A 60,948-nucleotide genomic window follows, 5' to 3' on the forward strand; every position below is an offset into this window, starting at 1 on the left:
CCTGACACTTCACTCATGGTCTGAGGCCCTTGACTCCGAGGCAGGTCCTCCGAGAAGAGCACAGGTACCTCACAGGCAGATGGGAACATGGGGGCCTCCCACGGGGAGGCTGCTCTAATAGCCATCTACCCTCGGAGCATGGCTGCCCTGAGCATCCCTGGTGGCGTCACCGGCCCGGCATTACATGTTGAGTGACATTCACTGAGTGCCTTTGGGGTGCAAAGGCGAAAACCCTCCTAGGTTTCTTCAGGACCCAGAACATGCCTTCCCCCAGCACACTATGCCCCTCAAAATGCTCAGCTCAAATCCACTTCCTCATCAGCAGCCACTCAGTGGGGGCTGATCCTCACTGATGGACCAGACAGAGACCTTCTGGTGAGCCTCGTCCTTCACCGGGGACACCCGGGGGGACTCCTGGGGCGAATATGCAGGGAGGCAGGGGCAGCAGCCTGGGTAAGGCTGGTCCCGAGTGCCCCTCCACCAGAGAAACACCTCCTCATTGCCTCTCCTCAACACTCCCATCTGCTGAAAAGTTTTATTTTCATCATCTGACCCTTGTGTAAGTATTCAATGTTAAAACTTCCAAATGCTTCAGACTAAAACCTCTTTTCCTTGAAACCAATGCGAAACCAGGTCCCGGCTGGAAGGGAACTCTCACAGGACACAGCTGGGGCGAGGCAGAGCCCCGCTGGCCACTACCCTCTGGCCTCCGGCCCCGCCTGCACCACCACTGAGCTGCAGCCTTTATTTATTCCCGGGATGCGCAGGCAGGGGGCCACGTAATCGGGGGGTGACATCGTTAGCAGTGACTCGAGAGGTAGAAAAGGGTCACACAGTACAGAAGTTTTAAATGAACGATTTAAACATTTATACAATAGATGAAGAACACTGACAACCGTACACGCCAGCTGTCAACCTACACACCTAACGAAAGGGGCCGGATGACGGACGGGCATCTCAGTTTTTATCTGTTTCTGAACCTAGTATTTGAATATATTTCTTAAGATTTTATTTATTTTTAAAAACAGGGGAAGAGAGGAAGAAAGGGAAACATCAAGGTGTGGCTGCCTCTCATGTGCCCCCTGCCCCGGACGTGGCCCCAACCCGGGCCCGGGCCCTGGACCGGGAACTACAGGAACCCCGTGGCTCGCAGGCCGGCGCTCCGTCCACGGAGCCGCACCGGCCGGGGCTGGGATGGGACATTTATCAACAGCGCACACAGCACTGATTTCCTAAGTACTACGCTAACAATATATCCTCAGTGAGGGTATATTATGATCCCCATTATGAACTGCAAGCTAAGACTGCGTAATTATTTCAAAGTATAAACTACAGAGTTTGTATAAACATAAAAGGACAGTGTTAAAAAACATCTTCTAATGTAAAAAACGTGTAGTAAATAAAAATGGAGTCTGTGTAACCTATTGACACACAAATTAAACAAAATCAGAACACACACCATTCTGGCCAATCTCAGTCCCAGTTTTACCACTTAACAGGAGCAAGATCTTAGCTGGGCCATTTCGTTCAGATGATGTGAAAACCAGTTGGCCAGCCTATCCTAGATCCCAGCTAATACCAATCTTCCAGGATCTTTCACACTAACTGAAGTTGGGGAAAACGCAGTCTGAAAAATGACACCCACGCAGGTCACCAGTGGGCAGCACAGACCACACTTTGGTGCCTGAAGGTTGTGGTCAGAAGTGCCTTCCCCTCTGTCCCATCCCGTGACACCCAACGCGGGCTCCAGATACAAGACACAGCCCGCCGGTGTGGCGGCCGCAACTACTGAGGCACGCACGGGACTGAACAAAGTGGATGGAAAGGCACTTCAGTTCATGAAGGAAAAATAAAAAAATAGAAGTGGCACAGTTAGATCACACAAATTAACTTATCTGGGTCACCTGGCAAATTCTGAGCTGGGTCGCACTAGTAGTTAACTGAATACTTTGCACTTGGTGTACAAACTACCCAAGCGAGGTTCATTCAGTAGGGCCTTTATGTTGACAATACAAACTATGAACTACCAGTTTCATATACAAATAAACCTTAAAATGTGCTCTGAAGAAGTGAGGCTGGTGTCTTCCCATGGCCTTGTGGTAGTATCTGAATGCTTAACCCTGCCCAGGCAGACCGGCCTGGGCCGCCGCCCGCCTGCTCGGAAGAACCAAACTGGGACAAGGTCTTTCCTAACAATCCGAGCAGCTTTCGGCTATGCTTTCTTCCCAGGGGACACCATAGCACCATTAACAAGGAGGGCAAACGTTGCAGTAGCTACACAGGTATAAAGATGTCATTTACAAACATTAGGGACAATTTGTGGCATCGCAGGCCGAAACACTTCAAGCAGCTAATTTTTCTTTTCAGAAGGAAAAAAAAAATCAGCAAAGAGCAGACCTTCAGTTCATTTAGAAGTCGGCATCCAGCGTGAAAGAGTTCTCTGTGGAGCTGGACATCACTCCCATTCTCTGATACTCGCCTACTCTCTTCTCAAAGAAGTTGGTTTTCCCTTCCAGTGAGATGTTCTCCATGAAGTCAAACGGGTTTTCCACTCGGAAAACCTGAAAGGCATGCCGCAAAATTTAAATACAGAACACCAATTTCAAAAGAACCAGCAGGACTCTGAACAACTGTATTTACCTTGCTAAAACCCAGCTCCAGCAGGAGCCTGTCGGCCACAAATTCAATGTACCGCTTCATCAAAGTACAATTCATCCCAATGAGCTTCACTGGCAAGGCCTCCGTGAGGAACTCCTGGGGACCAAAGCACAGCTTCTCAGTAAAACGGACGCGTGAACGTGGCTGCTTCTGGCACGTGCAAGGCCTCGCAGGCCACCCACCTGTTCTATCTTAACTGCATCGATGATGATTTCCTTTACTTTATGCTCCGAAGGTTTGTGTGCCAGGTGTTTGAACATCAGGCAGGCAAAGTCACAGTGCAAGCCCTAGAAGGACAGGTTTAAGGTCACTGTAAAACCAGCCCTGGCTGGTTGTAGCTCAGTGGACTGAGTGCCAGACTGCGAAGCAAACCGTTGCTGGTTCAATTCCCAGTCAGGGCACATGCCTGGGTTGCAGCCCAGGTCCCCAGTAGGGGGTGTACAGGAAGCAACCACACATTGATGTTTCTCTCCCCCTTTCTCCCTCCCTTCCCCTCTAAAAATAAAATTTTTTAAAGATGTCACTATAAAACCAGAAGGCGTTGGTCACTAATATGCAATTGGAAATGGCTTTATCTTTTTCTGCATTCTCTTTATACATCCTGCTTCACCATATTAAAAGCGCTTACTAAACGTCTTGAAAGAAAGACTTCACTGCTGTCTACTCTGCATTTGTCACCAAAAAAGGCTCAGCCCAACCCCGGGTTCTCAGTGCTGCCACCTAGGCGGGCCAAGTGTGGTTCTCGCTGCGCTGTGACGTGAGGGGTGGTGCAGCACTTCCGCCCCAGCATCTCCCGCCCAGAGCATCCTTCCTGTTCTACAGCCGCACACCCTCATTTCGCCAATAGCCCCAGCAAGAGGCAAAACTGGCCAGGCTACTCTCTTTTGATTCACAATCCAACGTGCAGGAACTTAGTAATTCAATTCCAAGAGAATCAACTCTGCAAGTCTTAGTGCATCTGACTCCAAGGAATGCTGATGTGGCCTAAACTGGAATACCCAGGCCCCGCCCCCTCCTCTCTACAGCTTAATCCAAGCTTTCCAAGACACCTGCTGGACCAGAATGGGCTCACATTTCACCAACTAACTTTGAATTACAGTAGAGGCACACAGAATACCAAGGGGAAAAAAATCCCTGTAAAAACCCCATCATCCACCGAGAAATACTTACGTGTAAAGGTAGTGTGATATACTGAGAATACGAGTAAAATAATTTCAGAATAGTATTTAAAGTATCTAATTCCCTGACAAGTAGGTGTGTGGTTGAATTTCACATGTGGAATGTGGATGTAAGGCAGCCTGACATCTTGGGTTCCCTTCGGTGAACATGCCTAAATGCCAGCGTTCGGGTGCAGCTCACCCAAGCCTGTTACTTGAACTAGACTCACCTCATCTCTGCTAATAAGCTCGTTGGAGAATGTGAGGCCGGGCATCAGCCCTCGCTTCTTGAGCCAGAATATCGATGCGAAAGACCCAGAGAAGAAGATTCCTTCCACCGCAGCAAACGCCACCACACGCTCTCCTAGTTAAGAGTCAACACCAACAGACTTATGGTGAGTCAGGGTTCATGGTCATAGGAAGGGCACGCAAACCAGTCACATCACTTAGAAAACGAAGTGCCGTGGTGAGGAGGGCCGCTGGTCCCCTTACCATAGGTGGCCTCTTTGTCCCCAATCCAACGCAAGGCCCAGTCTGCCTTCTTCTTGACACAAGGCATCGTCTCGATGGCGTTGAAGAGGAATTCCCTGTGGGCACACCGAGCGTCAGCCATCCCAGCAAAGACTTTCTGTCATGAGCTCCTGGACTAGAGCCCGGGGACCTGAGGCTACACGGGGTCATTTTTCTACCTCTATATGAATTCAGACACTTGGAATAAATAATCGGTGAGTCCTCTACACGCTGGCATACCACCCAAATACCCACCTCTCTTTGGGGTCTTTGATGTAAGTGTCGATGAGGAGGCTGTACATCTCAGAATGTATGTTTTCCATGGCGATCTGGAAGCCGTAGAAGCAGCGGGCTTCTGTGACCTGAACTTCCTGGCTGAACCGCTCCACCTGGTGGTGAACACACGCAAGTTCCGCCAGAGGAACAATGACCAGTGGCCCGGGGCAGGCGGGAGTGCCCACTGGCTGCAGCATACAACCTTTTGGGGATCAGTTTAAGGTTTGCTTCTCTATCTAATTCTTCATTATCTGGTAAGAAAGCTGCACATTACACGTCACATGCTCTGTGTACGTATCAGAAGATAAATTTCTATTTTTCTGTGAACACTTGGCTAAAACTTGTTACCATTTAACATTGACTTTGAGCTTTTCCGGTCAGGGACAAAATATCCTAAAGAAGTAACTGCGGGTACATTATAAATCGGGAAACATCACATGGACACTAGGTTACAGAGATACAGATACATATATGTGCACACACCCGGAACGGGAAAACTTAGAGGGCAAGGGACAGAATTCATCCTCCCTCCAGTCTCGAGTGGATAAAAGCAGACCGTGGGGGTCAACTCACCAAGTTTTCATTCACGATGCCATCACTCGCTGCAAAGAACGCCAGGACGTGCGAAATGAAGTGCCTCTCGTCGTCCTTCAGGGTCTCCCAGTGCAGCAGGTCCTTCGAAAGGTCCACCTGAGCCCACAGGTTCACGGCGGTCAGGCCTGCAGAGCCTCGCCCGTGGGAGCAGCGTTCACAGCCCTCCCCGGGGCGCCTGCCGCGTAGGCACCGGCCCCAGAGGACGAGAGGACCGCGAAGAGCGCTTCGCCCAGGTTGCCACCGCTCCCCGAGGGGTCTGGGTCTCCAGCGCGGGGCGATGCCCACCCACGCTTTCTGAGGCATCCCGGTGCCCAGCTCCCACTACCTCCTCCGCTGTCCAGAAGGACGCCTCGGCCTTCTTGTACATCTGCCAGATGTCGTGGTACTCGATGGGGAAGACGACAAAGCGGCGGGGGTTCTCTCTCAGCAGCGGTTCGTCCTGCACGCTGAGGGCTGGTACCTTCGCTTTCTGTTGCGAGAGAAGGAAGTGAAAATGTTCCAAGTGTCCGCGAACCACATGAAATCGCCGTCCACCCCCCGGCCAAGGCCGGGCCGGGGTCGGCGACTTCAAGTGGCTCGCTTCCTGCGCCCCCCGTGCACTGCATCCAGAGCACAGCGGGAAGGGGGCCGAGAGCCGGTGGGGAACGCGGCGGGTCCGACAAGTCGGAAGTTAGGAGCGACTTGGCGGGAAAAAGTCCCGGCAGGGAGGAGGTGGGGTAGAGGAGACAATGAATGGAGAGGAGGCGCCCGGAGCGCGCTCCTCCGAACGCCCCCTACGGCCGGCGCCGCCCGCCGGCCCGCCCGCCGGCCCGCCCGAGTCCCGCTCACCGGCCCGCCCGCCGGCCCGCCCGCCGGCCCGCCCCCCGGCCCGCCCGCGTCCCGCTCACCGGCTCGCTCGGCTCCTGGAAGATCCTGCGGGCGACCTTGTTGGCCAGCACGCGGGTGCCATTGAGGGCCGGCGGCTGCGGGGAGGGAGACGCGCGGTGAGAAACGGCCCCGGCCCGCAGCCCCGGCCCGCCCCGGCCCGCCCCTGCCCCCGCGCGCGCTCCCACCGTGTTCTCCTTGTCCGCCAGGCTGAGCCCCTTGACAGCTGAACAAGGCGACTGCTGCAGCTGCTGCAGGCCCGGGAGGGAGGCGAGCGGACGGCGGACGGAGAGCATGGCTGCGGCGGCGGCGGGTCCTACAGGTGAGGCTGCGGCGGCTCAAGGGTCCCCCAGGTGACGCTGCGCGCGGGTCCTGGGAGCGGCACCTTCCCGCCCAGCTTTTTAAAGTCCCGCGGAGATAGTCTTCTGGGCGGGACCACCGTCCCATTGGGTGGGCCCGAAGCCCGTCCATAACCCACCAACCCAATAACGCGTCCTGGGTCCGAACACAGGCTTCTGCGAATAAGAAACCGCCTAGCAGGGAACTCGTTTTTCCCGCCCTGCCCCCTTCCGGGGCGTGGATGCCATAAATTCGCAGGGAGTGTGCGGGGTGCCGCCTGTGGGTCAGGGCTGAAGGCCCCTGGGTCCTGCCGGGCAGCTGCTCTGTCTTCTGGACACGTCAGAGGATGCGAAGATTCCGTAAAGGGGCACTTTGTGACCATAACTAGCCGGTGGGGTTATCAGGGAAGTTATTCCTGTAAAATGCTCAGTCCTTGGTGAACCTTCCAGTTCACCAAAGGACGGAGAGGGCCTTTCGCACAGTCTCCCACTGAAAGTGTGGCCGCTTTCAGGCCACCGTCCCCTGTGTGTACAGTGTTTGAAACTGAGCAAAGCGTCCTGAGAGAATGGTTTGGAAAATTGGAAACTGAGCAAAAAGTCCTCAGAGAATGGTTTGGAAAATTGGAAACTGAGCAAAAAGTCCTCAGAGAATGGTTTGGAAAATTGGAAACTGAGCAAAAAGTCCTGAGAAAGTTCAGAGGAGGATGGAAAAACCAGGAGCTCAGGGAGGCCTTGTCAGACAGAAGCAGCCGGGAGAGGGTTGAAAACCCCCAGTGGGGTGAGGGCGTAGACATGAACTTAGTTTTCATTGTGCTTTGCCTTTGCTTTTTTAAATTTGTGCATATGGCAAAACACCAGAAACCAGTGAAAAAGAGCAGCCCCTGGTACGCTCTGTCTGCAGAAATCATCGAGGCTACCTGTGAGCCAGCCGGGAATTGGGACGTTTTTAGTGGAAAACTTCTTCCCTGGCCACCAAGAGAGCACATGGGCGTTGGGAGATGAGCAGCGCCACGCGGCAGGCAGAGGCCGCCGCCATCCCCCTGTCCTGCCTCCCCGCTTTGAGTCACTGGGGCTGCCCCGGCCTCCCGCCTACAGTGTTATGTTTTAAATTGCTCTTGCTTGACAAGGAAGCAGCAGGCCCAGAGAGCGGGCTGGTTCTGCCCCTGGGGGGCGCCCGAACACCGCCGAGGCGGGCTTCTGCCGCGCAGCGCCCCGTCTCCGACCCCGGGGACGGAGCGGGAGGGCTCCGCCCGGCCGGGGGGCCCGGCGCCCGGAGAGGGGCGGCCGAGGGGCGGCCGAGGGCCAGGTGGGACCGTCCGTTTTGTTTTGCGCGGTTTTTTTGACAGTTCTATTACGTGGCCCATTTTTACAGCTGCTTTTCTCCACGATTGGTGCACCAGAGAGGTTCCACCCCTCCGACTCCCGCCCAGTTGAACTCCGAGCAGGGGCGGGGACCCCAGGCTCCCGCTCCGGACCCAGCTTCCGGTGCGGCGGGCCCGGGCCAGTCGCCGCTGCCGAGAAACAGGCCCCGGGAGGTTTATCCCAGAGCCGCCCATCCGTCCCTAAACCAGACACCGCGTTCGGGATTCTCACCCGGTAACACCAGTGGCAGTGACCCTGCAGCCACTGGGCACCCGCACCCTTCACTTCCACTTTTAATCCGGACCAGGGTGTCGAGCAGGTATTCTGAGCTCGGTCCTGCAGGCGAGCACATTCCGGCCTGAGAGTCAAGGGCACTGCGCGAGGTCACGCAGCTCCCTAACTTGCACAGCACACTTTGCTCGGCCGGCGTGTTGTTAGGAGTATTTCAGCGCACAAAAATGGGGACGCGGCCCTGGCTGGTGTGGCTCAGTGGCTCGAGCGCCGGCCTGCGAACCAAAGGGTGGCTGGTTTGATTCCCAGTCAGGGCACAGGCCTGGGTTACAGGCCAGGTCCCCAGTATGTGGCGTGTGAGGGGCCACCACACATGGTCGTTTCTCTCCCTCACTTTCTCCCTCTCATCCCCTCTCTGTAAAAATAAGTAAGTAAAATCTTTTTAAAAAAAAAAAATGGGGGCGCTTCTAAAGGACCCACCCAACACCTCGGAGACAGCAGTCCTTTCCGCGGGGCGAACTTGGCTTGATCCCCGCTCTGGCCCTGCGAGGGTTTTTCGGCATCATTTGAAAGTTGCGTGGCAGACAGGACACCTCACCCCTACATAGTTGGACACATAGCTCCTAAAAATAAGGACACTCTCCCTGGCCGGGTGGCTCACTTGGTTGCAGTGCCGTCTGGTGCACGGAAAGGTTGCAGGTCCGATCCCCAGTGAGGCCCACGCTTTGGTCTCAGGGTCCACCCCGGGCAGCGCACCTACTGGAGGCAGCAGATCAGTGGTTCTCTCTCCCCCTTCCTCTCTGTAAAATCGGTAAACATCACCACGGGTGATGATTAAATACATAAAAATAAGGACATGCTCTATTATCACTACACCACCATATCCAGACCTAAGAGAACTAACATTAATTCTCTGATATCACCTACCATCTAGTCCATAATCAAATTTTCCCAGTCATTTCAAATGTCTTTTAAATTTGTTCGTTTTTGACACAGGTTCCAATTAAGTGCATGCATTACATTGGGTTTTCCAAAACAAAATTTTTTTTAGTCACTTTTAATTAGAACAGCTCCTCCACTTTTTCCCCCATGTCATTTACTTTTTGATGTTCAGGCGAATTTTCTGTAGAACGTCCCACATCCCCCAAATCTACACTTGCCAGATGATGACTTTATAGGAAATTTAACTTGTTTTTCTAACCCCTGTATTTACTATAAACTGGAAGTTAGATCTAAAGGCTTTTTTTTAATCCTCACCTGAGGACATGCCTATTGATTTTAGAGGGTGGGGAAGGGAGAAAGAGGAAGAGAAACTCTGCTGTGAGAGAGAAACATCCACCAGGTGCCTTTTGTACGCACCCCAGCCAGGGACCAAACCTACATCCTTGGCTTGTGCCCTCACCAGAAACTGAATCTGCGATATTTGGGTTTAGAGGGTTTAGAGGACGAGGCTTCAACCAGCTGGGCCGCCTGGCCAAGGCTAAAGGCTTTTTTAGAGTTAGCTTATTCTATTGTTATGGTAAACTATACAAAAGCTAAAATTCACCTTTGACCCATTTCCAGGTGTGCGATTCGATTCAGCGGCACTGAACACTTGCACAACCTGGTGCGGCCGATGCTGACGCCCGCCCACCAGTCTCCAGAACTTTGATTCCTCAAAGTGAGACCCCGCCCTCCCTCTCCACCCCTTGGCCCTGACTCCTCCCTCAGCCTCCCGTAACCACCCCCCTTTTCCCCTTTCGGCCTGTGGACCTGACTCCTCTAAGTGCCACAGAAGTGGGATCTTACATTTGTCCTTTTATGTCTGGCTGCTTTCACTTAGCGTGATGTCTTCAGGCGTCATCCCTGCTGCAGCAAGTGTCAGGGTCTCGCTCCTTCCCAAGGCCGAGCCGCACTCCACGGCATGGCTGTGCCCCATTTCCTTTATGGGGTTCCCTTCCTGGCACCCGTCTGCCCCTTCCCTCCGTGAGGTTCCCTTGTTTCGCAACCACTAGGGAAGCTAGGGCAACCCTCCTCAAACCCACGAGTTCCTCCCTGTGTAGCTCCAGAGAACCTTCTTTCTCTTTCTGACCTAGACGTCCCCTTTCAGACCGTCAGGGCTCAGAGCTGAGGGACACAAGTTAAAGGGGTGCAGGAAGAGGGAACACCCCCTCCCAAGCGTGACTTGTTAGCTGTGGAATTTCAAGAGCAAAGCAGTGGGCTCTGGGTAGAGCCCACCCTGCCCTCCGCCCCTCCACCAACCCCCAAACCTGCCGAGGGACCTCCCCCTTCATACAACGCTCTCTGCAGAAACCCCCCCACACCCCCAGTCTACCCCAGAACCCTATTCACGTTCCTCCCAGAAAGGGCGAGGCATTTTAAGCTTGGATCCCAATCCAGAAAAACCCAGGATGTAGACCCAGAGGTTCAGCCGCCCAGAGGTCTGGGCGAGGGAGCCGGCCTGGGCAGGCAGGAGCCGGGTTTCCTTCGGGCTCAAGCGGCCCCTCAAGGGACGTTGAGAGGGAGTTTGCCCCTTTGAGCAGGGTAAGTTGACGCTAAACCTCTTCATCCCGAGATTCAGTAGTTGCAAGTGGATGAAATTGCCACCAAGTTGCAAACGTTAGCATTTTTTAAAGCATGAGGTCAGGATTCCTAGATCCTGACGGTTTAGTAGTCTGTGTGTTTACTCTGCTTATTTTAAATTCTTGGTCTGTCCCTTCTAATCTCGTTTTTGATGGTGTTTGTAATCCAGTTTGTGGGTTTTCTTTTGAAGGAGTTTTTCTTTGGCCAATGATCTCATGTTCCCCTGAGGGGGTTTCGGCTGCTGGGGGAAGGGCCAGCCCTGGAGAGTTCCGGGGAGGGTGGCCCGACACCCACCCCAAGTCAACACCTAGGGGCCCCTGCAGGGGTTCCACCCTCCGGGAGCCCGCTGAGGAGAGCCCCTCCCTGGAAGGGAGGTCAGCCCCTGGCGGGTGCGGAGGGGGAGTGGGAAGTGAGTGCCCTGGACTGTTCGACCTCTGTAAGAGGATTTTCTTTGTTTTAAAATGTTTGGCCTTTTACCTTTAAGTATCCTTATTGTATAAAAGTGATACACTTTATTGTAAAAAATGCAAAAATATAAATATATATAAACAAAAGGGTAAATGTTTTCCATAATCAGGCCCCAAAGCTAGTCTGCCAGACCTTTATTTTTATGTTCACACTCTCCGGGGCCCTGCTATACTCACTGCTTTGTAGCTCCCTTTTCTCACGGAATATGCCTGCAGGACCCCCATGTTTAGCACCTGGTGCAGGTTGCAGGTTCTAGACCCAGGCGCCCCGGTGTGAACCCCCGCGCTCTGCACCCCGTGTTCGCGAATGAACATCGGCTTCTCCGCGTGAGGACAGCGCCTAGAACCCACTTCCCAGGACTGTTGTGAGGATGCCCCCACTTAGGAGACTCCTGGAACCAGCTGCATATTTGCTGCCGGATCACTTGCCTCACCAGTCCTCTGGCTGGGGGCCGAGGCCATCAGCCCCGGGCCAGGCTGAAAGGGCCAGGCTGCCCTCTTCCAAACACGCCCCAGGGATACCAACAGGCAGAATCGGGGCTCCGGGCCGCCTCCTCCCGGCTCGGGGCGTGGCGACTGCTGAGTTGCTCTTTGCCCAGGACTCTGAGGGCAACCAAGTCATCAGGCACCGAGTCTAAGTGTCTTTTAGGGTTTGGTTTTAAAAATACCTTGAAATGACAACAATAGAAAAATATTTTATTTTTTCTACACAGATTTAGGTCCTGTCCAATTTTTTGCTACTATAAACAGTGCTGCAGTGATTGTATTCTTTGAAGGAGAACTACTGGGTCAAGTGGCATAAATGGTTAAAATCTGGATGGGCGCCGTCCAGAGGCCTGCGAGGTGCTGGCCGCCTCACTCCGCGGCGGACGGGAGTGCCGCTCTACACCCTGGCCCCCGGTCTTTCATGAGTGGAAACTAATATTTCCGTGCTGCCTTATTCTGAATCTAGTTGATTATTAGTAAGATTGAATATGGACATTTATATTCTCTGAATTTCCTGATACTTGTCTGTTTATTGGTTGGGTTATTTATCACGTTCCTATGGATGCACAGGTGCTCTGTATCTTTTGGATGGTGTCTCCTTTTCTATGCTGTTCCAGTTACGTTGCCTGGTTTTTCATTTACGTCTACTTTTCTCTCTTTTCTTAAATGTAACTTTGTCTTTGGATATAGTTTAAGACATAGAAGTTGCAAAATTAGTACCAACAGTTCCTGTGCACCCTTCACCCTGTTCCCTCTGTGTCTTATGTAACCTCAGTTTAGGGTCAAAGTCAGGCAATTGCCATTGTTGCAATCCTGTTAAGTAAATTATGAGCCTTACTGGGATTTCACCCGTTCCCATAGGCACTTGCGGTTATGTGCATGGTAATAAAATTTGCCTTGGAAAATTTATCAGACGTGTAGATCCGAGTAATCACCATCAGATCAGAAAGCAGAGCCACTCCATTGCCAGCCACAGAGAAAATTCCTCCATTGTTCCTTAGGAATCAAGCCCTCCCTTGACCCCGGCTCCTAAGCCATCTATCTGGTCTCCGTCACCATAATTTTGTCACTTAGAGAATATCATATAAATGGAATCACACCCTGGGTAGCCCTTTCAGAATTTTAAAATTATAATTGCATTTATTTTATAGATAATTTGGGGGAGGGGAATAGTATCTTACACAGTGTATGTTTTCCCATTTATGAGCACAATATACTCCTTTATTAAGGTTTTGTTCAGTGACCTCCAGTAAAGTTTTAGAATATTCTTCTTTTTAAAAAAAAATGCCTCTGCCCTAGCTAGTGTGGCTCAGTGGATTGAGCGCCAGCCTGCAAACTGAAAAGAAAATATGCCTCTAATTTAAATAAGATGCCCCATGTACACATTTATTTGCTACTAAAAGTTGAAACAGCGCATGAAAACATGTGTTACAACCCACACTTTGGAAAACCAGGGAGTCTAGTTCATACACCCTGCTCCAATCATGTGCGAGCCAAACCACCCCAAGTTTTTTTTCGCATTCCTTCTGCAGAAATTACTTGCTTCCAATGATATTGGGTTTCATCTCACCAACTTCAGGCTTCCAAAACACAAGGATAACAGTCAAGACCTATTAGTGCTTCCTTGGGTTAGATAAAAGAGGAACTGAAGTGTGTTGAAGTCATTCAAATGCAAACTACATAGATTTCCTGTAAGTTACTGGCCTCAAAGTAGACAAGAAACAGAGGCAAGAAAAAGACGTTACAGACCTTCTATCACAGGTTATCAGAATGTTGGTCTACAGTGTCTCCTAGCGTGGCGTAGCTTTCTGGAGCTGCTACACGAAGACCTTAAAGCTACCAGCAAGAAAAAAAAAGTACAAGAATAAGGTTTATGGCTAAATCGACTCCATGTCGTCATTATTCTCCACGCTAATATCAGAAGGATCTCCATGACACAGGCAGTAACAACAGCTACATCAACCCCTCCTGGATCTTGACTCAATCTCAGGTTTCCTCTCCTGTGGGTCTTTTTGAAGCAGAGACACGGTGCTGCGGTATCTAGCAACATGTGACACCCTCTGCACGCTTGCTTCCCGAGCAGTCGCCAATGTCCTCGCTCCATGTCCCCCACAACGTCTGCAGAGCAGGCCTGGACTCAGCCCCCCTCCAAGCCCCTGCGAGCTTTCCTCTCTGTCCTGCTGTTCGCGTGAACATTCTGGGAGAAGGGAAGGGAATTTGGCACTAGGGTCGAGTCAGTGACCAAGGCTCTGCACTCCTGACAGCTTGAGTGTCCGTGGGAGTCCTGCCCGGTGCGTCTGAGAAGGCTCCGGGGCCAGGCTGGGTTAAGCCTCTTTGGTGAGTCCATTGGGTGTCTAGTCACAGCCTGAAGCTCCTCCTGCAGTTCCCCAAAGGTTTCAGTAGAAGGTGATACTCAAAACTCAGATTGCTGCAAAATAGCCCGGAAAGGACCTTAGAGCCCAGAAAAGGAGAGAAAAATCCCAAATTCCAACACAAGATGTGAAAGAAATTCCCAAATTCCAACACGTGAAAGAAAGAGCTAACCTAGAATATTCTTGTGGATTTCGTGCATTACTGGTTGGATTTAATTCTCAGTATCTTTACAGAGCTCGGCCCTCCTTTCTGCTCCGTCGCCGGCCCAGGAGGGCTCCTCCCGGTTGGAGCCACCCTCCGGGCCTGAACCGCGGGGTCTCCGGCCTCTTCTGGGGCGGCTTGCTCTTCTCCCCGGGCCCACCTCGACCACGCCTCCCTGTTTCCACGTTTTGCATAGCACTGTCAGTCTATTGACTTTGTTCCTTATTGAGAATCAAAGCTCAGGGGAGCCGGACCCAGTGAGCTGTGTTTGCTGCTGACACCCCCAGTGTGTTCTCTGCAAGTACTCACTGAGCAAAGGACAGGAAGGGGGTCCCTGATCCGGCTTTTTACCCAGAGTTGCCTGTTGATGTTTGCAATACATTCTTTGTTATGTTAAATAAATTCATTATATCCTGGATCACATGAGGAATGTTGAATTTAATCAAATACTCTTTTGGCGTCTACCAATGAAGCTGTGTGGCTCTTCTCCCTGAATCTATGGATGCAACAGTGATGGCCAGCGCGCGCACACACTCCGGACGTGCCAGGACTTCCCCGTGCACTCTTTGTAGTCTTATGCTTTAATTCTTGCCCAAGCATATGTTTACTGGTTTGAGAGAGAGAGATGTGAAAAACATCGATCGGTTGCCTCCTGCACATGCCCCAACCAGGGATCGAACCCGCAGCCTAGGTATGTGACTTGACCAGGAATCAAACCACAGCCTTTTGGTGTACGGGACAACACTCCAACCAAATAATTACTTACTGTAACATAACCCATGAGGTAGGAACATCATCATCCCCATTTTATGCATGAAGAAGGTAAGATTAAGTAATTTACCCAAAATCAGACAGATGAAACCAGGTTTTGAACCTCCACAGTCTCATTCCTGAATCTGTGCTTTTAACCACGAAGTTAGTCTGTATCTGCCATGGTCTATATTCTTTTATTATTACTCTACTAGAACCAGTAGGATTATTTAGATTCCACATTATTCAGAAATAGAATTGTTAATCTTTTACCATGTCCTCTATTCTCACATTTTTTGGGGAATATGAGTAGTTTCCTTAGGATAAAATTAAGAATGTTTACATATTTTTCTTCACTTGGATATAAATTATCTGCCTCCTGTAAGTCTGATAAAATTTGCCTGCAAAAGCTATCAGGGATGAGCACCTTATTTCTGTGGAGGGAGAGAAATGGTTTTGATAACTTTCTCACTTCCTTCTGTGGTGTGAATATATTTGGTGTTTCTATCTGAACATAAGTTAGGGGTCGTTTGAGAATTACTGTAGCCAATTTCAGCAGAAAAGGATTTACAGAGGAGAATCAGTGCTTGTGAAATGGTTGGCAGGGCTAGAGAGGTGGGCACCAGGCCGGGGTTCCAGGAGCACCTCCCGGGACACTGCAGAGCTGGTGCCCAAAGGCTCTGCAGCCGCGCCGTGAGCCGGGGCTGGTGCGCAGGCCCACCGGGCTCACACTGCCCAGCCAGCAGCCTGGCCCCCGAGTGCGCGTTCCTGCCTTTCCTCTCAACACCCACGCCACTATAAACATCCATCTTTTTTCTTTAGACTTATTTTGGCATAATTTATTTTGATTGGCAGAAAAATTGCAAAGATGTTAAAGAAAGTTCCCATATAGACTTCATTTATCTTTCCCTAATATTGACACCTTACAGTTGCTTAAAAAAAAAAAAAACCTAAAGAAATTAACGTGAGTACCAAACTCCTAACTACAGACTTTATTCAGATTCCACCAGATTTCTCACTAAAGCCCCTTCCTTGTTCCGGATCCCACCCCTGGATCCCACTTTGCTTTTAGCATTTTACTTTTCTTTTTTTTTTTAAGCTTCATTTACACGTGAAACCATTCAACAAAAAAGCAACAGCAAATGAGCCTGAGAAAAGAAACTGAGCTCCTGTTTAGGATGTCCTCAGACCGGTCGGCGCCGCGGCAGCTCAGCTGCCTTTGCACCCAGCTGGCCTAGCGTTTCCTCAAAGACATTATTACTGCCCTTGCATGTTCTTTTGAGCGCCTTTTGGCCAAATCCCACAGGTTTTAATAGGTGGTGATCTCACTGCTGCATTTTTTAAAAAAGAGTCTGAACTTTTGGTTTCGGTTCCTACTTTGAGCTGAGTTATTACTTGGAAGGTCAAAAGTGTTAATTATCCATGTGGTTTGATGTCAATGTTTAATATCTTTTAATTTCTACTCTTTTGTTATTGCAGTATGATCAGTAAATGTGCGGCATGTACTTTTTCTTTCCTTCCTCACGTTTTAAAAGTTAAAAAAGTATAGAGAATAATTTGATTTTCTGAGGAACTACTGCATTATTTTCCATAGTGGCTGCCCCATCTTACATTCCCCGAGAGGGCACAGAGGTTCCAATTTCTCAGCATCCTCACCAACACTTGCTATTTGATGTTTCTCTTTAAAAAAATAATAACCCTTGTTTTGATTTACATTTCCAGCATTAACTTTTATAGGAGTATTCTAATAAGGTTGACAATGTAGAGTTGGAAACAAAATCAATACTATTACCTGCTTCCTGTCTCATAGCGCTGCTTGGCAACAAAGGCCCGAAATGTTGGACATTTCCTGGCTCTGCAGCCCTGCAAGCCGCCCTCCTGGAGCTTTCCCTTCCTCCAGGGGCCGGGGGATGGGGGACATGACCCCTTCAAGGAGCTGCTGTGGGCTTATGTGAGACCATGCGGGGCAGACCTAGCTGGTGCCTGGCGTGTGGTAATCCTCCGTAAATGGCAGCTATTGTGATGGTTGTGGGCTTTTGGGCTCTGCTGAGGGTCTCCCCGCCCATACCCCCCATCCCAAGGTGCCCCCCGCCCGCCGTGTCGCCTGGTGGGACCCAGGGGAGGTGCCCTGTTCCCACTCTGCCTGTGCCCGATGGGCAGGCCCAGCAGCCCTATCTCGGCGCAGCCCTATCTCGGCACAGCCCCGGGCGTGCGGGGACGCCAGGGAGCTTAGGTGCTCGTTATCAAAACCCTGCAGAATCGCATTTCGGATGGGTCGACAGAATCCAAAGTGGCAAGAAAGTGTTCCAGGAAGTGGAGGGGCTGGGTGGTGGAGCGGACGAGAGAGGCGGGGCCGGGCCTCCTGGAGCTGGGACTGCCCACCCCATCGGACACAAAGCAAGAGCCCCAGGCCTTGTGAGGACACAGGGCCCCGGAGCCCCTTGTCCCTGAAGGTGCAGGGGCCTCTGCACCTTCTAGTCTCTCGACCCCTTAGGAATGGGCAGCCCACTCGAGCCTTCCTAAGGGAGCCCGTGGGCTGGCGTGGGAGGGACAGGGAAGCTCTGACTTCCTGCTGCATTTGCAGCTTGGAGAACTGAGCCGGGGACTTGTGGGAGCCCAGGGTGGAGAGTGGACGCGGCGCAGAGGAAGCAGAACCGAGAGCTGGAGAGAGACTGTTCGTCAGGACTCCGGGTACAAGTGGCAGACACTTAAGCAGAAGGGGTACCTACTGGCTTATGTGCCCAGAACCCGAGAGCAGCTCTCCACACGCCTGCCCCGCCCGCCCGGCCGGGCTCCTAAGGGGGCGGCCCTGCTCCCCCCGCCCTGCTGGGGGCGAGGCCCTCCAGGTCTGCTCTGACCAGAAAGCCACTCAAGGAGAGTTAAAAAACAGCCCAGGAAACATCGGAACATGACTCAGTGGTGGCTTGAATAGAAAAAAAATCCAGCTGATATTTAGTTCTTTCAAGTCCAAACATTTTACTCCTTCATGAAAGGAACGTGGTGATTAATCTAGGGCCTGACAACAAAAGACATCTCACTGGGATTTAGACAATATTCCCGTTTTTTAAAAAAATACACACATAGCCCTGGCTGGGGTGGCTCAGTGGACTGAGCACCAGCCTGAGAACCAAAGGGTCCCTGGTTCGATTCCCAGTCAGGGCACAGGCCTGGGTTACAGGCCAGGTCCTCAGCCCCTCTCCTCCCCTACCCTGCCCGGGGTCAGGGGCTGAGGGGAACCCAACTTCAAAGAGCCTCCTCGAGTCTGTGGGAACGCCACTAGGAGGCTAGAGGGAGATCAGAGATGGGGGGGTAGTTCTCTCCCAGGCTCTTAACCTGAAGGGTCCCGGGGGCCATTTGCACTCCTGACCCTGGTCCCAGCTCCTGTCCAGCAGCCTTCTCCACAGGTCAGCAAATAGAGACCAAGGACGTATGTTCTCGCCTATACGTGGAATCTGACAAAAACCCTCCTAGATACTTGGAACAGATTGGGCGTGGCCAGCGGCAGGGGGTGGAGGGCGCGTGATAGGTGGCCTGGTCAACGGTGCAGGCTCCCCGTACAAGTCCTGGGATGGGGCGTGCAGCACAGTGGCCGTAGCTAAGACCACTGGCTGCTCTAGAGGGACAGAAACCCACGGAAAGACAGTTTTGTGGGTGGTTTGCCGATGCTGATCCCGGGGGCCGTGGCTCTCCCGCCCTCTCTCCCACGGGTCCCTGGCTCAGCAGGTGGCTCCTGAGCGCCAGGTGCTATGCTAGGATCTGAGGCCACCGGGGGAACAGGTCACAAAGAAAGCCCTGCCCCTGGAGGCCTGTATCCCAGCAGGAGCAAAAGAGGGGCCAACAATAACCACGACCAGGGTATGAAGTCGTCAGCGAGGCCCGTGGGGCTTGGAGGGCTGGGCGCTGTCCCGCAAAGCGAAAGGTGGCCGTTGGACTCCCGGTCAGGGCATGTGCCTGGGCGGCGGGTTCAGGCACGCACGAGAGGCAACCGCTGGATGTTGCTGCCTCGCATTGCGGTTTCTCTCCCTCTCTTTCTCCCTCCCTTTCCCTCTCCCTAAAAATAAATAAATAAAGCCCTTTTAAAAGGTTGTTCGCCAGAAGGAGGAAGGCCATGGAAGGAGGCTAGACAAACTAAAGGGGCTCTGCAGTGTGGGGGGAGGGCTTAGTTTACAACAGGCTTTCCTGTTGCAGATGCAACGGAGAGGAGGGGGCGAGACGTGTGGGTGGGCGTGAGCACGCAGGTTTCTGGCAGAGTTGCAGGCATACTCGTGCAAAGGCCCTGGGGCGTGCGCGTGGTTGGCCCGGTTGAGGATGGGCCAGGAGACGGGGTTCGGGGGGGGGCTGGAGAGGACTGAGACAGGGCAACGGAGGAAGTCGGGGGGCCAGGTTCTAGACAGGTGCTGGGAAGGAAGGCAGAACCAAGGGAACAGCTGACGGCTTGCAGGTGGGACAGGAGTGGGAGGGGAGGAGGCGAGGAAGGCCCCAGGGTTTTGAGGCCGAGTAACTGGAGTGATAACTTAGAACAACGCTGCAGCGTGAGGAAGAGGCCAGCCATTCTCTTCTCTCTCTCCCTGTGGCTTCCGTGGACCTTTGCCCAGCGGTCTGGGTGACATGTCTGTGCCAGGCTGGGACGGTGGGAGGGGCAAAGAAATCAGGCAGCGTGATGACAGTATTCCACCATGTGCCAGGAGACGACAGCCAGCGCCTCCTTTTATTTTTTAATTACTTTACTTATTTTTTAGAGCGATGGGAAGGGTGGGAGAAAGACAGGGAGAGAAACATAGACGTGAGATGGATCGGTGGCCTCGCCCATGCACCCCAGCTGGGGGCCAGGCCGGCAACCCAGGCCCGTGCCCTGACTGGGAATCAAACCAGCGACCTTTCACCTGGTGAGTCGACGCTAAGCCAACGGAGCCACGCCGGCCAGGGCGCCTCCTTTTATTTTCATGAAGAAAAGCACACAATTTTAAAAACTTTATTTTAAAATGATTTTAGACTTACAGGGGAGTTGCCACGATAGTACAGTCTCCACAGCACGCCTGCTCCCCCTGCTGTTAACACAGGGTGTAACCACAGCACAATTACAAAAATAAAACCTTAACTTTACTGCAGACTTGGTTCGGATTCCCCGGAGTTTTCCAGATACTGTCTTCTCTACGGTGAAGGGCTCCTCTTGTGCTTTGCAGTGATGTCTCCTTAGCCTTCTCCAATCTGACACAGTTTCTCCGTCTCTTGCAGCTGCCTGGCACCTCCCTCTTTCCTTGGGCCCCAGGTCGGGCGTCTGGAACAGAGGCTGAGCTTTGGCCACCCACTCAGAGAGCGGGAGAGCGGAGAGCGCGGGAGCCAGAGAGGAGTGGCCAAAGCTGAGTCTCCCGCCCTGGCCCAGGGCCACCCAGCTGGTCCCAGCTCCCCACGGCTTTCAACCTCCGGAACTGCCAGTGCCTGGTGACCGTGGCCATTTCTGATAGACAGAGCCGGGTCTGGTAGGCGGTGCCTGTTCGCCCCATGGAAGGCAGATGGCTAAGGAAAGGGTTGGGCCCTCCCGAGCGCCACCAGGATTCCGGTACTGACTCCCCAGTTTGCCCCTGAGGCCAAGAACGCTGCAGCCAGGACGGAGAGCCCCCCGCTGCCCATCCCACCCCCACCGAGAGTTCCGCAGCGCGGCCAGGGGCACCCCTGTGAGCAACCAGCTGCCTGAGGCTTCCGGGAGCGAAGACCGCAGTGGTGTGGGCCAGATACCCCGAAAGCAAAGTCCTCTTTAAGGGCAGCTGGTGTTCAGGTCTTACTTGGGTCCTCCTTAGAGACGCACCAGAGAGCCTTAAAGAGGCGTGTCGTCAGGATGGTGGAGGTGCCACACACGGTCCAACGAGTCTCTCCTGCAGATGGCTGTTGGAGGGGGGTGTGTGGGTGCCAGGCCGTACAGACCAAAACATGGACTTGGATCTTTTTTAGGGGGCGGAAGACGCCGATAAAGCCCTCGTCTGGCAGAGCGGCCCCTCAGAGGATGGGCACGTGTTCCATAAGCACCGCCCAGGCCGTGTGTGCGTGCGGCGGCCTGCCGGCCCGCCGGCGGGCGGCTCACTGGTGGAGGGGGCAAGGCCAGGGGCCCGGACACGGGGCTCTGCAGCAGGGTGGCCCCAGGCGCCAGTGCTGGTCAGCCGTGTGGCTGTGGGCAAGGACCTTGGGCTCTCTGGGCCTCGCTGCCCTGTCTGTCAACTGTGGGACCACGGAAGCTACCCGGGGGCAGTGCTGAGGGTGGAACCGCCAGAACCTCACCGAGCGCCCAGGGCCCCACCCGCAGTAGCTCTGACACCCTGGGCCCGCGCCTGGGCGGCTCCCGTTTCCTTCTCCAGGGCTCTGCTGTGAGCACGCGCTTCCCAGGGCCTCTCTGGGCACCGACGTGGCACCCCGGTGTTTGCTGGGAGCTCAGCCTCCGCGGCGGCCGGCACACAGCGCCAACGTAGGACCGGGGTGGCAGGGGTGACGTCGGCACTGAGGTGGACTGGGGCCCAGAGAAGCCTTTCTTTTCTTTAGGACTTTATTTCATTGAAACCTCAGGATTCTTTAAAATAAATCGGTGCTCTTCCCCCCATGGCAGCAGTAAGCTAAGCCCCTTGAAGGCCTTTCTCTCCCCTCATCCCAGGGGTCAGACGTGGCATGGACCGTCCCCTGCTGGCCACGTGGCCCAGCCGGCCACCCCCCAGGACCCTCCGGTCTGCCCCTGGAGACCTCCTCCCCCTCCCCCTCCCCTTCCCCTTCCCGAACCCCGCGCTGGTAACCCTCTGTGACCCTCACTAACCTTTCCTGGGGTTTTTAACTCATGTTAATCCTCCTTCGTCTGTATTTTGTGCCTGTTATTTCACTTTTCTCTCTAATTATTTAACACAGCTGTCTTGTTTGGCGAGTTGAATCAAATGGACTACACGTGGGTTATATACCAACTTAAACAGATTTGAGTTTCTTTTCTGATGATTTCATGTTGGTGTAAGTTTGCCTTCAGTTTCAGTAATGAAAGCACATTTGGATAAGTACTTGAGTAGATTAAAATAACTTTTACTTTATTCCTCCTGTTGATCCTTGTAAAACTGGACATTGGAAACGTTTTCCCTTTTATTTGTGTCTGAATAAAGAGAAAGAACAAGGGAAATGCTTTTAACATTTTATCCATAAGGAAAAAAAAGAAACTGCTGAAAAAATTGAAAAATAAAGATGACTTGCAAATCTAGTTTCTAGTTCATTCAGAAGAAGGAATTTAAAAATTGGGAAGGCTGCTTTGTCTATGAGAACCTTTTTACTTTGGGTTTCATAACTCAGCAATCTGGCCTGGGGCCCCAGGTGAGAACGCGGAGTTGCGTAAGAAGGCAGGAATAAGTTACTAAAGCTCGCAGGTGGTTAATATTAACTTCCTTTCTTTCATGAATAAACCATCTTATCCCGGCGGGACTCATGGGCGAAACTTAGAGGGCTTTCAGCTAGACCCGGGTTGGCAAACTTTCTGCGCAGGACGGACGAACAGTAAACATTTTAGGCCCTGCAGGACAGACCGGCTCAGAGGCAGCTGCTCAGCCCTCCATAGTTAGGGGTTTGAACATGAGGGCGGTTCTCAAAGTTAATTCTTGCTAAGTGTTAACGTGTAGCCATAGTATTTTGTACATGCAGCTATAAGCAGGATGAGCTGACAGGAACTCAATGGGATGAAAATACCCAACTGCCAGGAAGAAATCAACCTGTAACTGACCAGTGTGAGCACAGGCTAAGCCTCCCCCTGTGAGAAGCAGAGCTCTGGGTGACAGTCTCTTCTCCTTGACTTGCTGCAACTAAATAACAATGCCTTCCCAGAACCACATCTTGTTTTTGGACAGGGCACCCTCAGCAGCAACCCCCTTGCTTCAGGTAACAAAACCAGCCAGAGACTCACAAATGGGGCGCGGCTGTCTGCTCAGAAAACCTCATTTGCAAAAACAGGTGGAGGCTGGGGCTGGCTTGCTGGCTGTAGGTTGCCAGGCCCATTTGCGGGCCTAAGTCTCTGTTCTCTTAGACACACCAGGCATGTAGAAGAGGAAGCCGCGTCAACCATGTTGTAAGGTGATTATGGCATTGTGACTATTCGTAATTTTAACACTGATTTTAAATTATGAGTGGAAGAAAACACACACCTCTTGAGGCTGGGAGGCAGTTTCAGACCCAGAAGGACGACTGGCCTCCTGCCTGGGCAGAGCTCCCTGCCCTGCCCTCACGATCCATTCCTCACCCACTTACTCACTGTCCTCTGGGCCCCTCGTGCCGGGAAGGGAGGCTGCTGGCTGTGCTGATTTATTGTAGAGCTGGGAGAGCACACAACTCCGGAACCTTGGACTGGCTACGCGGCACAGGGAGCCCAAGACTGCGTAAACTTACTAAGGATTGTAGGACAACACATTTGCTGCTTCTACCACTCACAGACTATGTGACAATGTATTAGGCAGCGTTATCCAGACAAACAGAACCAATAGAATATGCTGTTACAGAGTGGGCCCGATCTATCATGATGTATCCATGCCAACTCTGAGGACTTAATCCTGTTTCTGAGTACATATAAGGGGTTCATTAATTGTCCTTAGTGAATAGTGTTGACTCTTGTAAGGAACCAGGAAACCAAATGCGAAACCTTGGACAGTTTGCCCAGAGACGACCGCAACCATAATGAGATGCTCCTGTCCAAACGTATCAGCAGTGATCAGCTCTCAGGTTACCGAGGAAGCATTAAAAATGGAAACACGGCTCACTTAAGTTTCAAATGCTGTCTCCTTTTTCATCTGAATAGACACCCTATCTTTCTGCATATTCATAGTAACCAGCACCTACACAATCTCTCTCTCCTAGGTATGACCAAGTAGGGTGTCAGGGGAGTGGAAATTATGGAGGTTCTGAGCAGGGAGTGCAAATCTGGAGGGTCCCCGAAGAAGGCGCTTGAATGGGGCCTTGATGGGGGCTGGGCTTGCAGTCCACTGTAAGGGGGGTGGTCCTAGGGCTGTGGTAAGGGTGGGCCCCTTCACCCCCGGGTGCCAGGCTAGTCCTGTTGCCAAGGAAAACATCCCTCAGGACACATTTCCTGCTTTGAGTGCCAGGAACTGCAGTTCACTCCCAAAGTGTAACTTGTTCATTGCAAGCAAGTTCTTTTTCCCCAGGAGTTAGGTGGACGGCTTCCAAGCGGGGCCTCACCTCAGGCCCCCTCGCCGGAGGCCACCACAGTCCCCGCAGAGAGACATCCCGTAGCTGCAGAGGCATGGCTGCCAGGATGCTTGTTTCAGACGTAGGAGACCCTGTTTTCCACATCCGAATACTCCTGGGGCTTTGCCACTGCTTTGGGACAGAGAGAGTCTTGTTGATTTCCGGAGATGCTCTCAGGCGGCCTCCGTAGCCTGGGAAAGCTTGGGCTGCGGGCTCAGGGGTGCACCTCATAAACTCGAGGGGGGCTCTGGTATGGCTGATGGCAGCCAGGTCTCCAAGGCAGCCGATCTCAGACGCGCTCTCCCAGTGGAGAGAACACGGGCTGCCTGGGGAGACGGGCTGGGAACAGAGAGGGGTCGGAAAAGCCGAGGGCCAGGCGCGGGGAGCCCAGGGAGCTGTGGAGCCTGCGAAACGGTGAGTCACATGATGAGACTTTCCTCGGGCGGAGGAAAGCATGTTTTCCTTTAAATGATTAAACTTAGTTGAACTTAGTTCAAGAAAAAATTTTCCATCTGAACACTCTTTTCCAGGCTGCAAAGAGTTTCAAGATGAGATTCGTTTTCTTAAAGAGAAAATGTGTATCGATAGCTTCCAAAATAGACACATCTGCGGACTTAGAACACTCGAACGCTCTCAAATAATGCCTTTGGCCCAACTCCTACATCTGGATGGTCGGGACAGCACATCAAAAAAGAGAAAAAGAAGAAAAAAAGGGAGGGGAGTCCTAAACCCCTCCTTGGCCTCTTGACAATAAAACGAAACAGCTATGGACTTGAATCCCATGTTTATTCCATTTTCTTGGGCATAAAGTTTTTAATGCCTACTCCCTAGGCAATAAAAATAGTAAGAATTCAAGTGTGTGGTTGGTAAAGCTCAGCCAAAATTTCCTGCGAACAATTATTCTACAATCCAGTCTGGATTCGGGTTAATGTCCCGTCAAGACACGGGGGAAAGCCCAGTGCGTCTGAGGCGTCCGGCCCGGGAAAGGCCGGGTTTGTAATAAGCCGGGAAGGGAGAGGGAGCCGCCCAGGCGTGACCAGCAGCGACGGCGCTGGGCGTGAGCCTGGCTGGGCGTGAGCCTGGCAGCTCGGGAGCCTTTCCCGCTCTTCTTCTGGGGTTGGTTCACTTAAAGAAAAAGACGCGTTTTTCTTTCTCTTCTTTCGGTCCCACAATCAAAAGCTAGAATGAATTAGGATCAGTACCGGATTGTAATTAGGGTCGGATTTTCTTTGATGTTTTCTTGGGGGGGAGGGGATAGGATGCGTTTTCTGCCTCCTTCTTTTAAAATGGTTTCTTTCCCAAATGCGACGCCTTCTTGATGAGGCTCAGCATTCGGGCTTCAGACCTCGGGCAAGGCCGGGAGAGGGGCGGGAGGGGGAACCGACGGCGCCCGCTGCCCGCTGCCGCGCCCCCCCGACCCGGTGGGAGGCAGGAGGGGCCGCCGGCGGGGAGCACCACCCGCCTCCCTCCGCCGTCCAGTCTCAGGCCTGCCCTGGGCAGGAGGCACCTGCGGATGGTGAGGCCACAGAGGCGCGCGTGTCCGTGCCTTCCTCGTCCTACTTGGAGGTGCTTTTACCGCCTGCCCTTCCCCAGTGTCACGTTTGAGGAGGGCGAGGTCGCCCAACTCCCCCTGAGCTCCAGCAGGGCGAGGCTGCGGGGTCACCTCCGCGCGGTTCCTCTAGGGGACGGGGCCGGCAATGAGGCGACCCCGGCCGGGGTTGCGGGCGCAGAGCCGGGAAGCCGACGAAGGACGAGGGTCGCCCCGCCCCAGCGCCCCCCACTCAGGTGCCCCGCCCCCCGATCTCGTGACCCCGCCCACCACCGCCCTACCCGGGTCAGCCCCGCCCCCGGCGTCCCCGACACCGGCGCTCCCCCTACGGTTTGTCCCGGCCGCGCCCCCTCCCGCGCCCCCGCCCCGGCCTCTCCGCAGCCTCGCAGCGACCTGCCCGCTCGGCGGGTGACGGCGCGCCATGGGCAGCGGCAGCAGCCGGAGCGGCCGGGCCCTGAGGCGGCTGCGCGGCCCCGACAGCCGGCCGGCGGGGCCCGGCGGGGCAGCGCCGGAGGGCGGGACAGCGGCCCGGGAGGAGGCCCCAGAGGCAGCCGGGGTGGCGGCCGGGGGCGCGGCCGGCCCCGACCCTGGCCCCGCGGCGCCCCCCGACGGCCGGGACGAAACCCTGCGCCTGCTGGACCAGCTGCTGGCCGAGTCGGCGGCCTGGGGCTCGGGGGAGCCGGCCCCACGGGGCCCGGCGCGGCCCCGACCCGCCGCCGGCGCGGGGAGCCGGGTGAGTGTCGCCGCGCCGAGTGCGCCCTGCGCCCCCCGCCTACCGCTCTCCCCTGCTGCGCCTTCACAGGCAGGCGGCGCGCGTCCGCCCACCGCCTCCGGCCCCCGCCGCGCTCCCTCGGCCCGCCTGCGCGGTTCACCCGCCCTCTCGCCGTCCCCGCACCCCAACCCCTGCCTCCTAACACCGCTCTGATTTTCTCCCCGTCTGCCTCCTCTGAGTGATGGTTTCACCGCCTCCATCTGGGGGTGACAGGGCCGGGAGCAGCCCTGAAGAGCAGGGGGACCGCCATCCCACGGCTGAGTGCCCCTCCCGGGCTTGTATCTGGCCAGAGCGCGCCTTTCTTCCCTCTGGGAGCTGCGTGACCGCCTGCTAAGCGCAGCATCCCGGGCGCCTCCCGCTGGCGGCCCTGGGGACACTGGCGGAGGAGGTGCTAAGCGGCGGAACCGGTAGCCAAACAGTGGTTCACGGATGCCCCGCGTGTCAGACCCCCCAGGACCTTTGCCTCGGCGGCCAAGCCGCGCGCGCACTGCTCGCTGTTTTTAAGGTGCCGCGGAGCCTCCTCTTGGCTTCCCTGTTCTCTCTTCCAGAACACTTGTAACAACAGCCCTGCTGCTTTAGGAAAACAGCACCACGAGCGCTCTGGTTTGGCAGCAGCCTGCACTCCAGCAGAGCAGAAGGGACGGGATCTTTAACAGCAGCTCCTGTGCTTGAGGAGGAAGCCGGGGCAGCGCCCCTGCTGGACTCCCACCGCAGGCGCTGCCCGACCGCGGGGGACCGGAGGGCCAGGCTTCGGGCTGCCACCCGCAGCAGGATCTCGGAAAATGCGGAGTGAGGGAGGGGAGGCCTGGCCCAACCTGGACGGAGCGGGACTTCCCCCTCCTCCGGCCAGCCGGCCCCGCTGCCCTCCCAAAGCGAGCTGCAGTTAAGCAGACTGAATTATATAACAGGATTCCATTAAGGCTACATCAGCCCTCCGTTATGTAACACGAAAAATGAACAAACAGAAGAGAGATTTGGGGAGTTCTGAGATGGCATGGAAACAATATTTTTAGAGTTCAGTGTTCAAGTGCTTTGGAAACTTCAGATGTGAAAATGAGAAAATGGCCCTGGCTGGGCGGCTCTGTTGGTTGGAGTGTCGTCCTGTGCCCCAAAAGGTTGCAGGTTCGATCTCCAGGCAGGGTGTGTTTGGGAGGCAACCGATTCATGTTTCTCTCTCTCACTCTCCCTCCTTCCTTCCCTCCCTACCTCTTTCTCTAAAAATAAACAAACATATCCTCTTTTAAGGTGAGGATTAAAAGAAAATGAGAAAATGAGTGTTCCCCCAATCACTGCGTGCCCTAGAGGCCTGGGTGCATGTGGGGCGTCTTCCTCTTCCTTGCAGTCACCTCTCCGGCATCGCCTGAGCCCCTGCTGTGTGCCAGGCACCACCGGAGGCACTGGAGATGAACAGAGAGGGCGCGCTGTCTTTGTCCTAAAGGAGTCCACAGGGTGGCGGGGTGGGGGCAGATTGGCAGACAGACTGCGGGATGCAGGGTGGTCCAGGACCTGAACAGAGTCTGCGGGAGGAGCAGCCAAGCCCAGAAGTCCGGACGGCGTTCCAGGATAGCACTTGACCTGAACCTGGAAACGTCCGTGGCATTAGCTGGGCAAACAAGCAGAGAAGAGCATCGGGGCCAAGAGAACCCCGTATGCACAGGCGATGGCGACCTGGCGGCAGGGGACACCTAGGTCGATGCGGACGTCAGTGCTGTCCACCATTGGCCGGAGGAAGCCAGTGGTGCCGGGGCTGGAAGCAGAGTGGCCCGGGGCCTTGCCAGACTCCAGGCCTCCAAGACTGCTGCGGAGCTGGGGTACGGGGAGGTGTGGAAGTGGAGCAGATGACATGGCTGCGGCGTGCACCGCCTGGAGAGATGCCCGCGGACCCCTGGCCGGGGCCCGACTTCCCACAGGGCTGGTCTCGGTGGGGAGGGTCCCAGTGCTTTGGCCAGGATGGGGGTTCTCCCACACCTGAGTACCAGGCGCTCGTCACCCCTGAGGAGGGCACCCCTGGCCCAAGGCCACCGTTCAGGTTCTCACTGGACTTTGCCCAGCAGCCATGCCCTTTTCCGTTTCCGGACACTTGTAGAGTCACAGGCTGCTGTCCCAGGGGATCTTAGTGACCACCCAGGGCTGCCTTCTCACACTGGAGGCCTTTGGGCCTGGCAGGGCAGCTGCCCAAGGCGCCCCCCAGCAGGACCAGGAGCCATGCCAGGTCACCTGCTTGGGTGAGCCCAGACCTGGGTCAGGACACCCAGGGTGGGGACATGCTGTCCGGCGAACTGCTCAGTAAGTGTCGATTGACCGGAGGTTTGGAAGAATTACATGCAACTGCATGTGAATGTGCTTTATAAAGTGTAAGACTGTAGAAATGTAATAGATCATTCTTTTCCCTCAACCCACCTATTTCAGCTCCTCTGGGTCTCCCTGACCTTCTTGCTCTCTGGAAACACTTTCCTGAAGGCTTTGTGATGGGAGGTGGAGGACCTCGCACTGGCGGTCTCAGAGTCAGAGCCTCCTTTAGAAAAAGTCCTTTGTCCCTTTAGCCACGTAGAACAGCTCTCAGAGCGACGTCCTGCTGGGCGCGCAGCTTCTGCGGCCGCAGCTTAAGCGCGGAGGGCAGCGCCCTCTGGTGGCGAGAGGACTGACCCGATCGGCCAAAGACAACCTGGCGAAGCTGGCAGGTGAGACCCGGAACCCTGTTCCTTGCTGTGTGTGGGCTTCGGAGAAGGAAACCACGGACCCAGGCCCCGTGGCTGGGTCTCAGGACCCGGCTGCTGAGTGAAGGAAGCCAGGCAAGGAAGAGTGCCCGCCGTGTTCCAGTACCCCGGCTTCTGGAGGGTGCCCGCCAATGAAAAGCAGACCTGTGGCAGCCTGCAAGGGGGAGGGCGGAGGGACGGAGCGCGGAGTCGCCGAAGGACCCGTTTAGGATCTCGGCCGCGGCGATGGGCTAACTGGCACATCTACACGGCAGGACCCACACTGTATCCTTCAAACACCTGCGGCTTGTTCCGTGATTATATTTGTGTGCACGCGCGGGAAGGGGCAAAAGGAGGTTTACAGTTGATAGTATACGACACACGAGTTAATTCCTGTATTATTTTGTATATGAACAACTGTCAGCCTGCTTTTGCCCCACTCTGTATATGCATTTAAAGCTGTTAAGAACTAAGGGGAGCCTGGCCAGGTAGCTCAGTTGGAGCGTAGTCCGGATATGCCAGGGCTGCAAGTTCAGCCCCAGTCGGGGCACAGGAAGGAATCAACCAGTGAATGTGTAAGTAAGGGAACAGTAAAACGCGTGCTCGCTCACTCTCTCTAAAATCAATACAAAATTTTAAAAAGGGGCTAAGGGGATAACCTTATTTAGAAGCAGAATGCATTTTGCTAAGTAAGATGTGTAGTGGATTTTCTAAAAATTGTTGATATTTTACTATTCTAACAAAAACCCTACTTGTAAGAGCCTGTAAGAGATCATCGTGCTCAACCCCCCCCCCACCCCCCGCTGTGTTTTCTGCGTCTTGTCCAGCTGCGCTGTCGATCCTCAGAGCCGCTGCAGGATCTCCCGCGCGAACTCGTCCCCCCTGGCCCAGCCTCTCAGGCCCCGGAGCTCAGTCTGGTTCCCAGGGCTTCCGCGCAGGCCCCGCCCCGCTGGGCGCGCCGAGGCAGGCGGTCAGCTGGTTGGCGGGGGAACCTGGCGCCGGCCCCAGGCCTGGCGCCGCCGCCAGGGGCTGCTGTGTCTCTGCCTTTCGCCTGCGCTCCCCTCGCCGCTGCATCTCGCTGCCTGCCCGGGAGAGCATCCCGCCCATTTCCCATCAGAGAAAGTCAAGTTCAAGGCGTGAACAAATTGATGAGAGAAAGGACCACACATTCAAGTCGCAGGCACAGACAACAAGGGAAGTACTAGAGAGAGAGCATGACCTCCTGTTCAAAGGTGGCCTTCGGGTGTGCCGGTCTTGGGTGTGACAGCCGCAGGTGAGCCTGCCTGGCCAGGTGGGCAGAGCAGCAGGGGAAGTGGAGCCCGGGCCATGTGCGCAGATTTTTGGTCCCAGTCTTGTGCTCTTTTACCCCATTGCCCTCCTGGTGGGAGAAACTGTATCTAACAACCTTTATGAGATCTGGTGATGAAAGCAAAAGCCACCCCAGGTGACAGCAAAAAGTGGTTCCAGCAGAAACTGACGGGGGGGAACTGGGGCCCCTATACGATGACTTCATTAAAAGTAGCTGAAGGGCGGCTGGGTAGAAGGATCGCTTTTCTTCCCTGTGGCCCCTGAGAACGTAACCAGGCCCAGCAAGGACGGCTGCAGGGAGGCAGGGGGTGTTGGTGGAGGAGAGGACTCGCAGAGGTGCCCCAGGGACTGAAGCACGTGCCATGTGCACCCATGTAGACTCCCATACACTCACGATCACAGGCGCGCTCGTCACAACAGCCACCAGGTGGAGGCAACCCAAGTGTCCATCCACCGACGGATGGAGAAACAAAACGAGTAAACAAAATGAATGGAGAAAATACGGTACAATGTCAGGGAGCTGTCACCTCGCACTGGTCAGAGGGGCTGTCGTCAGTAAATCAAACAGTATTGGTGAGGATGTGGAGAAAAGGGAGCCCTCGTGCACGGTTGGCGGGCCTGCAGGTTGGGGTGGCCACGGTGGAGAACAGTGTGGAGGTTCCTCGAAAAATTAAAAAAGGAACTGCCTTTTGACGCAGTGCTGCCATTTCTGGGAATGTATCCGAAGAAACACAAAACACTAGTTTGAAAGAATATACGCACCTCTGTGTTCACCACAGCGTCACTTACAGTAGCCGAGCTGTGGAAGCAGCCCGAATGCCCATTAACGGACAAGTGGGTAAAAAAGCAGTGGTACATATATACAATGGAATATTATTCAGCCATAAAATAGAACAAAATCTTACTATTGGCGACAGTGTGGATGGACCTACAGGGTATTTTGCTAAGTGAAGTAAGTCAAAGACAAACACTGTATGATTTCTCTTACGAGTGGAATCTAAGGAACAATATAAACAAAACATAAACAGACTCATTGACACAGAACAAACTCGTGGTTGCCAGAGTTGGGGGGGTTTGGGGGGCTGAAAAAGCCAAAGCGATTGAGAAGTACAGATTGGTAGCTACAAGGTAGTCACGGGGATGTAAGTACAGCATAGGAAATACAACCAACAATATTGTGATAACCATGTACGGTGCCAGGTGGGCACTGGAAATACCAGGAGGACACTTTGTAAAGTATATGATGGTCTAACTGCTCTGCTGTGCACCTGGAACTAGTGCAAAATAATATTGAATGTAAATGGTAATTGAAAAAAATGTAAATAAATTTAAAAAAAAAAAATGTGGCACAGTTGTCCCTCGGTATCCACAGGGGACTGGTTTCAGGACCCACGTGGGCACCAAATCTTCAGATGCTCAAGTCACACAGTTAAAACACGTAGGATTTGCATATAACCTACACACAGCTTCCCATATACTTGAAATCATCTTTAGATACTTGCTACAATGTAAATGTTGTGTAAGTAGTTGTTATACTACATTGTTTAGGGAACAGTGACAAGAAAAAAGTCTGTACGTGTTCAGTAGAGACACAACCATTGTAGGCCTAATTACATAGTGCACATTAGCAACAACGTTATTATTTTTTCCTTACGATTTTCGACTCCCAGTTGGTTGAATCTGGGTGCAGAACCTGTGGGTGCAGAACCCGCGGATACGGAGGGCTGAGTGCACATACATACACACAGTGGAATGTTATCGGGTCCTGGTTGAAGGGGGTGGCCGCGCCTGTCCACAGAAAGCCAGAGTATTCGGAGGCTCACCATCAGTAACCTTTGATGCCTCTTCCTTTTGTCCTTCTCAAGGTGCCCCCAAAACAGAGTGCTGAAGACCACCGCCCAGAGGGCAGCAGCAGCTCTGAGTGAGTACCGGAACCCTGCCCCCTGTCGGGTGCCCCAGGCGCTTCTGTAGGCTCCCAAAGCCCTGCCGGCCTCCCCTCCGCTCCCAGCGCTTTTCCAAAGCAGCTCCCTCTTTAAAGGCACAGCCTTCCCTCTCGGAGGCAGGCCCCAGCCCTGGGGAGCGCACAGGCCTTCCTGGCTCCCCGCGGCCTTGACCTCCCTTCTGGATAAGGCCCCTGGCCCTGATCACATCCCCCTCTGATCCCGCAGGAGAAGCCTCGTGGGCCTTCCAGAGTTTACTGCCAAGACAGGTTCCAGGTGGGCCCCTCTAATCCCATGACAGTCTTATCAGAAAACATATTTCAAAGCCCTGGGCAGGGTCCGCTGAGGACCCCAGGCGGAGACATCAGGCCTTCTGCAGCGCCCTGAGCCAGCTGAGAGGTTTCCAGGATACCAGGGCAGCCAGGGCAAGGCTCAGCCTGCGGGGTGACAGGCTGGGATGACCTTGCGGGCCTGGCCCGCTCCTGTGTTGTTCTCGCCGCTCATGGGGGCACAGGTACCGCCCCTCATCACTGGGGTGCTGCCAATCGTGGCGCTCAATATCGTGGATGTGGACAGTTGTGCGAATTCCGATTCCACAGCTCTTTTTATTACCAATTCCAAATGGTTTCCGGGCAAGAACTTTGCCTGGCTCCATCACTTAGCAAACCTTTGCGGGGCCCTGCCGCACAGAGAGAGATCTCTGGGGCAGCGGGGCGGGGGTAGCCCGGGGCTCTGCGAGGAGCTGGTGTGGAAATGGTCAACAGGACAAGTAGGAGATCTCTTCCTGGAAGAAGGAGGAGGGAGGGAGCGCCCTCTGCTGGGGAACCAGGGAAGCAGGCGTGCATGCAGCCGGTGGCGTCCAGCGCAGGGTCCGTGGGAGGGAATGGAAGGAGGGACGTTTTGAAATGTGAGGAGGGCCTTGCCTGCCACGTAGAAACCCTGGCCATTGCTGCCGAGTAGAAGGCTCTGGGCTCTGGGACACCGCTGTGACAGCCGAGGGTGACGCAGCGAGAATGCCTACGCGGTGGGCTCTGACCCCTCCCACCGGCAGCTGTGGTCAAGAGCCTTACTCAGCACAGTGGCGTGGCAGTCCCGTCCTCACCGGTTATACAAAGGCCCCCAGCTCCGCCTTGCCGGCCAGGTGCCCCTGTGCCTGTGGGAAGTCATTTCTCCCCGGAGAGACTTTCTTCCCTGCTGGGAGGTCCCAGGCCCAGAACGGGCCCCTGGGAAGCCTGCAGGGCCGCTGGCTTCCTGCTCCATCCCCTGTCCCAGAGACCCAGCTTGGCCCAGAGACCCTTTTGCCCTTGAGGGTCTGGCAGGTGCCCACCCCCTTTCTGAATGCTCGCCCCTGGCAGTCTCCAGTGAGCCCCGAGGCTGGTGGGGGCGGGGGGGGCCGGGGGGACAGGGAGTAACATTGGCAGGGCCCTGACTGTCCCAGGAGCTTCACTGCGGCCTTTCTGTCCAGTGGTTCCCCGCGCCAGGCTCCGCGCCTGACTCTCCGCATTCAGCGTCCTATGTCACCCGCAGGGCGGTTTGTGGAGAGGCCCCATCCTGTCCCCAGCAGCAGCGCCTCTGACACACACCTTCCCCCTCCACCCCAACCCCCAGAGGCAAAGGTGCAGGCAGGCAGTCGAGCAAATGGCGCGGCGCCACAGCGCAGGCCTGGGCAAGAGTCAGTGGTCTGTGCTGTCCATATGTGATCTCATTTTTGCCCCAGAAGGAACCCATGCATACAGCTCCATTTTAGAGAAAAGAATTGTGGCTGAGCTAGTAAGCATCGGGGGCCAGATTTGAACTGGGCCCTCGCTGCCTCGGGGCCCTCGCTCTCAGATGCTGCAGGCGCCCTGGCCGGCAGGGCCTGGGCAGAGAAGGCTGGAATGAAGCCTGAGAGCGGGCAGAGGCCTGCCCATGCAAGAGACAAGGAAGGTGTCCCCAGGGCAGAGGCTTCTTTGGTGTCGGTTAGAGTATGATCGGAATCCTGTACAGGGGCCATTGCCGCTGTCCAGGGCAGATACCAAGTTTGAAGGCGACGTCTTACCTCCTGACGCCCCCATCTGTGTTTCTGGCTCGCAGGGCCACAGGCAGCAGCCACAAGAGGCCAGAGGGGCAGCCGGCTGTCCTGTACGACTGCTCCGAGGAGGAGCTGATGGCCAGCATCGAGCAGGAGTGCTGTCGCTGAGGCGCCCGCCCGCCGCCGCCCGCCTGCCGGCCTCGAGCAGCTGGGTGGGAGTGCGCATCCCTCGGCCCCGCCTGGGCTCCAGCTGGAGCCGAGCCACTGCCAACGTGCAGTTACGCACGGATCCTTCACACCGGCCTTCTCCAGCCCACATTCAGACGGTCCCGAGCACGGCCAGCTGCTGGCCGTCAGGCCTGCTGGCAAGAGGTGGCTTAGCCGTGCGGGCCCAGGCCAGAAGGACGCACAGGTGCTGCCCCCCAGGTGTGTGGGTGGGTGATCCCGACACCCCCCCTCTCCTCAGGCTCGGGAGGCCTGTCTATGAGGCTCCACTGGAGCCCGAACACATCCCTTTCCCGTCCCCCACTCTCCGCCTGGGCTGGGGAATGCCCCTTGGCTGACTGGCTCCTGCCGAGCGCCTTGGGGCCCCTCACGTCCCATGGCGCTTCAGGATGGTTCCGCTGCAAGGCTGCGCCCAGGAGGCGTGCCCTGCCTGGCCGCGGGACGCAGGTGAATCTCCTGGAGATGTTCTCCAAACACAGGTTCAATTCTGTGGTCTGCGGGGGCCTCGGAGCCTGTATTTCTAATCGCTCCCAGGTGAGTCGCCAGCTGCTGGCTCCCAGCCACCCCTAAGCAGCAAGGACTGAGTGTGACCTTTGGACCCCGGTACTGGAGGCTGCTTGGAGCCTCAGCCTACCCAGTGCCCCAGCGACAGCCCGTGCCTGATTCTCGCTCTTGTGCTAATTAGCAGTCTCCTCCCCATCTGGGCCTCAGTTTCCCTCCCTGGAAAGCAAGTCCTGGTGGCTCTGCCCTGCTCTGACGACCTGGGATCACTCAGCCCCCTTGCCCTCCCTTGTGCCTACCCCACGGGGCAGCGGTCTGCTCCCCTGCTTGAGGGTGCTTAGCTGCCCCACCTCAAAGGGTGTTCAGGGCCCCCTGCCCTCACCTGACCAGTGCCCGGTGGAAGGCAGACAGTCACAGCAGTGAGACAGAGGAGCCTGAGAGCGGTCCCAGCTGACACACATAAAAGCCGACTGGCTCAGGGTGCCCGCTAGGCAGAGGCAGCACCAGGAGGCCGCAGCCTGACCAGGAGGCGGGACTTGCGCGGTAGCCCAGGTGCGGCTGCGTGGGGAGGTGCAGGGAGAGGACTGGCCTGGAGGTTGGGAGACGCCCCCCTGGAGCAGCCGGCGAGGGCTTCAGCATAGGGGGCACATGGAGGCGGCGGCAGTGTGTGCCAAAGCCAGGATGGGCCCCAGCCTGTCTCGTGTTTGCCACTGACACAGAGGCCCCCCTGGTGTCGCCTGCAAAGGGCAAGAGCATCTCGGAACCCGACACAGGCCCCTCGGCGCCAGCCCCAGACCCACAGGCCTGCTGCCGCCAGGGGTGTTGCCATGAACTTCCCTCATCTGACCAGAGCGCCTTTGATCCGACGTTCCACAGCTGGGAGATTTTGTTCTGCAAAGTCGGTATGGAGCCATGGAGCCCCGGAAGGGTTGGCTCAGGAGCCCCCCAACCCAGAAAAAAACGAGAGCTGCTTCTCACCCAAGCACAAACCCTTTCTTTTCATGTAAGAATTAAAGCTATCACTATTCTCGTAATACAAATGCTGCTTTTAAAAGAAGTTAAAATTTTATTTCTCACAACCAGACAGATTAGGCCTTGAATTTAATGATATAAATGTTTACAATTGTACATCCTTATTTTGTTCAAACGGAACATGTGCAGCTGATTTTCCAAGAGAAAGATGATATCTCTGCATTTGCCAGTGAAAACCTCATAAAACCCTCAATGGGAAAAAAGTGCTAAGAACAAAAATCCCTTCTAGTTACAGCCTCTGTCAACATCAAGGCGAATACACTTCATCAAAGCTAAGAAGTCACAGCAGTTGTTCTCAGGCCATTCCTTTTTTATTTTTTTTATTCCTTGACCGTGCCTTCTGAGCAGCCACCAGCCAGAGGAAGCCCCGTGTTCCCGCCCGGTTCTCTGAGGGCGCTGAGTGCAGGGGCGGGCCCAGGGGGCGCTGCGCGCGCGCGCAGGAACCGCGCGGACACCCGCCGTGTGCCGGGTGTGCCGGCGCGGCCCCGGCCTTCTCTCCGCCGCTGGGTGTTGCTTCGGAGCCTTCCGCTCCGGCGCTGAATGTGGGATCTGTGCATGGACGGGGAGGGGCGTGGCTGGAACAGAGGCAAAGAGAAAACGTCTCCAAGTCAAGAGTGATGACAACCCGGGTTACTGCCCGATGTGGAAGCACCACCCACGTGTCTCCTGGTTTCTGCGCTGTGCGAGTTCCCGAGAGTTTAGCAAACACGCTCCGCCCGGGCTCTGAGTCGCGCTGGGTCGGTTCCCTTGGGGAAGAGGCAGAGCCACCGTTCTTGCTCCCTTCCTCTTCTCAGGCCCCTTCTCCTGGCCAGTTCTGGACCCCTGCTCCTCACAGGGAGATGAGCTTTTCTAAGATACCCGCCTTTGACGTCCCAAAGCCTTAGTGCCCCGGCCCCTGGCTGCCACCCTGGCTGTGCTGAGACCATGGGTGCATGTCCCTGGGGAGTGTCTGTTCAGCGCTCCCTCGTCCGCGTTCCCTGAGCCCCTGCTGCCCTGCGCCTGGCCCCCTGCTAGATGCCAGGTGTGTGCATAGCAGATCTGGTTCCCACTAGTGAGCACCCTACCTGGAGAAGGTAAGGGCTGCCAGAGAGTTGAGGCCAAAGCCCCCCAAGGCCTAAGCTCTGTGGGTATGAGGTGGGGTTCTTCTGTTTGGCTCTAACGAGCCAGGAGAAAGCCTACTTGGTGGCCCCTGAGGGGCTGAGTCCTGGCTGGAACTCTGAAGGTCGGTGCCCCCTGCAGGGAGAAGCAAGGAACAACAAGACTGTGGTGCCGCCCACACCCCAGGGACAAATCTGACCTCAACAGGTGTGTGCGGCTTGACTTCCTGGTGCCAGGCAGTCCATTAGTGTCCAGAGGTGGGCAGGAAAGGCCACCTCTTCTGTGGGGTGTGGACCCTGGAAGTGACATTTGACGTGTCTTCCTGTGGAGCTCGTGCCAGGGGGTGTGTCTACACCTCAGACCAAGAGAGCACAGGGCTGTCCTCTGAGATCCAGGGCTCCCCCGAGGTCAGGGGCCAAGGGGCAGCTGTCCACAGTGGTGCCACTTAGCAGCAAGAGTCATCGCGGTGTCGGCTGGGACCTCACGGTCCTTCCCCGGGGCGGACAGTTGCAGAAACTCTCACACAGGCTAAGTCAGCTCCGAGAGGCTTCTGGCAACTTGTCAGAAGGGGAGAAACTGCAGGAGGAGGGGCTGACCTTCCTGCTCACTTGGCAGGAAAGGGTTTGAGTGGAAAATAAAAATTATCAGAACTTAGTAGTACCTAGTGTTAGCGAAGCACAGGTTATAGCAACCTTGTTTTTAAAAAACGTAGGCAACTACGACTTGAAGAGGGCTCGCGCTGTTCCAGGCCGTGGAGGTGAGAGATCAGGGGCCGCCGGAATGAGCTGCGAGCAGAGGAAGCGTGGTCAAGGGGCAGGTCGTGCTGCCTGTGGTTCTGCAGGCCTGCCCCTCCACTCACTGGACGAGGACGAGGACATGGGGCTGGAAGCGGCCAGGCTCCTCCACAGCAGGGGTGGGGGGAGGCGCACTGTCGCGAGGGCCCCAGGGAAGGCGGGAGGCCAGGTTCCGGTCTGGGCCTCGCTGTCCTGTGTGTGATCTGGGGGTCTCAGCTTCTCCATGTGTTCAGGGAGCACAGAGGCCTGTTCTTCCTACAGCCCACAGTCACTGTCAGGCTGCAACCACAGGTGGCCGGCTGGGAGCTCTGTCACTGCAAGGCCCCTGTAAGAGTTGGGGGCCTGGCCATGGGGAGGCGAGGCTCTGTTGGGCCCCTCCCTTAGGTAGGAGAGCTTGTCTGTCCCACAGGAGGCCTGCTGGCCCTGGGGCTTGGGATTCGTTCTGCCAAGAAGCACAACTCTCCTTTGGGACGCCCCCCCGCCCCAAGAGTACAAATGAAGACTCCAGGCTTTGGGCCGCGTCCCACTTGCTAGCAGGAATTCTGCATTTTTCTGATGGTCTCTGCATCAGAGGTATTTCCAGGAGTTCTGGTCACCTGTCCAGGGAGCTGATGCTCACTTGCGCCCCCTTGAGGCCAGCCACAAGCCTGAAGGCCTGTGAGTGAACTCCATGGCTTCCAGGGCCCCTGCAGCCACCAAGGCCAAGTTCCCAGGGCTTTTGGGGTCTGGGGGCATGTGTGTGTGGACATAACTGAGCTCCTCTCCGTGGCACTTTAGTAGGGCTGTCCCCCAGCAAAACCTCCTGGGCACCTCATGTCACTGCTGTTTGAATCCCCACAGGCAGAGCCACCACCCCGGGTTCAAACCCTGAGCCAGGCGGTTGGGCGTGAGGTCAGCGACCGGTGCACAGTCCCAGATCCAACCAGCCGTCCCGTCCCGCTGTGTGCACCTCTGTGCCGGAAACTGAGGCAGGCACGTTACACCTGCTGTCTCCACAGTCCTCATTTTATAAGAAAGGGAACAAAGTTTCATCTGGATGGATGGATGGATGGATGCTTGGGTTCGTGGGTGGGGGTAGATGGGATATGATCCCTGTCGTGGGGACTTCATATTTTAGCAGGTGTGGGTTAGACTCGCGATAAAGTCCGATACCATTTGGTGAGTTCTCAGGAGTGGTCAGAACCTGCAGTGGTGAAGGAGTCCAGAGCAGGGGCCCCCGGAAGGCTCCCCAGAAGCCGCCTGCAGAGCTGGGTGAGAGCCGAGGGGGGCGCTCGCGCCCTCGGCTGCTGCTGCTTTGTGCTGCCATCTCCTCTGGGGTGGGCACCTCCTCCCCAGCACTTGGCCTGTGGCATCGTCTCTTCTTTCATCATCTACATTTCGGCAAGTTTGTCTGCTGGGCTCAGCCAGGGCGTGCTGGGGAGAGGGCGCCAACCTCAGGGTCAGCTCAGGGCGTCCTGGGGGTCACCAGGCCTCTCGGGGAGCGGTGAGAGGCCTTTGGGAACGAGCCCCCCGACTCAGAGGGGACCAAGCATGTCTCTCCCCCCGAGGTAAGAGTCCTTCCTTCCTTGTTGCCTGGGCTTTCTCCCAGCGTGGACCCCGCCTGTTAAAAAAGAGTGTCTCAAGTTCCTCATCTCAAAAGTCCCCACACAGAGGCAGGTTGAAAGTGAAGCAACAGTGGTGTTAGAGCGGGAAAGTGGACCCTTGGTGACAACGGAGAGAAGACAGCAGGCACAGTCACAAGCTGGAAACAGAGTCGTGGCCGCTACCCAGAGGCAAAGGAGTAGGGGTTGGAGCTGGAGAGGCCCGCAAGTAGCTGAATGCGAAGCCGCTTATGGTCACTGGTCCCTCCCCACACGCCTGCACATGTACGCGCACACACAGGGCGGTTTACGGCCCCTCCCCGACGCGCTGGCATGTGCACGCACACATAGGGTCAGGAGCAGCGTGGCCCACGAATCAGCGTGTGTACCTTTTCACCACCACAGCCCAGATGGGTGGCTTTGGCAGGCAGGCAGTCAACAGGGTTGCGTGAATGTCAAGTGAGGAAGCCAGGGTGACGTTTACACTTGAACTTGCTGTTCTTTCTAAAGACAGTGGGGTTCCCCTGGCCGGCATGGCTAAGAAGGTTGGAGTGTCATCCCATGCACCAAGAGGCTGGGGGTTTGATTCCCCGTCAGGACACATACCTAGGTTTCCAGTTTAGTCCCCGGTTCGGGTGGGTACAAGAGGCAACCTGTGGGTGTCTCCCTCCCTCTCCATACTTTGCTCTCTCTTAAACCAATAAACATATTTAAAAAATTTTAAAGACAACGGGGTCAACTGTGAGAAAATCAAGCGTGGGGAGATGAGGAGCTTGGCTGTTTTGGACAAATAAGAGGACGGAGAACTGAATGCACGTCACTGCAGCTCCTTCCAAGAGATGTGGATGCTAAGTTCCAGCCTGGGTGGGTTCCAGAGAGAATGTTGCCCAGGAGCAGGGGCGAAGCCTGGGCCGGGGGCGCAGGGCGCAAGGCTTCCTCCCATTCTGCCTCTGGGTTCAGGAAGAGGGACACGGGGTCACCAGCGCCCACGGCCCTGTTCCGCTGGGACGAGACCCAGCACCGGACTGGCCAACGCAGAAGCTGCCTCTTCCCACGATTCCTTTAGGAAGGATGTTCCCGGAATCGAAAGGGTGCCCTCAGAGCAGAACAGACCCAGAAAGTAAAGAGGAGGGCCAGGCCGGGCCGACCGTCAGTGGATCTTGTAGGCGACTTTCTGAGAAGCCGCTGAGCACACTGGTGCAGTGAAACGACACAGGACGAAGTTCAGTTTGCAAATCAAAGACGTTTTATGTGATTCAAAGAAAAAAGTTACAGTACACATGTCCGTTTAAATAATAAGTCACAGGGCTGTTACATAGACCATAATTCCAAAACATTTTAAACTTTATTACTAAAACTATTAAAAAGGCTCTAAGTCAACAGAGATCAAGCGCAATTGCTCAGGAAGTAAAGTGCACTGAGGGCCCTGCGGCAGGAGCCCCGCCCCAGCGCCCGGGCCCCGCCACCTGCTCTGTGTCTGTTCTGCGTCCTCGCAGAACGAGCCTCGGGGCCCTGGGCCTCAGGACAGAGTTCTCCGGACAACACTGGTTCCCAACTTGCAGCTTTCAGTGGGCAAAGAGAAGGCAAAAAAAAAAAAAAATTGTTTACAGAAGGCATTGCTAAATCTTATCAGGAAATGGAAGTGTACATCAAAGCCACTTTTCACATATCTGTTCTTCAGAAACGCTGCTCAGAGAGTGAAATGCAGGGCGACCAGCCACCCAGTACTCAGAGGCCGTGTGTTACCCACCGCGTTAACGGGACTAACATTGTTGTGTAACCAAGAGCAATACCCTGATCTAAATGGCACGCACACAGAAATGTCTATGCTGCTTTACGACCAGAGCGGGAGAGAAGGGAAAGGGTGGCCGAGGAAATGCAAGCTGCGTTATGTCTAATTATTTATTAGTAATTCCCCTGTCCTGGGTCTCGCGACCAGGAGGAATGCTAAACTAAGCAAGTGTCCACAACACGGGCAGCCTCCTAAACACACAGCTGGCACTTAAAGACCTGCATGTGGTGACTGACTTTTAGTAAAAGGCAACTTACCCGGCATCAACTAACAACTGACAAACGACCAGGCGAGGGGCATCAGACTTGAAAGACCTGAACACACAACCTAGTTACACTTACTCGCCATTTTACTTTGCCATCATTTTAATAAAGGCAAATGCCAGAAACTTAAGAGGCTGAGACAAAACCTAAACACATGTACACAGCGCAATGAAAACCACCTCTGTGTTCCTGCCTTGCATTCTGTGGCCTGGGTTCCCAGCGCCGCCAGAGGAAGGCGGTCCCAGCAGCTCCGGCCAGCAGGGTATAGCCGCTGCGGAGCGAGGACCTGTGCTCACCCAGCTTCCAAGCAGCGCCCGCTGTTTTCTGTCAGTGTGCAGAACACCCCCATTCCAAGTAGTTCTGCTTGATCAAAACCACGTCCTTCAAACTTGAATGAAGGGGCCGCTGGGTAGGATGACTGCCATTCAGCATAACTTGCACTTCCTCCCGCTGTTGACAGATAAAGGAAGCAGAGCGCTGGGCCACCTCCATCTGTGTGCAAAGTGCAAAGCTGTTCTTGGGCGGGAAGTTCCTCCAACCAATAAAGCTGTGCTTTCTTCTTCTCTAAGAAGTTGCTGCTCCACCTACCAAATACTGCGGATAAGGCCACAAGACAAGGAGTCAACTAACAATTGACAAAGCAGCTGGGCTGGCGGCTGAGGGTCCCTCTATTTTTGGTGTCTGAGGCACAAACAGGAAACGGGCGGACGGTGTGCCTGCCGCGAGCAGAGGGCACTCCGGGCCTGGAGACGCGCCCTGCTCGCAGTGGGTCTGCCTGTCGCACGTTTTTAAGCCAACCTCTGGGTGCAGTCTCCGCCAGTCACATCATGGACACGGGTGACTAGTTCTGCTTAACCAAAATTTTAATTCCTCAGGCCACAGCTGTAAAGGACTGGCTGCCTGGAATATTCCTTGGAAATGTGGTGAAGAAGCTGACTGTGAAGTCCCCCCTCTTCCTTGTCTTTTAGGGACCCCTATCGGCCAGTTCTGATTCGAAAAAACCTTTAGAGCTAAAAGGCCTGATTACAAATCTGTGATTTTTTTTTTTTTTTTGGCTGAAGGATGGGCCACAGTTACTAAAAAGTAGGATTATTATAAAAACATGCTTAAACATTGAAAAGATGACTGTAAAATCATCTATCTAGAAATTGGTGATCTGAGTACCAATAATTTAAATATTTTCATAGAAAACAGTATAAAGTTATACCCTGTCTCAATTCTACAAAATGTGAATAGAAAGGCAGTAAAAATCCAGACCTCGTAAATCTGATTGCCACTGTGCTTGCATGAATGCTGGTGACTTAGATGGTCAAACTGTCCTCCATTGCCTTCGACTACTCCAGAGACGGGCCAGGATCTCAACCAAACCACAGTCAACACACTTTCATCAGAACCAGCCCCTGCTTCTCCTGAGCTCCCCAGACAATGATTTTAGGAGAGAAAACCATTGGTCCTTTCCTGAAAAGTCTTTAAAATTCCCACGGGCGACTCCAGCCACCCAGTCAGGCAGAGACTGGCCTGCTCGCCGCCGGCGGGTCCCGGCTCCTCCGCTGAGGCCGTGCCGCTCCGTTTGCCCGCCGCGCCTGCTAGCCCGGGGTCTTCTTGGTGGTCACGTGGCGCCGGGCGTGCTTGGTCAGGTGGTCGCTGCGCATGAAGCGCCGCGCACACACCGGGCATACGAACTTCTTCTCCCCGGTGTGCGTTCTGCGGTGCCGGGACAGTTCGTCTGAACGAGCAAACTTTTTGTCACAGCCGTCCCAGCTACAGCTGAAAGGCTTCTCTCCTGACCATGAGAAAAGACAGTGAAGACAACATAAATGCTCGGCTCCTGTTGGACAGGTTAACCCGTGTCAGTTTTAAATTTTGTTCATCAAAATTTAGGACAAGACTAATATCCTGTTTTTCTGACATCAAGTTATTCAGAAGTCAAGAAATCCTCCAAGATCCATTCGTCCTGCCGTACCTGAAGTGTGATATGTAATGGTACGTAATGAGATGTAAGATGTAATGTTTATCTTTCAAAAGATAAACGTAGCTTTAAATAAAAATAAATCTTGCAGTAGAGGGAATATTCTTGAAAAGCATAACTACTTCTTTCTCAAGAAGCTGTGCATCTAAAGAACATCCCCGCCAGGACCTGTGAGACTTCTCGGAATCATCAGCTCCACCTTCAGTTTGTTACTCCCCCGGCAGGGGGCCCCACCCAGGTCTCCCCGGAGCCAGAGGTGAGCCCCGAGCCTAGGTCCGCAGGTCGGGCGCAGCCCTGCCCCAACAGCAGGATGGGCTCCGCCCGGCCCCCTGAAGCCCGGCCACCCCTCCTCAGGGCCAGGGCGTAAGTCACACACCGCTGGCGCGGCCTCGCACAGCCGCGGCCCGAGGGCTCACGGCTTGTCTAGTTCACCCACGGTTACCCGTCACCGAGCACAGCACCTCTTCGGCAGGTGCCAGGTAAATGGTTTTGAACGAATGTGTTGAAGAGACACTATTTGATGTTTTTCAAAGTTGAATCAATAGGTAAATTCAGCATCACAAGACTCTTTAGAAAAGCACTCTAAGGAAAAGGGCCTAAACTTCATGGATATCACGCACCCTGCTGAAAGCATTAGGATGCCCGCGTGTCCCTGGGAACCCACCGCCACGGGCGACAGCACAGCAGTGTGGCCAGGCGCCGGACAGGGATGAACTACCCTTTGGCATGAGATTTATTGAGTAAAGTGCTCTGTGTTCAACATATCAAAAATGTGGCTTTTGCTCTCTCCACCTAATTCGAGTCAAAAAAGTTTCAAGTTTGTAGAAACATACACAGAACTATCTCATCTAAGGTAAAATTACCCAAAGTTTCTATTTCTTATGAAGACTCTGATTAAGTGTTCACAAAATAACACAAGAAGTTGATTCTTCAGAACCTTTACGGTCAAACGGCACTCAGGGGGAACGTGAAGACAGCTTGTTGGCACTCCTGTCCAGGGAGGCCGGCCGCACTGGCAGGGCGACCCCTCCAGGGCCGCACCGACGGGACGCTGTGTGGGGACGGGTCGGAGGTCTCAGCGGAGAGCAGAACTCCCCACCCTGCGCCCTCCAGAGGCACCCCGCCCACTCGGACGAGATGCGACGGCCACCCTGCAGCACCGGCGACCACCCAGCACCCACCAGCGCCAGACCCTTGCATCAGACCCAAGAATTTTATATCCAGTTAGACTCGAGTACGTGAGAAACTGAAGACCAAAGAAAAAGCATGGCAGGAAGTACAGTGCCACCGGTAGGGTCACAGGACGGCACGTCAGGAAGCCTGTGCGCGCCCTGGCTGCGGCAAGGCCCTTAAAGGGGCTTCCGCCAGGACGGAGAGGCAGGGTGTGGAGGGAGCAGGGTGGAAACACAGGGCTGGGGAGAGAAGGCAAAGGCAGAGGCGGTGCCTGCGGGCCAGGTGTGCGGCCTTCCCTGCAGCCAAGGGCCTGCGCCCTCTGTCACGCCCTTTGTCACACCTGCCAATTCCAGACTCTGCTTCCCTCCGCAGGTGGGAGCTGCCCCCCGCCATGAGCACTTCCAGGTGCCGAGATACCACCCTACCCGCCCTTCCAGCTACCGCCCACACTGTATCCCACAGTTCACTGTGGGGCCCCAGGCCATTAGCAGACTTTCTGGGGGAGGGACTGCATGACCAGGAGAGTTTACAAAACACAGCTTCGCTGCAGAGCCTGTGACCTGTCTCTGCGCTTCTGTGTGTGTGCTTGCGTGACCCCTGAAGGGCGACTGTCACAAGCAGACTACTTAGTCACAGGACCCTTCAAAACAGAATGACAGAACCCTAACCCAAAGGGTGCGCGCGCCACAGAGGCTGTGCATGCGCCAACTTGACGAAAGCGTGAAACACGGTGCCTTAGTCACACAGTCCATTTCAAGAGCGTATGGCTAGTGGCTAGCCTAAGGGACAGAGAAAATTCCATTGAATGCAGCGGATCAGACAATAAAGAGATAACTAAATCTTTATGGTTACTTCCTTGTGTGACTTCTCCTTCTGAATTAATACTATATATTCCTGAAAGAAAACTAGAGTTCTTCACATTTCAAATATTCCAGAACTCAAACTTCTCTGCACTTTGGAAAGACCTTTCCCCACAGTAACTCTAAATCACACTGAGGTTTACGGAATGGTATGCACGTTTTCTAAAATGCAAAGAGATGTCCACTGCAACGTGAGGAGAAAGAGCAACATACGCACCACCCACAAAGCCCCTCGCTGAACCGCGATCACAGAGCAGCGCGTCGGCTCAGCGGCGGGGGCGGGCAGGCGGCGGGGGCGGGCAGGCGGCGGGGGCGGGCAGACGCCGTGCTCTGGAAAACCCGCTGACAGCTGCAGCGGCGTCAGCCCCCTCCCTGCAAGGCCAGGGAGGCTTCTCAGAACCTCCTCCCCCAGCCATCTCCCGCTTCCCTCCCACTCAGAGGAGGGGCAAAGGGAGTTTCCTGGCCTTTCCTGGTCGCGGGACCTGCCGGGCCCAGCGGCCCAGTGCCCCGCCTGCCACAGCACTTACCTGTGTGGGTGCGGAGATGAGCCTTGAGGTGGGAACTTTTGAAGTAGGTTTTCCGGCAGCCTGGAAAGTTGCAACCGTAGTTCCTCCTTCGGGAAAAGTCCACCCGAGGGGCACAGCTGTGGCTGGAGGCGATGAACACAGGGGCTGGGGCGAGCGGCAACAACCTGCTGTTCCCGGCCGCCAGGAAGCCAGTCGGGGAGCCCGGGACGGGCTGCGGGAGCGCCCCCGGGGGCAGGACCAGCATCACAGCTCCGGGAGGCACGGGGGCGCCCACGAACACAGGCGGGGGCACCGGAGCAGTGGAGGGCAGGATGGGCGCTGCAGTCCCTGCAGACACCTGGGGAGGTGGCTTCAAAAACGCTGGTAACATGCCACTTTGTCCAGTCACAGGAATCATTTGGCAAAATACAGGGGTGCTGGGGACAGGGACAGAAATCAGAGGAGGGGCTTTCCCTGGCAAGTCATTTTCATAATTCTTTGGTGAGCAGGTCTGAACCGTAACTGGCCAGCCTCCCTGCTGGCCTTTGTCGGGGGCACTGAGGTCATCAGACTTATTTGAGCAAGGCGGGCAGGACACGGAGCTCACGCTGAGTAAATTGTCTTTGAGGTGTGTGCCCTGCGAAGCCTCAGGATGTCCCAGAGGCTGTGCCTCTCCTTCTCTGTCATCTGAAGGTTCGCGTGCTTGAGTCTGGGTGGTCGAAATGTGGACGGGGGCAGGACTCCCTGTGGCGAGGTGGCTGACACCGGTCACCACAGCCTTGCAGTCGGGGCCAGGGGCTGGCTGCCCCGGCTCTGACTTGGACGCAGGCAGGCTCTCCTCCCTCCTGCTTGGCAAGCGGGCTGCGGCAGCACAGGCTGGGGGGATGGCCATGGCTGTGTGTGCTTTGGAATCACCGACCTGGGAAGGAGCAAGTGTCCCCGTCGATGGCTCCATGAGATCAGGGCTAAGAGGAGGAGTCATGCACTTGGGGGAAAAAAAAAAAAGTGCGTGAAAAGGTTGTTTTGGTTAAATTTTAAAAGGCGCTTACTTTGATCAAGCTGCCCCCACTGCCTTTAAAAAGGAATTCTTAGAATACACTGAGCTAAGCCTGCCCACAACAGCAGGGGATTTCTAGGCTGCACAAGGCCCTTACTTTCTACTCCTTTCCCGCTGCTGGGCCTGCACAGTCACTGAAATGAGCAATTTAAGCATGAGGACTGCAGAGGAGAAAATAAATCCACACTCAAAACGAGAGCTTTTCCTAATCATTTTAGACTCTCAGAAAAATCATAAAACCCCAGTGGTAATCACGTAACACACACTTAGCCAGTGCCTATGAGATGAGGCGAGGTAACCCTATCGGAAGGGTCCCCAAAGGCCACGTTCCAACCAGTGGCCTGCCTACACCAAGCCTCCCTGTTCCGCCCCCAACAATCCCCACTTACTTCAGCCTCCCTGTGGAAGAGCCCGAGGCCAAGTGGCTTGGAAGGGGCCCCAGCCGCTAGGCCAGCGCTTCACAACCCTCTCCCCAGCCCGCGAGTCCCTTCTCATCCCTCTCCGAGTGGCTTCCCACACACTCCCCTTCCACGCAAGCTTCCAGGAAATCAGATTACGATTTTCGCTTCTGTTAGCAACCAACAGCCCTCAGCCTCTCCAAGCCGAGAGGCCGCCTCTCCAAGCCATGTCATAGCTGTAGCAAGTTAGGAAAACAAAACAGCACTCGACTGCGGCCAGCTCACGCAAGTAAGAGGCTGGCTGCCACTGCAGGGGTATGTCTACCCAGCTAACTCAGGGCGTCTGGTGCCAAAGTGCCGGCCTGGCCCAGCTGCCACCCACATACCCTGATTCTGGACTCGGTCATCTGGGGAACCAACCCCCTGCCCTGCAATTCTCCAGGGAAGTGAGTACATTTCACTTTCTTGAATTAGCCCATAGGTTTTGTCCTACTGATATTTTAACCCTGTGGCTGTACGCTACGATCAACCAATGGAAAGGCCATGTTTCCAAGAGGTAAAAGGAGTTCTGTCCTTAGGTCCTCCACAAGGGGAGGCTACGAACGTGCTCCTCAGCATCCCAGGGAATGCCCCTGCGACTTCCTCGGCACAGCTGCTGAAGGTACGCTGGCCACTGCACCGCACTCCCCCGTCCCCACCTCTTACCAGTGTGGATAAAGAATGGAAGTCCTTCAGCAGCTCCGAGGTGCCTTCATCTACATGCACGGTGGAGGTGACATCCCCAGAGTCAGACACAGGTGTGAGGGGCCTTATCTTTAACAGGTCACCTTTCTGGGACCTGTGACCCCAGGAGCTCATGCAGACAAGAGCCTCGACAGCTTCGATGTCATTCTGTTCCAAGACGCTGCACGTGGATCTTTCACTGTCATGCCACTTCCTCTCCAGGATGGACTCACATATGTCCATGATATCCACCTAAAGGCAACATAGTGGCTTCTCAGTCCAGGGGAAACCGAGGCATGTGGGCACGCCTCTCTGGAGCCTGCGTTACATACGTAACACAGCACCACACACCACACACAGCAAGCTCTGTTCTCGGAAGAGACGACAACAGAGCGCTCCTGACGACTTCGCTCTCAGGCTGTCGTCCTGAAGACGGGTGACGGAACTGAATGTGGCTGGCACGATGTTTCCACAGAACACCCTCATCTTAAAGAGATTACTGATATGCATGAGGTCCACATTCTTCTTTGGTAAGCTATTAGTAAGACATTAATTCCAAAGGTATAAGCCTAAGCAGCTAGTCCCACCTGGGAACCTGGGAAGGAACCTACATGGACTCCACCTGAGTTTTCCGGTTGGTTGAGATGAGAGCGCAGCCCTTCCGAGTTGGCCAAGCCACCGGAGTGTGTCCCTGGGGATGCATTCTGAGGAACTTACCAGAGCAGTGCCCATAGCCCTGCCAAGCCAGGGCTGGCCCGGCAGAGCCCCAGGGCGGGGCGGGGGGGTGAAACCACGGGCTCCACAAAGGTAGAGCCCTTGTTCCTCAGTCTCAGGAAAAGAAGTCACACCCTCCTGCCACAAGGTCAGTGGGGGGCAGGGGTAAGTAAGAGGAAGCATTTGCACGATCTCCTGCAACCTGGGAGATGCTGTCTTCCCCGGTGTCACACTGGCTTTTCCAAGAGGGAAATGGGTAGGGAAGTGCCTGGGAGTAAGTGATCTCTTCCCAAAGTCACTTCCAATCTATAAAGACACACAGTTCCACTTCGTGTGCCAGGGCATCACACCCTTCTGTCCTGCTCAGGTTCCCCGCAGGGCACACAGGTAATGAGGCAGCCTTTAGAAACGTCACTCCGGCCCAGCTTTGGCCTGGTCCTAGCATAAACTGTGAACTCGTCACAAACGTGGGGGCTGCCCCTGCTCTGCTGCCACTTGCAGGGACGGACCACAACGCACGGCTCCCACACCCCTCTCCGCCCCTTGGCGGTCCGCACTCCGCGACCACCCCGTGCCAGGTCTAGCCAGACATCTTCCCCGCACCGCTCGGCAGGGGCCGCGACTGCAGGAGCCTCCTACTGGGGCGAACGGCGCCCGGCGCGCCCCGCCGCGTGCTGCCTTCCCGCCAGCCTTTGCTTGGCCCACAGGCCGCGTTCCCACAGCCCGGGCCCCGCCCCGCCCCGGTCCCCCGCCAGCCGCTCCCCGCCCAACGCTCACCACCTCCCAGGGCCTGGTGACGTCATGGCCTGGAAATAGACCCGAGCCCGCAGCTGGCTGGGCGGCGCCGCTGCGGGGGCGCGAAACAAAGCTGCGGTAGGGCTGCGCGGAGCACACGCCCCCGCCCGGCCCCACGCGGCCGCTGCCTCTCCTGGCTTTGGAACCTGTCCCGGCATCTAACGGCGTGGCCGTGGCGAGGCCCCGCACTCCTGCTCCCTTCTTCGCGCTCTGGCCCCGCAAAGGTGGCGCGGCTGCGCCTCGTCCCTCGTTCCGGGGGTTAGCCACTTACCGCGCGCGTCTCTCCGGTACCCACGGAGCCCGGCGCGTGCATGGTGCCGGCAACCTACAGGCAACAAAGCGGCGGCGGGGCAGATGCTCAGAGCAAGGCAGGGGCTGCACGTGCGTGGCGGAGGTAGCCAGCGACCCGAGCTCCAGCAGCTGGTACGCGCCTCCACCAGTCCGCGCGGCTCTACTCCGGCGCGGCCGTAGCGCTGCGGGAGGGGCGGGGCGGCCGCCGAGGGCGCGGCCGCGGGGGCGGGGCTCGGAGGCAAACCAAAATACACCGCGCCCCTCCGAGGCGGAGCCGGATACCCGCCAGCCAATCCGCGCCCTATCCATGCACAACCGGCCAATGGGCGCGGCAGGGAGCCGCGTGATCAAAGCTTGGCCGCGGCGTGAGGCGCCAGGGCGGGATACGGCACGTGTTTTGGTAGGAGCGAAGGGGCGGGGCCTGAGGTCTTGGAAAGTAGGGGAAAGGTCCCGGCGGCCCGGCGGTGGCGTGGGCGGCGCGGGCGGCGCGGGCGTCTGGGATGCAGCCCGGGAAGTCCCGGGTCCTGGGCGCGCTGGCTGGGGCGGGGACCGCGCTTAAAGGGGCCGCCATCCACAGCCTTCCCGGCCGCAGGCCCCCATTGACTGAATCCTCCCACCACCTGTAGGCCTCAACCAGGATATTGCTCGCTTGCTTTTCCGTTTTCATTAATCCACTGTCGGCGCTTAGGAGCGTATCGCTGACCTGGAAGAGCTTTGAAAGCCGGCTGGCTCCGGCTAACTTGCCAGTATCTGATTCTTCCTGCAAGCACTCAGAGCCCGAGTTCCCAGGCAGTTTCTGCCTCCGACACCCCTCCTCAGGCAGCTTTGGGCTTCCGTGTCCACTCTTACGTGAGATTAAGGGAAGCCAAGACAGGCAATCACCTGAAACATGCCTGGTGAAACCCGCCCTTTCTTCCCAGCCACGGTGGAAGCGACACTGCCTCTGGGAAGTCCTCGGCCCTGAATGGAAGACAAACCCAGGGCGCCTGTCTTCCTCTTAGACTGAGAAGGAAACAGGTGGGGCCCAGGGCTCTGGCCGCAGCTTGCACCTCACAAGCCATTGCACCTTCCCCGGGTCCTTTAGTTTTTTGTGAGTTGGCTCCCCACCAGAGGTTAGGGAGCTTGTTTAATTCACTGCCAACCCCCAGGGCCTAGCTTACTGCAGGCACACAGTAACTACTGGTTGAGTAAGTGGATGGAGGTGAGCAGCTACTGGGCCCCCCGCCCCGCGCCCCGCCCCGCGCTTGGCTATCCTGAAGACGCCTCTAATTCAGTGTCCTTGAATCTGAACTCGTTCTATACAAACCTGGATTTCTCACCTCACCTCCAGCTACTCCCAAAAATCCGAGGGTCATCTTTGACTCCTCCATTTCCTGCACTTGCTTCTGGCAATCACTTAATGGCTTTCATCCTAAATATTGCTCACGCTATTAACTGCCGTTACCCAGTCCTGCCTTCGTCCAGGCTACCATGATCTCTCACCTGAATTACCGCCATTGCCTCCCAACAGGACTGCCTGCCTCCAGCTTCACCACCTGCAATTTGCTGCTTATCTCTCTGCCAGAATCACCTTCCAGAGCAGAGATGGTATCAAACCCACGATGGCGCCTCTGTTGGAATCCAGGCAGCTCTGGGACTGGGGCTGGGACTGGGACTGGGACTGGACCTCGCTGCCCGGGGAGGAATCCACGACTCTGCATCACCAGGCCCGAGGCGGTGCTCCCTGCCTGATTTCCAGCCGGTTCTCCGCATGCATAACCCTTGGCACGTGGTGTCGCTTCCATGCAGAACGCCCTAACCCCTCTCCGCCTGGACTCTGTGAGACTGCAGGGCAGCTCCTCAGAGAAGCCTTTCCTGACTTCCAAACCGCAGGGCCACTCAGCAGAATGCTAAGCACAGGGCTTTGGGGTCAGATCTCGATCCAAACCCCAGTTCAGCCATGGTGGCCAAGTTGAGGCTGGCCATGTCTCGTTCCTCTAGGAGGTGGCAGCAGCTTCCCATGAGCCTGACGCCCTGACGCCCGAGCCTCCCTCACTTCAGCAGCGGTGCCTAGAAACTTGGGCAGCAGGCTGTCGCAGGCTCTTCAGGCATAAAGCACTATGTCTAGCGCATGCTCCAGACAGAGAGACAGGCCTTCACTCATGCTGGTCCCTCCTCCGTTCTCCCCCATGTCTACCCAGAAACCACTTTTCCATGACGCCTTTCTGCATGTACACACACATGCACGCACGCACAACAGACTGTGTTGCTGCCAGACGCCGGCTTCTGGGCCTGCCTGCAGCCAGAAGGATGTCGACAGGTTTCTAAGCTAAAGACTGTTGTCGGTCATTCGCTCAGAGACGTTTCCGAGGCCCTTGTCGGCAGCTGGCGCCATGGACCCGCAGTCAGAGCAAGGGCTGGCAGGCAAACTGGGCACAAACGCAGACCGCCTCCCCTGGGAAGTACATGCCACCAGCTAGGCTGCCGCCAGTTTCTCGTGTGTCCTTCCAGAGAGGGTCTGTGTGTCTGCAAACACACTGTGGCACACAGGATAGTGTTCTGTGCACCTTCTGAACCTTGCTTACTGACTTTATATGTGACAGCTTGGTGGCTGTTAGATATCTACACAAGAACCGACCTTATACTTTGTTTATTCTTTTACTTTTTAAAAAAGATTTTTAAAAATTTATTCATTTTTAGAGAGGAGAAGGGAGGGAGAGAAATATCAACATGTGGTTACACTTCGCGCGTCCCCTTCTGGGGGCCTGGCCTGCAACCCAGGCATGTGCCCTGCACTGGGAATCAAACCAGTGACTGTTTTGCAGGCTGGTGCTCAATCCACTGAGCCACACCAGACAGGGCCCAACCTTGTGCTTTGTAATGGTTAAATGGTATTTCCCTGCATGGCACACAGACGGGTCATGATTTCTTTAGCCACACCTGCTTACCTCACCAGGGGGCTTAGGTTGCTTCCAGCTTGCCAGGACAACGAGCCCATGCATCATTTGTCCGCGCATGAGGAAAACTACAGGATCACTTCCTAGAGTTGAAATTGCTGGGTCAACTGCTTTTGTATTCCTTTTCTTTATTTCATTTTATTTTTTGGTTTTTGGTCAATTTAATTGCAGCCTAGGATAGATACAGCAAAGTGCAAACACTTAAGTGCACAGTGAATGTTCACGAGGCAAACACACTCGTGACCAGCCCCCCAGATCAAGAAACAGCATCCGCCAACTCCTGGGGCTCCCTCCATGATGCCCTCCCACCGACGTCCTTGTGCCAACGTTCCTTTTGCACGTGCTGAAGCTTGGACAAAGAGAATGACATAGCATCTTCTCTTCGGGGTATGGCACGGCGTTGCTTTTTAGTTGGGATGCATTCACTCTCATAGCCGCACTGTGCTGGCCTGTCCTTCCCTCGTGGCTATCAGGGTTGTTTCCAGCCTCGGGCCATGATGACTGACGTGCTATGGAAATTGCGACACACAGCCGTGTGCGCTTTTAATTTAGAAAGATTGTCAAATTGCCCTCCAAACATGCCTTTGTGCTTGTTCATCACGCAACACCGGCTGCAAAGCCAGTTCCTTATTTCTTCACTAATGTGGGCCTTCTTGAATCCTCTGACCTTTAATAAGCGAAGTGGAAAGCAATCATAATTCATAATATTATTTTGTACTTTTTTTAAAAAAGATTTATTTTTAGAGAGAGGGGAAAGGAGGAAGTGAGAGAGGAAGAGAAACATCGATGTGCCAGAGAAACATTATTGGTTGCCTCTCGCACGCCCCCCAACCAGGCCTGGCCCACAACCCAGGCATGGGCCCTGGCCAGGAATCCAGCCAGAGACCTTTAGGTTTGCAGGACCATACCCGCCCTGCTGAGCCACTCCGGCCAGGGCTTATTCTGTATTTCTTTGATTGAGTTTACTTAACTTTTGTGTATGTAAAGCCATCCTGATTTCTTTTTCCGTGAACTTTGGAAGGAATTTTAAATGACAGTACAGAAACTTGAGCATGTTTCTGTGCTGAAGGGAAGGGGCCTGCGGAGAAGAATGATGCAAGAGAGGGGGAGGGGCCGGTGGGGAAAGAGGTGGGGAGCGTGTGTTGGGGGGTGTTGGGGGGTGCAGGAGGGGTGCAGGCAGGGGAGCGGGCTGTGCAGGAGGAAGGACCTGGTTCTTCAGAGAACCAGAGAGGGAAGGGAAGACGCTGCAGGTCAGGAAGCTCCTGGGATATAGATCAGAAAAGGCCAGGTGCTCGCCTGTGATCCACCTTCGTGCTGATGTGGGAAGAGAAGCCATCTGCCGGGGAGGGGCCTGGTGAGGCGAGAGCTTCGGAATGGCCTCAGAAAGCAACGTGCTAAGGACTCAGGCAGGGAGGGGGCGGCGAGTGTCCCTGCCTCGAGGCTCCACCCAGAGTGTCGGCCCTGGACAGAGACCTGAGCTTTTGTCCTTGCTCCTGGAGTCAGTGCCGGGTCCCCTGGGGCGGGTCTCTTTATCGTGGTTGAGCTTCAGTTCCCTGACCTGCAAAGAATGGAGTTGGATTGGCTCAGCGATTTGAATCAGTCTGGAGCTATGGTCAAGTTACTCTTCATGGTTTTGCTTGGAATGAGAAAAATACAGGCGGCGAGTGCATTTTGTCACGTAGTTAGGTACAATTTAAGGGCTAGCATTTATTCAGAGATTACATCCTCCTGATTTCTTTCTTGTTAGAAAAAGGCGCTGATAGCAGATAGTACATAATGCCCTACCAGGAAAACAAAACACCGGCAGCCCCATGGCAGACCCCCAACTTTGCCCTGAAGTGTTGCGGTCGGTGAGACGCCCAAATCCGGGACTCTCTGAACTAGACGGTTTTGAGAAACTGTTCCATCTCTGATAACCAGGGTTCTACGAGGGCTGGTCTTTCCGCAGTGAACTTGGAGGAGCTGATTCCAGGCCTGGTCAGAAACAGAAGTCTGATGCTGATTCCGCTCTGCCTAGAGCCTGGCAGCTGCCCACCGCGGGTGCACTGCCCCCGCCAGACCCTCAGCCGCTCCCGCCTCCCCCGCCGGGTGCAGGTGGGCCAGCCCGGGCCTCGGCAGCCCTCGAGTCTCCAGTCTTTGGTCTGAGCCCAGCTGCGGGACCAGGAGAAAGGAAGCAAGGCTGCAGTCTGGCTGCCCCGCTGCCCCGCTGCCCCGGCAGGCCAGGCTGGGTGGCAGGGTCCGGGAGCGACGTTGTGGGAGGGGAGCCGGCTGATCGCCAGGCCTGGGTCCGACCCATCCTTCCTGCCTTTCTCTTCTTCCCTGGTTGAGCTCACTGGGCCGGAAGCTGCACAAGGGCCAGACGGACAGTCCAAATGACCTAATAAATGATTGACTAGTGGACAGATTAATGAATCACCAGCCCACCAGTCCCCCAGCTGTTGAGTGATTGATTTACCAGCTGCCTGGCCTTCAGCATCCACCGCTGCTAAAGCACGGGGCTCCTGTCTCCTTCCCCTGGGACGCTGGCGGGGAAGGGGGCAGAGGGGCTTCTAGGGGCAGAGGGGCTTCTAGGGGCAGATGAGGCACATCCAGAGGAAGCTGTTCCCTTTAGAGACTGGGAGATGGAGGCCTGGTGAGGGTGCATGGAGCCACTGGGCTCAGGAGAGAAAGAACAATGATTCTCCTTTGAGAGTTTCCAGTTCCAAAGGAGGTTCAGCTCAAAAGACACTCAACACCAAACGTGGCCCAAGAGCTCTGCAACGTGTGAGCTCTCCATCCCTTTTTTATCCTCTGATTCTCGGCCCCATTTTACAGATGAAGAAACTGAGGGTGGCCTGCCCATCATCACTGGCTGGTGTTGGCGGAGCCAGGATCTGACTCTCCAGCTCAAGTCCAGGCTCCTTTGTCCCAACTGCCTTCTGGAAAAGGCCGCTGAGAGCACCTGTGAGTCCCCGTGAGTCCCTGTGAGTGCGCAGGGACAGTGGGGGTGGGGCGGGGCAGCTCGCGAGCCTCCAGGCCGCTGCTTTGTTGCTCAGCGGCCACACGCCCCCGCCCCCACCCCAGCTCCCTGGCGGCTGCTGTGCTCTGCCCTCTCTCCGTGTCTCCAGGCCAGGCCACAGCCTCTCTGTATGTTGTGTCTTCAAACCCTCTGAGGGGGAGAACCGGGCTGTGCCTACAGGGCAGGCCCCCGATGAGAGCAGAGGGGCCAGCAGCACATTTGCCAACAGAAAGCCCCAGGATGGGGCTGTGGGCCAAGTGGGCCCCTGGAGGCTCCTCCGGGGCAAACGGAGCTCGGCAGGCACTCTGCGCAGGACGGCCTCTGATGCGGGGAAGGAGAGCCCTGCTGTGTGCTCGGTGCTGGGGGGCCATGGTGGGGGGTAAGACCAACCCTGGCCTTCAGGTCTTGCCACTTAGCAGCGTGACGGACCCACAAACAACGGGTTGTGCTCACAGCAGGGGCCGCACCGGAGACCAGACTGCCCTGCGGGCAGGCCTGGCGGGAAGCCAGGTGAGGACGGTTTCCACACGGGACGGTGCCAGAGCTGGGGTGGCACTGGACAAGTAGACGGTGGCTGCGCAGAGAATGGAGATGACATCTCAGTGCTGACAGAGGTGGAAGGAAGCCCTGGAAAACGCTGTGAGGGCCTCCAGCCCAGCGTCCCACACCTGAGCAGCAGCTGCTGCCCCCGAGGGTGTGTAAAAAATCGGCCCGCTCACCCCGCAGCTTCTGCCACAGCGGTTTCCCGTGGAGTGTGCGAAGTTTGCATTTCTAGCCAATTGCCAGATGTTGTTGACACCAGTGGTCCAGGGACCGTGCTGCGAACGTGACTGATTCAGCCTAACCCCTGGTTTTGTGGGGACAAACAGGCCCCGAGAACAGAAACCGCTTGTCCAAGTCACCGAGTGTGAGCCCAGAAACACCTGGAACCCATGCCCCCTGCTCCACCGCCGGACGCCCAACGCAGTGCCCTCCGCCCCATCGCGAGGTCCCTGGACAGATGCCCCAGGGCTACCGCTGCGCAGTCAGTCCCAGAAGAAAGCCCTCGGAGGCCAGCAGGGCGACCTTCCAAGTGTCCCCATGGCCACCCAGCCCCTCTGCCTGGCCAAAGTGCCTGTAACTGGTGAGCTGCCAGCCCGGCTTCCCCAGTGACCCAGTGGGGCTGGAACCAGCCCAGCCGGGCGGCAGCTCAAGACCTTGGCAGAATGGGCAGCAGAGACGAGTCTCACAGGGGACTCGCTGGGCCTGAGCTGGGGCCTGTCAGAAGCCTGCCCCTTGCTCCCTGTGGTCGCCTGCTGGCGTTAGTCCCGGCCTTGGCCCCAGGAATGGATTTAACCCCTTGAAGGCGCCAGCGCCCAGCTCAGGGCTGACTGAGCACAGTGGGACCAGGAAGAGTCGCCCAGCTTCACCTGAACAATATTAATGTACAGTAACATGAACAGTATGAATATAAAGTAAACAAACAGTCATGTTGGCCACTGTTCATCACACATGGCGCACCAGACGCTGTTGACACACACATTTTCCCATGACCTCATTTAATTTCTATGTCAACTTTGCCTTGTGGGTATCGCAGAGGGGGACACGGAGGGCAGGACAGGGCTAAGGAACTTGCCCAAATCAAACTGCTGTCCGGGGCGACAGCTCCCTCCGCCCCAGAGGCCCCACTCTGCCCGCTGTCCCCGCCAGCCCCCTGCCTCGCTCACCAGTGAAAGCAGGGGGTCTGGGCCACCAGGCACTGATGTCATGGGCAACAAGGGGACATTGAATTCCCCAGTGAGATCTTTAACCAGTGATTTTGAGACTAATTGAAGATTGATTTATTTTATATGATAATTTGTGTAAAGTTTAATGTTACCATTGCAAAAGCAGTGCATCCTCATTATAGAAAAGAGAAATCTAGAAAAGTACATACAAAGAGAGTAAAATTCTCTTGCCGTTCCCTCCCCCTCCCCTCCCCCCCCCCCCCTCCCCCCCTCCCCCCCCCCTCCCCCCCCCCCCCCCTCCCCCCCCCCCCCGCCCCACTCAGCCCTGCCCTTCCCCTCCTCTCCCTTCTTTTCTCTCTCACCCTCTGGAGGAGAAAGTGGAAGCTTCCCCTCCTCCCATCTCCCTGCCAAGGCAGGGAACCCCCACCAGACCTTTTTCTGTGTGTGCGCGCGCGCGCACGTGCCCACACACCAGATTTGGCTTTGCGTGGGTTCTAAAGTCACACCTGCACGCAATGCTGTCCGTGTCACACGCCGTTCGCTCTGCGCGCCCCGGAGGCCTCCGCCGGGGCCCGCACGGGAAGCCCTGGGCCCTGAGTTCTAAGGGCCCTCCCCGCCTAACACTCCAAATCCTCAGTTCCTTCCACTCTAAAACGGGGATGACAGGACCGCCCTCGCGGAGTTGGTTTAAGAATTAGTGATGGGTTCCCCAGGCGTGGCACGTGCAGGCACTCAAATGACCCCCACCTGGAGCAGGGTTGGTTTTTTTGGCTTAATTGGGCCCTGTCTTCCCCTGTCAGCCTCTGTGTGTGTGTGTGTGTGTGTTAATTTGGGCCCCAGGGGAAGAGAGCAGCTGGGACCTCACTCTGTGGGGCTGCGTCGACAGCCCCAGATGTGAACTCGGCCGGGGCAGGGGCCGGAGTCCTGTGCGTAAGGGCCCGTGCCCCCAACTCCAGAGCAGGGAAGCAGAGCTTGCAGGGCCAGGCTGGCGGTCCCCAGGCAGCTGGGGAGCTCACTCCCTTGCAGCCAGGCCTGGAGCGTTTTTGGACACTCTGGCTGCACTGGCCAGATGTTCGGAGCAGGGCTTGGAGACCATTCAAGCTCCCAGCCGTCCGGCTTCCTGGCTCCTGTGACAAAGCTGTGGGTGGAGAAGGAAGGGAGGGCACAAGAGTGTCACTGGCCCAGCGCTTTCCTCTGGTGGAAGTAGCTGGGAAGGGGTCCTGGAAGCTCCTTGTCCTGCTGGGCCTACTGAGGGCTTTGTTTGGTACCTGGGGAGCAGGAAGCCCCCCACCCTGGGGAAAAGGCCTCTCAGCCCACGGAGGGGCCTGGCCACCACTTCCTTTGCAGAGGGGCACACCCCGGCTGCTTGCCTGTTCCGCCAGCGGGAGCGGGGAGGGAGGTCGGGGAAGCCGGTCCCCTCCTGGGCTCTGAGAGGGCGCTGTTCCTGCAGTGGCAGTGAGCTGCCAGGTTGCCGATGAGACAGCCCGGGGGGGCTTTCACCGCCTCTGGTTTCCAGCAGATTCCACTGCAGTCCAGATGCCCCGGGAGGCCAGATCGGGGACTGGGGCTGGCACCAGATCGCCCAACTCACATGTAGCTCCCACTCCTCGTTTAGAGGATATGAGAGGGTTCAGCGGCCCCCATCCTCATCCAAAAAGCAGACATGCTGTTCATGAATTCATTTCAATAGACCCTCGCTCCGGGGTGGCCAGCCCTGAGCAGGTCCCAGGGCCCCTGAGGCAGCCGTGTGTACCACCCCGCGGAGCACAGTCTCAGAGAGAAACTGTCAGTGGGGACAGGCCAGCAGAACTGTGAACTGCCTCGGGAGTGGGAACCTAGGCAGACAGGTGTTTCATCTTAGGCTCAGAACCCTAACTCCTGGCCATGTTTGGGCTGAGCCTCCAAGGCGAGAGGAAAAGGAAGAGAAAAGGGGTGCGTGTGCATATGTGTGTGTTGGGGGAACAGAGATCCAGAGAAAAATGAGTGGCTCACAAAGGCCTGGATGTGAGGGGCTGGGGGGATTGGTCTCCCTCCCACCCCCACACAGGCTGGAGTTGGGGTAAAGGATTATTTATCAAGTGCCTTGCAGGCCGTGCTGAAGGTTTGCATTTCATCCTGAGAACCAAGAGCGGGCACTGATGGGACTGACACTGGGGAACGGCCACCGCATTGGCATTTTAGGGCCATGTCTCTGACCACGGTGTGGAGGGTGGACCGAGCAGGTGCGTGGCCTCAGGGCAGGAGGCCCGTCTGCAGGCAGCTGCCGCCATTCTCTGCCTCAGAGGACAGATGGGCTGTAATTGTTTCCCATGCCGTGTGGCAAATCACCACAAGCTTAGAGGTTCAAAACAACACGCGCTTGTAACTCACAGCTTGCGGGAGATAATAAAGGAGGGGTGTGGACACGGCCTAGTTGGGTCTTCTGCTCGGGTGTTACCAGCCTGCAGTGGAGCATCAGCTGGGCTAAGTTCTCATCTGCAGACTTGACCGGGGAAGGAGCTTCTGCTTTCGGGTTGTTGGCAGAATTCCTTTCCCTGAGGCCTAGCACCAGGACCAGGCTTCTCACTGGTGGCCCACCGGAGGCCACCCGTGGGTCCTAGAGGGCGCTGGCTGCTGTCCCCTCCCACAGGCACCTCCATAGGCAGGTTTCTCTCCAGTCAGCTAAGACAGTCTTTAAGACAAGATGTAGTTGTGCCCTGACCAGTGTGGCTCAGTTGCTTGGGCATCATCCCTGCAAGGTGAAAGGTCACTGGTTCGATTCCCAGTCAGGGCACATGCCTGGGGTGTGGTCCATCCCTAGTGAGGGCGCCTGTCTAGGGCAGTGATGGATGTTTCTCTCTCACATCGGTGTTTCTCTCTCTCCTTTCCTCCTCCCTCCCTCCCCCTCTCTAAAAATAAATAAATTTTTAAAAAAGATGTAGTTGTCAGAGTGACATCACCTGCGGCATATCCTAGTGGCCAGAGGCGAGCCACAGGTCCCAGGTTGAAGCCCCTGGGTCCCTCCCGGAACGCCGCCTACAGCAGCGGCCCCTTCCGTCTCTCTGCACACGCGTCCTTCCGCGTCTATGGAAACTGGAGAGGACTTCACGGAGGCGCGCGCACGCAGCTGGCTGTCTTGGAGCCCGGACAAGGCGGGGGCCCGGAGCGCCCCTCCCTCCCCCCAGATATCCCGGGAGGCCGCAGTGAAGTCTGCAAAGTTCTTCCCGCTCGGCCATTTCTGCCCAG

General features: G+C 55.7%; 3 protein-coding genes across 3 annotated transcripts; 1 reads left to right on the plus strand and 2 right to left on the minus strand.

Annotated features, from left to right (window-relative positions):
• Window positions 1-2,408: 2,408 nt before the first annotated feature.
• Window positions 2,409-6,361, minus strand: RRM2 (ribonucleotide reductase regulatory subunit M2). Its single transcript, XM_054566606.1, has 10 exons — window positions 6,248-6,361; window positions 6,083-6,157; window positions 5,521-5,664; window positions 5,175-5,291; window positions 4,581-4,714; window positions 4,308-4,402; window positions 4,046-4,179; window positions 2,841-2,945; window positions 2,641-2,754; window positions 2,409-2,561 (listed from the first exon to the last, which is right to left on the minus strand). Exons 1-10 carry the CDS (start codon window positions 6,353-6,355, stop codon window positions 2,409-2,411), a joined length of 1,179 nt encoding a protein of 392 aa, XP_054422581.1. The 5' UTR covers window positions 6,356-6,361.
• Window positions 6,362-26,006: 19,645 nt separating this feature from the next.
• CYS1 (cystin 1) lies at window positions 26,007-36,234 on the plus strand. Its single transcript, XM_054569764.1, has 3 exons — window positions 26,007-26,318; window positions 32,227-32,282; window positions 34,375-36,234. The coding sequence occupies exons 1-3, from the start codon at window positions 26,007-26,009 to the stop codon at window positions 34,478-34,480; spliced, it is 474 nt and encodes a 157-aa protein (XP_054425739.1). The 3' UTR covers window positions 34,481-36,234.
• A 4,595-nt stretch (window positions 36,235-40,829) lies between these two features.
• KLF11 (KLF transcription factor 11) lies at window positions 40,830-50,239 on the minus strand. Its single transcript, XM_054569775.1, has 4 exons — window positions 50,064-50,239; window positions 48,266-48,535; window positions 46,127-47,090; window positions 40,830-43,380 (listed from the first exon to the last, which is right to left on the minus strand). Exons 1-4 carry the CDS (start codon window positions 50,103-50,105, stop codon window positions 43,184-43,186), a joined length of 1,473 nt encoding a protein of 490 aa, XP_054425750.1. The 5' UTR covers window positions 50,106-50,239; the 3' UTR covers window positions 40,830-43,183.
• Between the last annotated feature and the right edge of the window lie 10,709 nt (window positions 50,240-60,948).

The sequence above is a fragment of the Pteronotus mesoamericanus genome, unplaced genomic scaffold (genome assembly GCF_021234165.1).
Source record: "Pteronotus mesoamericanus isolate MK-2021 breed Mesoamerican mustached bat unplaced genomic scaffold, CSHL_Meso_final contig_101, whole genome shotgun sequence".
Taxonomy (NCBI): domain Eukaryota; kingdom Metazoa; phylum Chordata; class Mammalia; order Chiroptera; family Mormoopidae; genus Pteronotus; species Pteronotus mesoamericanus.

Coding starts and splice junctions, on each gene's coding strand:
- CYS1 (XM_054569764.1), top strand. CDS start 26,007: ATGGGCAGCGGCAGCAGCCGGAGCGGCCGGGCCCTGAGGCGGCTGCGC. Junction 26,319..32,226: donor CCGCCGGCGCGGGGAGCCGG/GTGAGTGTCGCC, acceptor GTCCTTCTCAAG/GTGCCCCCAAAACAGAGTGC. Junction 32,283..34,374: donor GAGGGCAGCAGCAGCTCTGA/GTGAGTACCGGA, acceptor TCTGGCTCGCAG/GGCCACAGGCAGCAGCCACA.
- KLF11 (XM_054569775.1), bottom strand. CDS start 50,105: ATGCACGCGCCGGGCTCCGTGGGTACCGGAGAGACGCGCGCG. Junction 48,536..50,063: donor GTACCGGAGAGACGCGCGCG/GTAAGTGGCTAA, acceptor TGTTGCCTTTAG/GTGGATATCATGGACATATG. Junction 43,381..46,126: donor TCATCTCCGCACCCACACAG/GTAAGTGCTGTG, acceptor TCTCATGGTCAG/GAGAGAAGCCTTTCAGCTGT.
- RRM2 (XM_054566606.1), bottom strand. CDS start 6,355: ATGCTCTCCGTCCGCCGTCCGCTCGCCTCCCTCCCGGGCCTGCAGCAG. Junction 6,158..6,247: donor TGGCGGACAAGGAGAACACG/GTGGGAGCGCGC, acceptor CCCTCCCCGCAG/CCGCCGGCCCTCAATGGCAC. Junction 5,665..6,082: donor TCCAGGAGCCGAGCGAGCCG/GTGAGCGGGACG, acceptor CTCTCGCAACAG/AAAGCGAAGGTACCAGCCCT.